Raw genomic sequence first — 71,460 nt, 5'->3', positions numbered from 1 at the left:
TCATATATTCTATTTTTAGTAGCCCTTATCATAAGAAAATCAGACCATATTCTCATTCTATCAACAATACTCTTTATGACGTCAAGTTTGAACAAATTGAATTATAGTTAAATTGTTACAACATCCAACATGTTTTTATTATTCTATTAAGGCTACCATGACTCGGCCCAATTGCCAAAGAATTTAGTTTTATGGTTCGGGTCCCATTCAAAAAATTTGTAGTCATTAAGAACTATTCAAGGGGAAGGAATTCAAGATCTTTTCAAGATAGAAGTTATATGCTCATCTAGCTGGTCCAGGTTTCACATGAATAAAATGTCTATGTGAATAATTGTGAAAAATTCGTTATACTAGTTTTATTGGATATTATCTATATGTATAATGTCTATCTGGCCAACACATGAATAAAATAGGATAACACTAAGAATTGTAACACCTGAATTATTAAAAAGCCATAAACATCAAAACTCCACCAAATCCACAAACATCTAAAGTATTCTTTTCACTACAAATGTCCATAATAAACAAACCATAAGATTTACACTAGGCAAAATTAAACATGAAAGTCAAATGAGAGGAACCACCACCAACTATAGCTGTGAGGAGGTCTAGGTAGCATCACACTGGATCAAAGTCAAATGAGGGTCTATATGCATCGCCCTCTAACTGCTTTAGCACATATCTTCTCTTGAATTATTGAGGTAGGGTAAAAAAGAAGTCAATTTTGGACTTATCTTTGCTAATGACCTCGCCAGCAATCAACATATCATCCTCACTGAAATCTTCAATCTTCATAATCTCCTCAAACAGAGCCATACGCCTCTCATCACTTTGCCCCTTTTTCTCAAAAAAGTTTGCAATTCTCTTGAAGTCTTCCCTACTCCCTTCACATGCACTGCTTATCCTTCCAATCTCAGTGACCAAGTTCTCTATGATAGTATCATTGTGCTTTCTCTTTTTACTTAGTAAGCCTCCTTTCTTCTCACTACCAGAAAACACGCGTATAGTGACGGAAATTCCCGTCACTATACCATGTTTCCGGTCACTAATACGGAATTTGTGACCAGAGCTCCCATCACTGAATTGGTTACAAAAACACGCGTCACTAAATTCTCAGTGACGGCGGCGATTCCCGTCACTAAACTTCGTGACAGAATCACCGTCACTAAACCATTACAAATCCAAAAATTAAATATTTAAGAAATTATGTATTTTCCGTCACTAACCAGTCATTGAGTTAGTGACGAAGGTAACTTGGTCATTGATTTTGTCACAGAATTTGGTCACAAATTTGGTCACTGATCTGTCACAACCTTCAGTGACAAATTTAGTCGTCACAGACATGGTCACAAATTTTGTCACTAAATTTATTATTAATTTCGTCACTGATCTAGTGACAAGGTTACCGTCACTAATTTGTCACAACTCACTGAGCAGAATCAATTTTTAGTAACCAAAATTCTGTCACTAAATTTATGGCTGCTCGTCACAATACTTGGTAAACAATTCAGTAACCAAATTTAGTCACTGATCACATTTCAATAACCTGGTACATTTGGTACATTGATTGGCTCATAATAATAATAATAATATCATTAATAGCAAAGGCATTCAACATTACGCAAAAGTTTTTTAACATGTCATTCAAAATAGGCATCAACATGTCCTAAATCCATCAAAATCAAAGTACAAAAAGTATGTCATAACAGAGATTTCATTCCTCCTAGGAATGCAAAGACCTATCATCTAAGGCAAAAGCAATTATAATGAAGCATGATCAGCAGAACCAGAATCACCATTACCCCCCCGTTCTGCATGCTATGGTCCAAAGCCAATCTCTTCTCTCATCTTTTGAAGAACCTCCTCTTGCCATTTTTTCTTTTAGTGCTCAAAAATACCTAGAAAGTCTTCACGCGAGTACAGCTCTGGAGCTTGACTTGTAGAGGTAGAAGAGGATGATGATTGCCCAATAATTCCAGTAAGATCCTCCAGGGGACTAAAGCCATAGCTGAGGCGCCGGACATAAATGGTGCCGTTCGTCAAAGGACCTGGCTCTCTTGAGGGCATCCTTGCTCAAGACAAAACCCTTGGCCAGCATGCTGCTCACCACATCCTCTACCTTTCTCACTGCAGACTCAGTTGACGAGAGCTTCCCTTCCTTCTGCAGCACCAGAAAAAAAAGAAGATGGGAAGACAAAAACAGTGAAACCTTTTGAATTAATATAAGTAGGTTGAAATTACAAAACTAGAACTGGAAAACAATTACAAGTCTGATAATCTCACTAAATGGTTCCCAATCCCTAAGACAGTAATATATAAAAGGTCGTTATCTCTGACATGTTCCTTCTTGTTGAAACATAACATGCGAGCAAGACCTATAATCCCAAAAATGAAAGATACAGGAAAAATTTTAGTCTACCAGTTCAGAACTTTTGTTTTTGAAAATTATCACCACAACCTACTGGTACAATTATAAAGTAACACTCGAACGATGAAACGCTAATGAACGTGGCCCACACGGCTTTGTTTTTTCATTCATTCTTTTTTCAAGGAGAAAACCACCACGTATACAAAATTAAAAGCAAAAAGTCACAATATGGCTTTCATGTCATGCAAAAATCTGAGAGTCAGATGATGAAGAAATCTATTAAATATTCACAATTTTCTCTTATATTTCCCTCCCACCTGAAATCTAGGCCTCATAACAAGAACAGATCTTCCATATTTGTCAAAGTAATCAGCCCGGTAAATCTTTCCAGTAGCAGCTTCATGGGCAACATCTTCCTAGTAGTCAACAAGAAATTACATCAGGAAACAGAAAGCTACAAACAAACTTGTAATCATGTAGGCTTTACCAAAATATCAAGAATGAGTGGACTCTAAAAATTCTATGCAGTTGATAAATAGCAACTTATCTGCACTTTCTTTCAAAATAAGGGCTTTGGAGATATAAAAATTTGATGCAGATTCTTCCTTCTTACAGTTGAATGATGGCACACTAATAAACTAAATGAAGGAGGTAGATCACTTAATCTTTGCGTTCTGTCAATTTTTGTTTCGCTCTTGCCAAATGTGGGCAAATGGTCATTGTGTCTTTTTGATTTAATGTTTTAATAAATCTAGCCTCTTCTTAGATTTGCGAGGAGTTAAAATTCAGAAATAATTTGATTGGTCAGTAACCAACTTGTGTTAAACTACATTTCTTCAAGAACATAAAGAACTCTACCCATACCCAGCGAATGGCTTCTGGCTTGTATTTCAATCTCCATTTCACAGTCTCTTTCAGCCTTTTACTTGCCTTTTCTGCATTCCAGTTTCTTGACCGGAGGTACCTTGATATTGAAGCATCTGAACAGAAGTCTGGCAGTGCTTCCGACCATGGACCAATCATCCTTCGAACTTCATTTATCTGCTTGGAAAAGGCATCAACATTACCTATATATGATAAGCATGATACAACAGGAACCCCTTAACAATGTTGTGAGACATAATATTCCATAAAGATCTTAACATGCTTTCTCAGAAAAAGGAAGGAGCTTAAGATGCTCTTCAAGTGAAAATAATAAGATGCTTTTCAAGGGAACACTATAAGATGCTTCAAGTGATAACCAAAATTTGGAATGAAGATGTCATGCATAAAACTTAAGAGGCATAAATAGAAGCATTTAGTTGGTTAAAATGAGTATGTTTACCTTTGCTTGCTGTTCTTCAGGAGACAAGGCTTTCTCAACAGCACTCGATCATGATTTTCTCAAAGGCATTGTTATATAATTTAGCAAACTTCTAAAAGATCTAAAAATTAAATTGATAGTACTAGTACTAGTACCAACGCCTGTAGGTTGGCAAATAGATAGTGGTGAATCTATTGTATTAGAAGAACCTCCCTCAGCATCCATATCATCTCCCAAACTCATAGTATCACCTAAGGCTTCTTATTCTTCCTCAATTTATTCACAAGCATCACCTGGATCTTCTGCACCCTCCCCATTTGCTCTATTGTTACCAAACATAATTAACAAGTCTTCATAATAAGAAAAAGGCTTGTTTCTCAGGCCAGCTGCATGGGGATGACTCTGTCAACACAAAACAAAGATTATTAAACAATTTTAGAGATACAAACAAGTGAAGAATTATATTGAAAAGGCATAAATTGAAAGCAAACTTAGAAAGTAGATATTTATACAACACCTTCACCCATAGGTCATAAACATCTTTATCTGCCACCACATATTTCTCTCTATCATTCCACCCAAATTCCGAGCAGTTTGGTCCTAACATTTATGCAACTACATTGTACTGCTTTTTTAGTAACTTCACATGATTTTCAATATGTGGAGTTCCTCTTAGTCCACAACCAGAAAGCTTTTTCTCCATCATTTTCTCCAAATGCTGGTGAACTCCTGGCCTAAATGTGCCATTATCACCCTTCCAATCACCAGCATTCACTACCTCAATAAGGCACTCAACCAGCTTTGCATCTTCAGTCTTTGTCCAAATTTTTTTTCAAAGAAGTAGTTCTGTCTGCCCTTAAGTTTGCTTTTTTATTTTCTTGAAAAAGTTATTCTTCCATCCTAAAAATTAGACAGAAACAATAATATATTGCACACATTAGACACAAGTAATTGTACATATTTAATTGAATAAAAGAAGTGACAAATAAATTATTGAATATTATATAGCAAACATAATAGATAAAACAATAGCAAAATAGATGATGACATTACAAAAATAACAGAAAAAAATTGTTCAAGTACAAATAGAAATTTTATTAAACATATTAGCCTATGCATTTCGATTATTCATCCATTGTTCGAACATATCATTCGCCAAATTCTTCCTGAAAGCAGCCCAAGCATCACTTGTCTCTACATAGGTTATTCTATCACTAACTTCTTCCTCTTGTGAGCTAGTGACATCCCCAACAACCTCGATGTCCATTGGGTCAATAAGCATTTCTTCTCTGATAAAGTTGTGAAGAAGACAACAAGCACTTATGATTCTACATTGGGTTTTTACAGAGTAAAATGACTTAGACCTTAGAATTGCCCATCTTCCTTTTAGCAACCCAAAGCATCTCTCTATAACATTCCTAGCCCGAGAGTGCTTCATATTAAAGAACTCATGAGCATTTGTGGGTTGTTGACTCTGTCTCCACTCAGTCAAATGGTATCTTTGTCCTCTATAAGGAGCCAAAAAGCCTTCAGCATTTGCGTATCCAGCATCACATAGATAATAGTAACATGTATATTGTAAAATAGGATAATTAGTTTCAAAATAAGTAATACATCACTTGGTATGAGAATTTGGCTATTCTATTTATCATTTTTTTACTTACCTTGGGGCATCTTTATGCCATTTCTTCTCGAAATGGCATCTTGAAGCACTCGAGAATCAGTAGCTGATCACTCCCACCCAGGCAATACATAAATGAATTGCATGTCTCGAGTGTAAACAGCAAGGATATTAGTAGCAATCTCACCCTTGCGGCTTCGATACCTAGGCTTGTCGACCTCCTCTACATTGACCTTTATGTATATTCCATCAAGTGCTTCGAGGCAGTTCTATATTTATAAGATAGTTTATTTAGTTTAGTAGTATAATTTAATTGGTACAACTAAAAGTAGTGGTAAAGAGTACCTTGAACCACTTCCACTTCTCATATGTACATTTCTCCGTTACAGCTTTAGGTTTCCGTAACAATATGGAGACGTAGCACAGAGTTGAGAACATCATGGAATTGTCTACTTATTGTCTCGCTAGAATGGGCGACTTGTCTCTTAACTATAGAGTTGATCTTTTGAACCCGCTTCAAGACAGGATTACTCCGAGGGTCACTTTAGTTGTAGTTTATGTCTAGATCTGGATATTATCCCATTCTTCACATCATGTGAAATTATATATAAAAATATGGCAACCATTTCCTCTACATCTATGTTTTTAGAGGATTTGAGTCTCCTTTGTGTTTTTAGTAAATGACATAATTTGTGAATGGCTCTTCTATCCATCCGTATATTTTCAACAGAGGTTAAGTCACTATCAAATATAATTTTACCCAAATTCATTGACCTTATGTACTGCCTACTAACTAAATCCATTTTCCATCTTAGTCTCAAATTAGATTGATTTCTAAGTATAAGAGTAGTAAGCAATTGTATGCTGAAGTATATGTACTCCATCATTTTCATTTGAAAAAGTAAGACATCAAGTAACTGCAAATGCCTTGACCTTAGAAATCGAGCCATTACTGCAAACAATAATGCAAACAATTTCATTTTACATTGCAAGCTTTTTTTAATCTCAAAAGAAAAGTGCAAATCTTTACTAGTTTAGTTATAAAAAGAAAAATTTCATGTTAGCCAAGAGTGGAGAAGAGAACCAAATCCAATAAAATTTTACATCAAAACCACGTTCAATTCTCCTACCAAAACTATGGTGAATTGGATGTCAAAAGCCCAATCCAACATAGATCCCCAAAACAGAATAATCCTAACCAAACCAATAAGAAAAATTCTAACCAAAGCTTGACATATCATAACCTTTTTATAATAAAGAAATCACAAAAATGACTCATCCACCATGCTATAAAAAAATAAATCATAATAATACATTTTCATAATTATAATTAAACAGTGATTTGAAAACTTTAAGATCAGTGCCAGGGTTACTTACCTCGGTTCGCTCTTGGAACTCTAATCTCAGCCAACGAATGCTCAATACCTATTAAATGATTAACAATGAATTATCCACCGTTCTTTAATTAATTCTAACTTAAAACCCTGAGTTGGGCTTGAATGAATCTCAAGTCTGATCGATTAATTTGACTAGAAACTACTAATTTTGTAGAAAGAAAAGAGGTACACCCTCAAAGTGATTTCTCTCTCTCTTAGTTATTATATTCATCTATTTTAAAATTTATTTTTATCTTAATTCTCTATCACTTATTCACTATTTATTTATGCATTTTATTCTATTTTCCCTTTTTCTTTTCTTTTCTTTTCTTTTCTTTTTCTTTTCGTCTCTTTCCTTTTCTTTTCTTTTCCTTTTATTTTTCTTCTCTGTTTCTTCCCTGTTTCTTCTTTTCTTCTTTCTCCAAAACCTTCTCTTCCTCCCTTTCCCCACTTCTCCGGTTCCTTTCTTTCCCTCTTCATCTCCTTCACTCTCTAACGCCCTCTCTCACCCTCACACATTCTCTCTCGCTCCTCAAGCCCTCTCTCACCCTCACACATTCTCTCTCACTCCCCAAGCCCTCTCTTTATTCTCCCAACTTCTTCTCCTTCTCTTTTCTTCTTTTCTCCTCTCCTTTCCTCTCTTTCCCTTAATTCTCTTCGACTTCTTCTCTTCCCTTTCTTCTTCTCAACCCTCCTCCTTCCTCTTATCTCCTCACACGAAGCCAAGAAGAAGAGGTCTTCCGCATGAGAGGGGCCGGGCCACGGCCGGCGGCACCCTCAGCCGTGCTTGCGGCCGACGCCCAAACAACTCGCCGCGAAAAAAAAAGGATTGTTTTTTTTTTTCATGGAGTCTCCTACAGCTATGAAGAATAGTTTGGTTAACATATTTTAATCTAAGATCAACGCGCTCCGATGATATTGGATACCCGTCCTCAAGGACAAGTTTCTGATCACTGGACTGAACGGTGATTTGAAAAGTAGGGATGATCCGATATCACCGTCACGTGGGATTATTAGGATGTAACCAAACACGGTAATTTTATCACCTTCATTCGGATCACCCTCGATCCTGGGGTTATCACCCTATACCAAATGCCCCCTAGAGGAAAAATACTGCTCACCCAACTAAAGGCATGTTTGGATGATTTGCCTAAAATATTATAGGATTCATAGGTTGGGGCAGCCCACTCAGCCTATAATCCTACATTTTTGCTAATTGTACTGATCTAACCTATGAATTCTACAAATTTTGAGCCCAATCATCTAAATAAATCTTAAGTGCGTCAAGAAGCCTTTGTAGAAGCTAATTACAAGTAGTTTTTTTTGCATGACTATTCTTCTAAAAATTCAAATTTGTGTGAATATTCTTTTAAAATTTATATGTATTTTTCTACCCTCATAAAATACTATTTTTGCACAAATACCCCTAATATAAAAGTTTTCTAACACCATTAATATCTACTTATTAAGAATATTTTAGTTATTTTAATTTAAAACCGATAATTTTTTAACAGCATTAGATAGTGTGGATTCATATGTAAAAATAAGGATTAAAAAAAAGAATACAATAGCAAAACAATTTTTTTACAAGAGTATACATATAAATATTAATTTTTAAAAAATATTTATGTAAAATTCGAGAGGTATTCATGAAAAAAAAACACATAAAATAACGTCCTCGATGCGCTCCCGTAACTGCGGGAGAACTCGCGCGTACATTTTAAGAAGTCGTCAGCAGCTGCCGCATTTAGGTTTCTTTTAACTCACGTGCAGAACACGTGCCCCAGGCATTTCGAAGGGAGCCATCATGCGGTTACGCCACAGGCGGTGATCGGAACCTGAAGTTCATCCATCGCGGGGCCGAGAGGTATTGACAACTCCTTTCTCTCTCTTCCTCCGATCGCTTGATCAAACGAACCATCCGATCCGAGATGTCTCCTCCTCCGTCGAAGGCGATCGCGTCGGCGGCCGGCATGCTGCGGGGCCGGATAAGAGCGGCGTTGCGCACTAGGGGCGGCGACGGCGGCGAGGGGGCGGGGCGGTGGACCAGCCCGGGGACGCAGGAGCGGCCGAACGGGTACCTCTTCAACCGGACGCCGCCGCCGCCGGGGGAGTCGCGAAAGTGGGAGGACTGGGAGCTCCCCTGCTACATCACTTCCTTCCTCACCATCGTCATCCTCGGCGTCGGCCTCAACGCCAAGCCCGACCTCACCCTTGAGACCTGGGCCCACCAGAAGGCCCTCGAGCGCCTCCAGCAGCAGCAGCAGCAGCAGGTCGCCTCCGATGAGTGATCTCCGGCTCCGATCGCCTCCCTTGCTCGGTCCCTGGTAACGGTTTCTCCTTCGGTTCGCCTCTCTATCTTTTTCTTTTGTGACGATGGGAGCAATGGGAATTCAGAATTAATAAGGTCAAGGGTTGTGTAAGATGGTGGGATTTGGATGGAACCCTAAGCTATCTCTGACAAAATTGTGCTTTTACCTTTTTTTGGCATTTTAAGATCGTTATATCTATCTCTGATTTTAGGGTTTAAAAACGGATGAATTTTATGGTTGTTTTTTGATACCTGAGATGATGCTTTATACTGCGTAAGGTTTTGGTAACAATGTTGAAACTTTATCAAATTATATGAAATGATGATTTTGGCACTAATTTTATGCTGTTCTATTTTTCTGGGTGTATTTAGGATGAGTCTTGGTGCAGTGGTAAGGTTGCTCCATTGTGATTACAGCTCACAGGTTGGAAACACAGAAACAGCCCCTCCACACATTGGGTGAGGTTGTGTACATATGACCTTTCCCGGAACCCTATAATGGCGGGAACCTTGCACCTGACAGTCTTTTTTCTCTTTGTTTGGGTGTATTGCCTTAAAATTAGATAGGATAGAAGTGTTATTTTAGAACATGCCAAATGTATTTGTTCTTGGTGTCTCTGGTTATATTGAGAGGAAATGGGAGGACCATTTCTTTTTCTCCTTTTTTTTTTTTTTGCTAAAAATGATAGTATCATACATAACGTGTACGAATACAACCAAAAAAATTAAAAAACAACACATCACGAAGTGCACTAGGCAACTCCACCTTGCCCACCCATATATAGGCTCCTAAGTGGTTAATAACAAAAGAGGCCACCCAATCCGCAGCTCCATTTGCCTCACGAAATATATGCTTTGCCTGAATAACCATCCCATCACGAACTAATGCCCGGATGTCCCTCGACAGCGGGTGGTAGTCGTCGACCCCTCCTGACACCTGCAGAAGCCACCCAATGATCGTCGCGGAGTCACCCTCCAAAAGGACCCTCGTTGCCCGCATATCACGCCTAACATAACATAATCCGAACCCGGCCGCTCTCAACTCCGCCCCTGACACCGAGGTGTCAAACAACTGGCATCCCCCAACAGCAATCACCCTTGAGTCCGGGCCTTTCACAACAAAGCCTGCACCTTCCCTCACGCCGCCCTGCAGGACGCAACTATCGAAGTTGACCTAGAGAAAACTCGGAGATGGGGGCTCCCAGGTAAAAACACCATGTGAGGCGTTCTACGAGCAAAGGTAGAGCCCCAGATATCCCGAGCTGTCAAAGGTCTATCCGAGTAGACCGCCTAAGCGACCTCCACTGCGAGCAGCCTCGCCCTCTCCACCACCATCTCCGGATGGGGTTTATCTCTCCAAAGGTCCAAGCATTCTTCGCAAGCCAGATCTGGTAGGCAGTATAGGTCACCCGCACCGCCTCAGATCTCGACTGCGAGGGCCCAGCCAATCGCCTCAATACCTGCAGGAAGAACGTCGCATGACACCAGATCTCCACGGAGAAACCTGCTCACCTCCAGACTCTCCTAGCTCGGTGGCACTGGAAAATAGCATGGTTCGGCGACTCATCTAGCTGATACTCAAGGCACTAGGGATGGATACCCATGCCCCTCTCGACCAGTAGAAGTCTCGTTGGCAACCGACCTCAAACGATCTTTCAAAGGAACAAGACCACTCTAGGGTGCAGGCCAAAATGCCAGATCCAACCCAAATGCACTGCAGGCTGCTCACCACCCTGGACGACGCAGCTGACATCGGCCACCCTGACCGTAGATCTGCAGGACATACTCCAAATCCTAACTTCAAGGCACGGGTGTACTGGAACTGGGATCGATCTAATCCGCTCTGCAAGTGGCTCACCGAAGAGCTATCTGATCTGATCTGTGTCCCAACCCTCCCGGGACGAACAAGGTCACACACTCGAAGTCCCTCGCCTGCCTCAACGCTGACTAGGCTCGGCGCGCCTCAGCGAGAGCTCATCCACCCAGGCATCCTCCTGCCCATTATAAAAAAGTGAAGCTGCCCTCCAACCCTCCAGTCTTTGCTGCACCCTGTGCACTACGTCCTGACAGTTCGCAACCCGCAACCTCCTTCCAGTGATAGGGACTCCTAGATAGCTCCATGGCGCATCCTGCTCTCTCATACCCAGTAGCCTCCTGATCTCCTGTCGCACCCGTACCTTAGTCTTCGGGCTAAAAACAATGGTCGATTTCTGAAAGTTCACCCTCTGGCCCGATGCTAAGCAGTAATCCTCCAAGACGCTTCGAAGAAGTGCGGCATCCTTGGGCCTAGCCCTAGCCAGCAAAAGACAGTCATTTGCAAAAAGGAGGTGAGAGATCGGCTGGGCGCCCGAAGCTGGAACATAGGCGTCCAACGCCTGCACCCCACAAGCATGTCGCAATGCATGGGACAAAACATCAGCACAAATAACAAATAAATATGGGGAGAGGGGACAACCCTGACGCAGCCCGACGGACGACCGGAAGAAAGGTGATGGCGTACCGTTGACCAGGATGGAAAATAACGGACTTTGCACACCCCATGATCTAGGAGATCCAGGTCTCGTGGAAGCCAAGGCTCGCCAAAGCCCTACGTAAGAAGCACCAGCGGACTCTGTCGTAGGCCCTCTCTATATCGAGCTTTATTGCCATGTAACACTTTCGCCGTGGCGCTCGTTGTAGGTCCCACATCATCTTCTGGGCTATCAGTACGTTGTTGGTAATGCTCCGACCACTGACAAAGGCCCCCTGCTCCGAACAAATGAGACGGGGAAGGAGGGGTTGCATCCTACTCACCAATATCTTCGCTACCACCTTGTAAAGGGTGGTGCAAAAACTGATGGGTCTGTAATGACTGGGCTCCGCCGCATCGCTCCGCTTCAGAATCAGGATGACAAAGGTCGACTTCCAGTCATCTGACATAATCGCTGACCTGAAGAATAGCTGGACTGCCTCCACCACAGCTCTTCCAACAATGCCCCAATATCTCCTAAAGAAAAATGGGGGAAAGCCATCCAGCCCGAGGGCTTTGTCCTCCCCCAGAGCCCAGACCGCCCCTCTGATCTCCGCCTCCGTCACCTCCTCGATCAGGGCTGCATTTTCCGACGTCCCCACCACAGTGTCTGGACGAATGAAGACCTCCCCGCCATCCGAGCCCCCCCTCCTCAGTCCATCTCGATCGAAAAAAGTCAACCAGGAGATGCCTGATCGAGCTCTCCTCCTCCACTCGTGACCTAGCCCCATCCCACAAGGATCGGATCATGCTCCTCTGCCTCCTGATGATGGTGGACTTATGGAAAAAACGGGTGTTCCTGTCCCCCACCTGTAACTACTGGAACCGGAACTTCTGCCTCCAAAACATCTCCTGCTGTCTCAATAAGGAATGATGTTCAGCCAGCCTTTGCCGTAGAAAGCACATATCATCCTAGGGTAGGTCGCTCAAATTGTCCTCCCTCCCCTGTAACTCCAAAATCGAGGCCTCTACCTCCTCCAATCTCGTAAAAATGTTCTCCACTGCCTCACGATTCCATCGTCGTGGTTTACGCCTGGTAAGCTCCAGCCTGCGGGAGACCCGCTGCATGGCGTCACCCCGCACCGGTAGTGCCCAAGTCAGCCTCACAATCTCCCAGGATCGGGGATACACCAGCCACATACACTCGAATCGGAATGGTGGGTGGTAGTGGGAGGACCATTTCTTCACAGTTCCTTTACAACTCTTTAAGGGTCATTTGCTTAAAGAAGGTTTATTCAAATGTTTTGTGTTCCTGGTTTACACATTTTCTGTCTATTTGTTTGGATTCTTGAGGCTTTTAATTGTTCCTTGCATGCTCTGAATCCTCTTGGTAGCTATCCGAACAACAATCTTTATCCTTTTTATTTTTGGATATTTGAAGTGTCCAAGATCTTATTTCTCATTTTTGGCATCCTGGTGCATTGTTTAATTTTAGAGAGATGAATATGGAGTCTGCACACCTCATTCCCTTAAAAAAACCTTGATACTCATGGGTGAGGCTATATAAATGAGGCAAATGCATTTTGTAGAGATGCCTATGCAAGATGCATGCCTTGATCTTGTTTTAAGCCGATATTCTAGGAGCATGCACATTAGCTGCGATTATATCCAATACCTATATAACAAGAGGGATGATTATGGATGTATTGTTACATGATGTTGTATGTGGATTCAAATGCCAAACTTAGGGATGATAAAGTATTTCACCCAAATGCATTAAACTTTCTTTGAACATTGTGGTAGTATTGAACTACAGTGGGTTGCCTTTGGTGATCTCTCTCTCTCTCTCTGCTCGTTTGGAGCATTCAGTTTAGATCCTTACCAATATCTTATAAGTTTTCAAGTCCGATAAAGACACATATCAATGCTTTGTTCTTGTTTTTGGTTGGGACTTGGGAGATCTCTTTTCGTCGTTTCTTTTACTTTGATATATTGTTAGAGTACTTCAGATCTTTGATTTATCATATAATTAATCCATTAATCCTTATACAAGTTGAGTTACTTGTCAAGAGGTTCAACTACCTTCCTTCCAGTACTTGGCATTTTCAATGGTCCATTGCTATTCCTACAAATTCCTAGCATCATTTGCATGTAATGTTTCATCTTTTTTCCAATATTTTAATGGTAATACAACCAGATGGTCTCAACTACTAGCCAGTTCCTTAGTTCACTTTGGTTAATTTTTCCAATTCACCTTAGCAACAGCTTGTGTGGCCAACATTGATTGACCTTAATCATATTTTTCCAATTCAGCATTTCCAGATGTTGATTCAGTCATCTATGCTGCTAGGGTTGAAAACAAGCCAAATAAAATTGGACTGCATCTATTTCCATATTTGATGTGGATCAGATTCAGATAGAAATTCTGGTATCTAATTGGATTTGGATCCGAATTTGAATATCTAGATGGATCCTGATCTGATTGGATTTTAAAGATTTTTCTGATTCGGATTCAAAGAATCGGTAAAACTGTATCACCCACGATTTCAACTAGTGACCTTTCATTTGAATGAAAAGCTCTCAACCACCAGTATACAACTTGTGTTTCTGTTTTAGTAGTTTATTCTACTTATACATATGTATTCCGGTCATTAAATAATCATTTGATATATATTGTCATATTTCATTGTGTGATTTTTTTTGGTAAAAATAAGTCCTTTTCTCTTTGATAAAAAAATAAAAAATGAATATATTTTATTTATTCTTTATGATATTTTTCAAAGCTTTACTACTAAAAATATTTAAAATATTAATAACTTCTATATATTCCTAGATTTATATATAATTTTCTTACAAGCACTCTAAGAATAGATAATTCATGACTATTTTTAGTTATGTTATAATTAAATAATAATAATGATATTTGATGGAAAAAAATATTAATATTTTATATTATATTTTTTATCTAAAATAATTTTTGGCTTTTAATATTTTAATACAAATCCATTCGGACTAGTGGCTTAGGTCCTTGGCTAGGTTGGTCTCCGTGTGGGTTTAATTGCATCCTTAGTTACCTATTTGTTGCATGTGATCTAGTGAATTCTATCCTCATTTTTTATGGTTAACTTTCTTCATTGAATTCTACTAAAAATCAATTTATATCCTGATAATATCCAACTTATATCTATATTAGGATAGAAAAATATGGATATAGCTAATATCCAATTTGCATTTATAACCATTTAGAACAAATATATATATATATATGCTTAATATCTGATTCATAACTGTTGCTGGTGGTCCAAACCGAGAACGATTGGCACAGCGGTGTGAACGGGGTTCCCTTTGAGTTGCTTTGGTTGCGCTCCGCCCTCCGCCGTGAAACCTGCAAGCAAGCCTCGCACCACCACCGGGGTAGTGGGGGCCCTCCGACGATCAAGTCAGAGGAGATCGAAGGAGAAGGAGAAGGAGAAGGTAGCAGGTGAGATGATACTCTGGAAGATATATCTTACCCTCCCCCTTCCCCCCCAGCCTCATATATATCAGGCTGGGGGGTTTTCCGGGGATTCGTCATCGTGTGGCACGATGGGGCTGCCACTGACATGGCCGTTACAGGGCGTCGTGGGGCAGCGCTGGGTACAGCCATGGCAGGGCATAGTGGAGCTCCGCTTTGTACGGCTGTTACAGGGGATCGTGGGGCAGCGCCGGATACGGCCGTTGCAGGGAGTAGTGGAGCAGGGGGCCGCGGCGTGCCTCAGAGGAACAGTCTGTTGTTGTCGAGAGATTGCCGACTCGGGGTCGGATTGCTGGATCAAGGGGCAGCCGACTCGGGGTCGGGCTGCGGAGCCGAAGATATCCGACCCGAGGTCGGATTGCTGGATCAAGGGGCAGCCGACTCGGGGTCGGGCTGCGGAGCTGAAGATATCCGACCCGAGGTCGGATTGCTGGATCAAGGGGCAGCCGACTCGGGGTCGGGCTGCGGAGCCGAAGATATCCGACCCGAGGTCGGATTGCTGGATCAAGGGGCAGCCGACTCGGGGTCGGGCTGCGGAGCTGAAGATATCCGACTCGAGGTCGGATTGCTGGATCAAGGGGCAGCCGTAGTCTTCCTGGGCGCGCGTGCCGGTCACGTGGGGCATGGTGGCTAAGTTCCCCCGTAACAGTAGCCCCCCACTTCCGAGCCTGGAACCAGGAGGGGAACGGGTGAAGGGAGTGATGCTTCGAGATTGCCGCCATTCCTCGGAAAGGCGCGCGCGCTCCGAGCTTTCCGCCTTCTTTATGGCGTATGGCAGTTGTCGCTGATCTGGCGGTCTGCGGATTTCGGCGGACATCCTTCCTTAATGGCGTCGATTCGTCTTTGGGGCGCGAACAAACTTTCGGCAGCCAGGCGTCCTCTGGCGTCACCGAGGCGTCACCCGCCTTTCTGCCTATTTAACCGGGGGCCCTCCCCCGTCCGCCTTTCTCTTCACAGGCATCTTCAAGTTTCTCCCTTGTGCCGCTGCCGTTGCCGCCGAACTGTTCGTTCGCTCCTCCTTTGACGCTCTCGGAGCCGTTCTTCCTTCCTTTCCGGTGAGTTGCCCCACTCTTCAATTTAGGGCTCTCCGTACTTTCTCCTTTCGTGTTAGTGTACTCCAGTCGTTCCGGTGCCTTCCTCCCTCTTGACCCCGTCCTGACCGTAGGTTCACTGGCCATTAGGGATGGACGAAGTAAGGGCGGACCGCATTCAGTCGGAGCTGGTCCCTGAAGACCTAGATAGGTTCGTGGCCCGGTACCACCTTCCCGAAGCCTGCAACATTACGCTCCCGGGGCCTGAGGAGAGGATGTCCCATCCTCCTCCAGGGAAGGTCGCCATCAATGAGGACATCCTTCGGGCTGGGTTCCGCTTTCCCCCCTCGGACTTAGTCGTGCAGGTGCTTCGGGATTTAAGAGTGGCGCCGACGCAACTGGTGCCGAACTCATGGCGCACCCTGACGGCCTTCCAGGTTCTCTGCCGCATGCATGAGGTTTCCGCCACCCTGAATGTCTTTTGGGAATGCTACGGCCTGAGCGGCCACCCCCGGGACAGAGGGTGGTGGTGCTTCGCGGCGCGGCGAGGGTGCGGCCTCGTCAAGGATGCTCCTTCCTCCATTCACGGCTGGAAGGAGCGTTTCTTTTTCATTGACGTAGATCCCTCTTGGGGAATCGGGATAACCTGGGAGACGCCGATGAAGTCCCCGATCGGCTTATCGAGGTTGTCGAGGGAGGAGTCCGACGGCGTTGCCGTCTTGAGGGGGCTGGTTGCCGAGGGCTGGCTTCCCCCGGTGGCCCGCCTTATTTCCGAGGATGCCTTGGTGAACGTCGGTCTGAGCTCGGTCCCCGCCGACCGTGAGCCCGCCACCACTTCTTTTTTAGCTCTTTTCTCCTCTTTCGTTTCTTCTTTCCATCAGCTTCTCAGTTTCCGACCATCTCGTCCTTTTTGCAGAAATCGACGACGTCATGCGGTCGGACAAGGCGACGGCTGTCAGTAGGGCGTCCCTACTGGAAGCGGTCCGGAGGAAGAAACGGACTCCTCCGAGCGGGGTCCCACCGGCGAAGAAGTCCCGCCAGCAGGCGACTCCGACGCCGACAGACGGGTCCGGACCCACCGGTCAGGGGGACGCCGCGGGCTTGGACCGACAGTTGACGCCGTATCAGCCCTCCGGTGATGAGACTACCGCTTTTCCGGAGGCGTCACCCGGGCGCGCCCGAGACGGCCGGGTCGGACGCGATCGGTCCCCAGCCCGGCCTTCGACTCGGTCGGCTTCGGATGATACGAGAAGGAGCGCGCCGAGGCCCCGGCCGAGCGGGACCCTGTCGATTTCTGGAGCGGCCCCCGCCCCGAGCACGGTCAGCACGACTCTCCCCCAAGCAATGGGTAAGGGTAAGGCCGCAGAACCACCGTCCGGCTCCGGGGCGAAGTCGGGGTCAGCCTTCACTTTCGCCGGCGCCCGAAACCTCATCGAGACGGTGCTGCTGGAGAGTGACCGTAGGCGGGTCCGGCAGATGGGGATCCCTGACGTCGGAGCTGCCAGCTGCGTCTGTCTCATGTCGGTGAGTGTTCTTCTGGCCGCTTTCGTCATTTATAGGCTCTATTGATCCCCGCCTGACGCCCTCATTTTTCCTATCTCTTAGCTCGCCCAGTACATGATCCGTCTGGAGGAGAGCCACGAGGAACAGGCGAGACTTCTGGCGAGGGCCGAGAGCCGACTGAAAGCTGTAGAGGAGGGAGGCCAGGCTGCGGCGGGGAGGACGACCAGGGACCTCGAGACGAGGCTCCAGGTGGCCGAAGAGCGGGTACTCGGCTTCGCCGCCCTCGAGAGGCAACTGTTGGAGACTCAGGAGCAACTCAAGGTTGCCTCGGGTCTCGAAGGCGAGATCAGGAAGGCGGAGGAGCGGGCCGAAGAGCAGTCCCGGAAGGCTGCCGACTTCCGGGAGAGGTGGGAGAAGGCCCAGCAGTCAGCCGACAACGCCCGCAACCGAGCCCGATCTCTTGAAGCCAAGCTGGCCGAATTGGAATCGGCCTTGGAGGAGTCCCGCGCGAGCAACCAGGAGCTTCATTCGCGCCTGGAGGAGGCTGAGGCTGCTCGCGTTGCTGCCGAGGCGAAGCACATGGAGGCTCGGGCCGATCTGCTGAGGGTCTCCTCCGAGGCGGATGACCGGATTGTGGCGAAGGTCATGGAGGCAAAGGCTCAGATTACGGAGCGAGCGGAGGCGGCGCTGGCCGAGAAGAGCGCGGAAATCGGGCGTCAGGCGGTACAGGCCTATCGTCAGTCCGCCGAGTTCATCCGTGACATGTCGGATGCGGGGTCCGACTCCTTTGCCTTAGGCTTCGATGAAGGCCTGGCAAGGGTGTCCACTAAATACCCCGGAATTGACCTGAGTGGGGTCTCCCTCCTCGACTCCCCTCCGATGCCATTGCCTGCCGGTTCTCCAACCGTCTCCCTACCCTTCGCGGACGTGCTCGCCGTTCCCGATCCAGGGGTTCCTCCAAGCTGACCCTCTGTACTTTTTCTTTGTTCTTTTCTTCGTATGTTGGCGTTTTGCCATGTTGTATGGGTCTCGGCCCTGATGCAACGAAAGTTAATGCAAACAAAGTGTTTCCTCATTTCACTTTCGTCCTTCCTCTTTTTAACTCTTGGTAGCGTCTCGCCGACTCCTGACTCTTGAAGTTCCTCCGGCACTAGGCCAGGCATCCGAGGGTTAGGCCTCAGGAAATCCTTCCGGCGCTAGGCCAGGCATCCGAGGGTTAGGCCTCAGGAAATTCTTCCGGCGCTAGGCCAGGCATCCGAGGGTTAGGCCTCAGAAAATTCTTCCGGCGCTAGGCCAGGCATCCGAGGGTTAGGCCTCAGGAAATTCTTCCGGCGCTAGGCCAGGCATCCGAGGGTTAGGCCTCAGGAAATTCCGCTCATTGGTCGACCAAGGCTGGCGCAAGCCGAGGCGACCGGTCGGGGCTTCAGGCTAGTCTGCTCCCGGGATGATCATCGGGTTAGCCTGGCATCCGAGGGCCGAGCCTCGGGAAATTCTGCTCGTTGGTCGGCCAAGGCTGGCGCAAGCCGAGGCGACCGGTCGGGGCTTCAGGCTAGTCTGCTCCCGGGATGATCATCGGGTTAGCCTGGCATCCGAGGGCCGAGCCTCGGGAAATTCCGCTCGTTGGTCGGCCAAGGCTGGCGCAAGCCGAGGCGACCGGTCGGGGCTTCAGGCTAGTCTGCTCCCGGGATGATCATCGGGTTAGCCTGGCATCCGAGGGCCGAGCCTCGGAAAATTCCGCTCGTTGGTCGGCCAAGGCTGGCGCAAGCCGAGGCGACCGGTCGGGGCTTCAGGCTAGTCTGCTCCCGGGATGATCATCGGGTTAGCCTGGCATCCGAGGGCCGAGCCTCGGGAAATTCCGCTCGTTGGTCGCGCGCCTGTCGCTTGCCGCTCGACGGGATTTCTCCGTGGCCAGCTACGATCGTGTTTCTCCTATTCTCTAAGCGTCGCCTGGGGAACACCAGAAGGGTATTAAATGCTAATTGAGGCGTTACCTGGGAAATCGGATCGCCAGTTGCTGCTTGCAAGGAGTGTCAGTTAAGCGGCCGCGATACGCGCGCTCTTCGAGGCGGATGCGGCCTGGGCGCGAGCGGAGATACGTGGGCCGTGGAATACACAGCGCCCGGAGTGTCCTGCATGAAGAATGCAATTAAGGAGAACGACGCTTAGGAACCCCCTTTACATCCTCATCAGAAAAGGTGATTACATTGCCGACCCTCTGCCTCTTTACGACGGCCGTCCCTGACGCTTCCGTCGAGCCCCCTGCGTTCCTCACGGGCCGAGAGCAGCCCCCAGTGATAGTGTGGATCACGCCCGCAACGGGTCGATTCTGCTCCCGAGGCTCCGGAGGAGCCGGGTCGGCCGGACGCGGGTCTGCGGGGGGACGTCGGTCGCTCACATATCGACCGAGACGCCCCCGACGGATAAGAGCCTCGATCTCGTCCCGAAGCTGGAAGCAGTCCTCTGTGTCGTGGCCGTGGTCTCGGTGGTACTCACAGTACGCCCGGGAGGGCCTCTTTCCAGGGATCCTTCGTATCTGTCTCGGGGCCGGGAGGTCCTCCCGCTCCTTGATCTCCATAAGGATCTGGGCCCGGGGAGTCAGGAGAGGGGTGTACCGGTTGAAACGTCGGGGCGGAGAACGAGGGCGTGGGGCGCCGTGGTTCTTCGCCGGCGACGGGCTTCTGCGCCGACGCTGGGGCGTCGGGCTCCTCCTCTGGCGTGCCTCTTTCCGCCTTTTCTTCCCAAGCTTTGGAGGGATCTCGGCAGCCTCCTTGCTCCGGTGGGCGGCCGCCTCCTCGGCGTCCGCATACTGGTTCGCCCGGGACAACAGCTCTGGGAAGCTCCGCGGCAGGCGTTTGTCCAGGGAGAAGGTGAGCCTGCCCTTCCGGAAGCCACGCTTCAGGGCTGAAAGAGCTACCTCCTGACTCAGGTTCCGGACCTCCAGCGTAGCCCTGTTGAAGCGGGTAAGATAATCCCGCAGGCTTTCTCCCTCGTTTTGCCGGACGTCAAAGAGGGAGTCGGAGACCAGTCGCCGCCGGCTACTGACGGCGAAATGAGTGATGAAGAGGCGAGTGAACTGGTCGAAAGACCGGATTAAGTCAGCCTCCAGCCCGGCGAACCACGCCCTCGCCGGGCCACGGAGGGTTGCCGGGAAGGCCTTGCAGAGAAGGGGATCTGATGCTCCGTGGAGGAGCATAAGGGTCCTGAAACTCTCGACGTGATCCCGCGGGTCTGCCGCCCCGTCATAGGGCTCGATCGCCGGCATTTTGAACCCCGGGGGATTCGGGGTTCGCAGGATCCTCGAGGCAAGTGCCGGCTGGGAGGAGATCTCTAAGTCGGCGAAGGGATCTTTGGAATGGCCCTTCAGGACCTGGAGTTGTCTGTGGAGATCGTCCACCCGCCGGTCCAGGGAGCGCGACCGGTGGGTGGGAGACAAGGAGCGGCGAGTGGGGGACCGACTGGAGCGCGGGTTCCTCGAGGACTGGGGGGTCTGGGAACGCGCCCGGGCCCGCCTCTCGTACCCCGCGCAACTCCGATGGGAAGGTCCCGGCAGAATAGACCGTGCTCGAGAATCCTCCTCGCGCCGGCGCTCCTCCCCATGGGAGAGGAAGGAGCGCGGGTTGAGGAGGACAGGCGAGCGCTCAGGGAGCAGTGGCTCCTGAGCCCGCTGTGGCGCCCGGGACATCGCGCCCTGCAGATTCTGCACCGCCTCCGCGAGGGTGCGAACCTGCTGGGTTAGCTGGTCGAACTGGGCGGCTTCGACCATCTGAATGGGCGGTGGGGCGGTGAGGTGTTGCTGAGAGCGTGTTGGAGATGCAGCGGCCTCCCGGCCAGTGGCGCGAGAGGCCCGCGACCGGAAGCATTGGAAGCTCCACGACCACCTCGCCGTGCCATTACGATCGCTCTGAGATCCGGCCCTTCCTCTAGCGCCAACTGTTGCTGGTGGTCCAAACCGAGAACGATTGGCACAGCGGTGTGAACGGGGTTCCCTTTGAGTTGCTTTGGTTGCGCTCCGCCCTCCGCCGTGAAACCTGCAAGCAAGCCTCGCACCACCACCGGGGTAGTGGGGGCCCTCCGACGATCAAGTCAGAGGAGATCGAAGGAGAAGGTAGCAGGTGAGATGATACTCTGGAAGATATATCTTACCCTCCCCCTTCCCCCCCAGCCTCATATATATCAGGCTGGGGGGTTTTTCCGGGGATTCGTCATCGTGTGGCACGATGGGACTGCCACTGACATGGCCGTTACAGGGCGTCGTGGGGCAGCGCTGGGTACAGCCATGGCAGGGCATAGTGGAGCTCCGCTTTGTACGGCTGTTACAGGGGATCGTGGGGCAGCGCCGGATACGGCCGTTGCAGGGAGTAGTGGAGCAGGGGGCCGCGGCGTGCCTCAGAGGAACAGTCTGTTGTTGTCGAGAGATTGCCGACTCGGGGTCGGATTGCTGGATCAAGGGGCAGCCGACTCGGGGTCGGGCTGCGGAGCCGAAGATATCCGACCCGAGGTCGGATTGCTGGATCAAGGGGCAGCCGACTCGGGGTCGGGCTGCGGAGCTGAAGATATCCGACCCGAGGTCGGATTGCTGGATCAAGGGGCAGCCGACTCGGGGTCGGGCTGCGGAGCCGAAGATATCCGACCCGAGATCGGATTGCTGGATCAAGGGGCAGCCGACTCGGGGTCGGGCTGCGGAGCTGAAGATATCCGACTCGAGGTCGGATTGCTGGATCAAGGGGCAGCCGTAGTCTTCCTGGGCGCGCGTGCCGGTCACGTGGGGCATGGTGGCTAAGTTCCCCCGTAACAATAACCATACCCATTTAGAACAAATATAGGTACTAATATGGATGTTCTTGTACCCAATCCATTTGTAGGTCTATATGCTTCTCCTTGCTGCTTTCTCCAAAGTCTGGACCCTGCTTTTTTTAATGCCTACTGAATTGCTACTGTTGGTTATCACTTCTATAGGTACCATTCATACTGTTATGGCTCCTTTTGGTATCATACTAGCTCTCCCCTAGAAATCACTAGTTGCAGATATGTAGATCATATTGATGTTGATCGATAATTGAGTTTGTTACTTGCATCTTGTGATTGATCATCTTGTACATGTTTTCATGAATAATTTCCACTTATCGTTGAGCAATTGGCTTCCTTTTGCTTAAACGTTCTTTAACTTGGTTGTTTTGCTACACGTTTTGTCTTTCTTTTTCAATATTGTCAAATCTAATGCATAGTTTACTCAATCTTTCTTGTGGCAAAGTCTAGGTTTGCATTTTGTGGGTGGGGGTAGCAGTCTATTTTGTTATATGTAGTTCTAAATACTATCTAATGCGTCATTTGTATGAATTTGAACATTTAGTCTATACTATAGAATTTGATCTTGGGCTTTTGCATGAACTTGTTATTGTGGTTTCTAACTCAAGGTGTCAGCCTTTTGCAATTATACACATGCACATATATCTCTTGTTGCAACTTATTATTGTCTTAACTTACTTATCTATTGATATGTATATATATATTATTAATGGAAATAGGAGGATACAAAGGTTATATTAGCTAGCACAGTGGGTGAAAAGGTCATTTTGGAAGATATATGCATCCCATTTATATATGTTAGGCATTTCTGCTTCAACCAATATCTTCAGGATCTAACAATCAATACGTACAAGCAGTGAAAAAAACTGTTTTTCCAACAGGATTGGATATGATTTCTCAGTGTTATTGCAATCATGATAAAAAGAAAGTTTGATTTGTTGGTTATGATGATAACATTCAATAGAGGGTTCCTGTAAAACCATGGGAGAATGTATTATATTGTGCATGTAGAAGTGCTAACCTGTAGTTGAAAATGTACTTCTAAAATCTGAACACTTTGTTGGAAAGGATTATCTGGAGTGTATTTTCTCTGTTATTTGGTCTTGAGCAACAACCGTCAGTGAGAAAGCACAAGAAAAACCCATGACGTATGGAATATCCCATCAACAGCATGATGGTTTGGCATGATGGTTTGGCAATGGAACTGAGACCATTTTGATGCATGTTATGCAATCCTCTTGCATTTGGATGGTATTTTCATGATCCTCTTGATTTTTGGAACTGGATGTACTGCAGATGAATTCTGTGCTTGAACAATTGACAGCATGCTTCATAACTTCCATGTGCTGAGGTTCTTTTATTTTCAGTACAAGGTTACTCTGGTTATCTTGCATCCTTGGACTTCCTCTTCATGATAACATCATAAGGCACAAACCCCTCAGGGATAGTTCTTGAAAATCTGCAGTAAGAAAGCATTCGTTATCTTGTTTCACACTCTGTAATTAAACATCAGAACTCTAGATATCAAAGTTCAATTATTCGAGAATTTGGTTAGAAGGAGATTCTTTAACAGTAATCAGCTGGATAAATAAGATATTATGAAATTCATGCAGTGTCTCTCGTTTTTCCGTGTGACTCGTATCTTCAGGGAGGCAATTAGCCGGCTGACAGACTTGCTGCATTGTGTTCTAATCAAAGTCCGCCGGACCGACTGTACTGTCGTACCGGTAGGCACCGGTACCAAACCGGCCAATAGAGCAAACACGCACGCGGACACGATATGCGGAAGCAAAAAAAAAAAACTATGCGCGGACGCGAAAGAAAAAACAACGCGTCCGCGCGCGTCTGCACGCGGACCCATTAAATGCCACTTTGTGGCATTAAATGGCCCACGCGGGCTGCCAGTTCGCGTGGGCGTGCTACCCCCGCGGGGAAAACCACGCAGGCGCGATTCCCTGCTGGAGAACGGACCATGGTTCCCTGCGCAGGGAATCGCACGCGGTCATGAGCTGGGCACGTGATTCCCTGCTCGCGCATCTGTGCACGGATGCGAAAAAAAACAACACTTCCGCGCGCGGACGCATTAAATGCCACACGCGAGCTGCCAACCCACGTGGGCGCTATTCCTCACGCGGGGAAGCCACGCTTGGGCCGGTGCGAACCGGTCTGGTTCGCACCGGTACACAGCGGAAAATGGTGCTGAACTATTTTTTACATCCAAACTGTATCGGTTGGGGCTGGTACCAGCACGGTACGTGCTGAACCGGCGGTTCGGGCCGGTTCTGCAAACCTTGGTTCTAATAAAGGTTTCTTCTCGCATATTGAGATTCTGCTTGACATTAGACCCCTAATTTATGTTGATATGTATGAAACTCTGTTTTTAAGAATTTAGCTTGTGGAAGTTTCCCATTCTGTTTCACTTCCCCCCCCAAAGCCGCACTTGGGCGGGTGCGAACCGGCCTGGTTCGCACCGGTACACAGCGGAAATGGTGTTGAACTATTTTTTACATCCAAACAGTATCGGTTGGGGCCGGTACCAGCACGGTACGTGCTGAACCGGCGGTTCGGGCCGGTTCTGCAAACCTTGGTTCTAATAAAAGTTTCTTCTCGCATATTGAGATTCTGCTTGACATTAGACCCCTAATTTATGTTGATATGTATGAAACTCTGTTTTTAAGAATTTAGCTTGTGGAAGTTTCCCATTCTGTTTCACTTCCCCCCCAAGCGCACCCCCCCCCCCCCCCCCCCTCCCCCCTCCCCCCCAACACCAAAACCCAAAACCCCCAAAAAAAAAAAAATCAGAACTCTAGGAAATCCAGGCTTGACGTGCATAGAAGACAAGAAGGAGGCTTCATAAAGCTGACACAATATGAGACAGTTTGCTGGTTATTGTTTTGCAAATGGCTTAAAAGCTTAAGTTCTGGAGAGGCTTTGAACTTTACGCTTGTCAGATTAATTTTCATTCAATTACCTTTGGAATGGGATTCTTGTGATGCTCCATTTGGTAGAGGAGAGGTTCGTTGGGTGATATCCTCTGAGATTTTTATTGAGGTCAAGTATATGAAAATAGGTGTTCTCAAATGACAACATGTGAGGATCAAGTTTATTCTTTCCACACATTAAGCATCATCGCTATAATAGCAATCATCAATGTTTTAGATAAAGTATCTAGTTTTATATCAAGAAATTTAAAGTTTCTGGATTTCTAAAATCTTATTACTATTTTTTCTGTTGCAATCATGCAAAAGCTAAGATAGGGTATCATTGGATTAGAGGAATTTAAGAGGGTACTCGGGGACGTAAAAATCTCTGCCTTTATAACAAGCTCTAGAGTTGGATGTGAATGCATGTAGGAGCTGGTTTGTGGTTTGGAGAGTTGTTATTATTTGTTAAGAGCCATGAAGACTTGTCTTTGAATAGGGGCAAGAGCAGTTTAAGAATAATATTGGAGTGAAACTCGGGTGATGGAGTCGCTTCCCCAGAGCCCGCAATATAAACAGAGAAGATGCATTCTGGAAACATTATAATTATAAGGAGATTTTTCCCATAGCAAAATAGGCATCTCTTATATTGTTTTGTCTGTTGTTTCGATGATTTACGGGAGGATCAATTCTGCATCTCTTCTCTGAGCACTGACTGCTGATTCTTACATGATTCAAGATTAAGGAAATTGATTCCTTTCGTGGTGGTGATGATCTCTGACATGATAGTTCCATTCTAGTGCTTGCCTCAGGTCACTCTTGAAGTGGATCTGGCATTCATCCTCTTGCTTAGGATGATGCTAGGCTGTCCAGCAACTTCCATCTGCATGATATAGAGGCTGGTTATTGGAAACCATGCTGCTGGTTTTGGACATGCCTGATTGTCCAGAATCTTGCAGCCTGATGGAAGAGTCATAAGCTGTTGTCATTAATCTTCTTCTTGTGTTGATTTGATTTACTTAAGGTGCTTTGCTGTAATAAACAGATCTAGCTAGAATAAATCTAGCTGCTGATCGGTTTCAGACTCCCTGTGAGTGGTGCTGGTCTACAAAACGAAGTCATGTTATGTTGTCGATGCACCTACCAAGTTTTGTTTTTTCCCCGGACTGGGGTGGGTTGTTGCTAAGCCCTTTGGATCTCGTGGTTCAATAACTATGGTAGACTTTTCTGACACTATTAAAACAACAGTAGAGAGGGTTTTAATGCAGAATTTATTGCAAATTAAGAGGTGTTCGGTACTTCATCTACAAACTTCTTGCTGTCTGAAATAGTCTGAAAAGTGACGGTATTCAGGTGCTGTCTGGATGCTGTAGCACCATGTCAGACTTACTAAAGTAACTTGTTTTGCGATTGGCAGGTAGTTGTCATTTTTTTCAAGTTGCAATTTCCACCTGTAACCATATCAATGGATGCAACTATTAGTTATATCAGATTATCATCGGGCTCACTTTGGAGAAGTCTATTTCCAATTTTTATGTTTTCTCGTATTATTCTCTCTTTTAAACTGGACTAGGTTGAATAGAATAATGCGAGTAGCGTTCCTCTCGAGAGAAACAATTGAAATGTCCTAACCTGTTCAGATCTATAGCCTTTCAATTTCAGTTTGATTAACTGATGGGGCTTTCCCAGTGGTCACAACCCTCTATGTAGCAATCAGGGGCTCTGGGTTCGGCTCCTAATCATCCATCCCCAGGTTTTTGAGCCTGGGTAGGTATGTGATCCTGAGTAGCAATAATTCAGGTCAGTCTCCCTCCGCTCAAAACAGATGAATGAAGAGAATGTTTTTTATTATTATTATTTTTAATTTGGAACACAATTGTATTGAATCCAAGCAAATGCCGATGATGCTCGCATGCTTTCTACCATCTGTTACTGTCTTTTGAATGCGACCAGATAGGTAGATGTCTCTTATATGCTCAAAGTTCTCTATGTTGATGATATCTGAAAACAAACCCGCTCATCTTTTGCTGGAACACTGACTGCTGATGCCCATGAGAACCATGTTTTATTGGACTTTTTCTTTTTCGTCGTAGCCCCAACAGTAATGGGTCACTCTGACGTGATGGTTCCATGGAATTGTTACATAGGCTGTTCAGTCTTAGATAGCCATCTGGTACACATTTTTCTTGCTTTGGATCAGGTTAGCTTTTCAACAACTTCATATTTCAATATGCAGTCTTTGGTTGATTCAACCCATGCTGATGGTGTGAGAGTTGCCCCACTGAATCTTGCTGTCGAAAAAGATTGTGGCTTCATGTCATGGATCATCAAATATTTGTGAGTTGTTTTGGTTTGAGCGATGGTACATTTCTTCACATTACCTCTCTCATTCTTATAGAGTGATCAACAAATCGAATCTTCGAATTTTATGCCGACCACCACTGGATGGTCAGAGAATTTCTTCACAGGATTTCTATTCTAGAGTGATGAACAGTTCTAAGCTTCAAAATTTATGCCGACCACCACTGGATGGTCAGAGAATTGCTTCACATGATTTCTTTTCTAGAGTGATGAACAGTTATAAGCTTCAAAATTTATGCAGACCACCACTGGATGGTCAGAGAATTGCTTCACATGATTTCTATTCTAGAGTGATGAACAGTTCTAAGCTTTAAAATTTATGCGGACAGCCACTGGATGCTCAGAGAGTCGAAAAGCGCAATCTGGAATTAGCAAATGACCTGCAGAGTAACCATGTTTGGGTTATCCTTTTCCTTTTTTATTTTTATTTTTCCCTAGTTGTTTCTTTTTCGTTGCGTTTCGGTTCATTTAAGCAACGTTGTTCTTCAATTTATTTTCCTCACATGTGACAAGTATTTGCAATGGGAGCGTTTCCCATGTGGTTGATGCCATCTTTTACATGTCTTTTGATCAAATTCTTCCTCCATTAGAATGGGTTCGGGTTAGAAAGATTGGGCTGAGTTATTTGTAGGTCTACTCAGCTGGGAAACTAGGTTTCCGCTGGATCTTTTTTTTAGTTAGAACTAGGATAGAAGAAGCTAAGCAAAGATTGGGATTAGAGCAGGGCACGAACTCATATATTCGGTCCAAGCCTCGACAAGATAAAAACAGAACTCGAATGCAGATCTCCGATCTAATCCTTAATAGCTTTTGTGTGGATGATTAGGCTGAAAATTCTATGAAATTTTTGGGTTGGGTCGACACAATCAGTAAAATCATTGGATTACAAGCTCGGTTTGATCTATATTCATAAATACCCAAAAGTAGCTTTGGAATGCATCGGTCTGATCTCATGGGAAGAAAAAAAAAACATCTTGTACATTTTTTTTTTTTTTTGGGTACATCGGCACCTCACATTAAACATAAATGAGTACAGACAAGAAAATCAGAAAAAAGAAACTGATCAAGCGGTTAAAAAACATCCGTCTGGTTCTTCCAGACAAAAACTCTAGCATGCCATGCCGTGTATGATGCCACTCAGTCAACAGCTGAGTTGGCTTTCCAATATACATGTATGGCTTTGAAGAATCTACAGTCTCTTGCTATCCGCCGGACATCACAAAATAGGGAGTGTCCATCCAGCTCGAAGGGTCGCCCGCTCATACACCTTCTCCTGCGCTAAATAAACTACAATAGCGGCATTATTCCCTTGAAATGGCGATGAAAGATACTGAATTGTCTGATTGTAATAAAATCCAGTACAGCGGTTACCACATCACGTGGATTGCTTGTCTCATGTTTCGTTCTCTTTCCTGTGTTCTATCTTGCCAGCTTACAGAGCAAACTGCTAGGCAGCACTGACTTCGATCAACACATGTCGTGCTCTCCAATTATATGCTGGTAAATCCTAATTGGTTGGTAAATTAGATGCGGAAATAGAAGATAAAAATTTGGTGTACCAAATAAAGAGGGGCGTTTGTTGCTAAATGTTGCAGCTATTTAGAACAAAAAGAAAAAAAAACTTGTGAAGCTTCTTTGGTACTCTCAGTAGCATCAACATCATTACTCTCCTAGGTCCGAAATGGTAGATTTTCCTTTGTCTGCTTTCAGTGATGCCCCCATCATATTTGATCCTTCTGGTGGGGCTTATCAATCGTAACTTTTCTTTTTGACAAATTGCAGCTTTCATTTAATCCTATAGCTGGGCTTAATGGATGCCTCGTCTCTCTTTTTACAGACAAGGGAAAGCACTTTATTTATCAACGGGATTTACCGCCGTCCGCCCTTATTCGTTACCCACTAGCCTTCATTATAAATGAGCCTTTTGAGCTTGATATAAAGCCGCTCCAAAGACTATTATATGGATATGACTAGCTCAACTTGACTATGGCCCATTTGAAGGAATTGTTGGCAATAAATCTTTTGAAAGTAGAACCTTTATAAAAAAACTATTTGCTATTTGGTAACTACATTTTTAAAGTGCTGTGCCACTTTAACATGTATTTGGTAAACAAACTGAGAAAGTACTTTTGGCATGACAAAATAACAATAAAGAATATTGCATAGTATTATACAACAGAGCATAATAAAATATAATATATATTAATACATAAATATATAATATAGTATAATATTATTGTAATGTAGTATAATATTATTATAATAGAGTAATATAATATTGTATACTATAGTATAATAATTTAATATAAGATTAAATTATTTAATATAACATATTAATGTATTATGATATAATGTAATATAATATTATATTTATAGTATAATACAATATAAAGATATAAAATATGCTAATTATTAGCGTAAATTAATTTTTCATAATATTACAAATTTTCTAGCTAGGTAATAAAATTGGTTAAAGAGTTATTAAAGGGACATTTTGTATAATTGTTATATTTTATCATAGGTACTGTGATAAAAAAAAATAGTTTTCTGATCGGGCTTAAAAGTACTTTTACAAAAAGCTCCAAAATGAAGCTTCTCCTAACAAGTTATTTTTAGCTTTCTGGAAAAGCTAAAACAACTTTCCAAAATTTTTACTAAACACTCCTATTTCATTTAAAAGTGCTTTTGGAGGCCAGAAAGTACAGGCCAGAAAGTACTTTTTGGCCCTCCAAATGAGGCCTAAGACTAATATTATATTACATGGGTGGTTTTTAAGCTCGGTAGAGATAGAACTCCTTGATGGCCTAACATTTTACAACACCCCAAAATAGAAATAGAAGTAATCAAACAAAATCCAAATTATGGAAAGCACCTCATAGATATCAAACTTGCAATAAAAGTACCTATAGTTATCAAGAGATAATTGAGGAGTGAATACTACATCAGATTTTTCTAAGAGCAATGCTAGTGCTAGAAAAACATGTCATTAAAAGCACACATAAGAGGAATGTTCCCTATGAAAAATTATATCCTACACCACACGTATAATGTGGCAGTGCACCATACTAATCATCTCGTCTCATTCCTGTAGGCCCAATTCATCAAGCGCTAGTATTGGATTAGCGCCCATGGGAATGAGATGAGGTAATGGGTATGGTGCATCGCCAAGTGATGCACATGGTGTAAGATATAATTCCTCGCCTCTTTGGGATTGTATGCAGAACCCTTTTTTGGTGCTAAGTGCCAAGAGCGCTGCCATCAAGTGAGCCTAAATCATATTGCCTCATGTATATAATTCTTTGTTTTTTTTTTCACCCTTTTTGGGTTGACATGTACAAGTTGCTAGATTGAAAAGTGCGAGCTTCACATCAATTATGCAACTCTCTAATGTGAGTCATTTCTCCCGGTACAATGCTTTGGTAAATCACTTGCAGGAGTATAATAATTCAACTAATGGTTTGAGAAGCAATATTTACTAGGCTTTTGTTTTTATTTTTATTTTTTTGTCGATATTAAGCAACCAAATCCACATATGAACCTGACTTATCATGTAGGTCACAAATGTGATCAGAGGGAGTATATTTTGTTGCATAGCCAGGGAGAGTGAGACATGGTTCAGATCCTCCTTGCCCTGCAGCCCTGTTCCATTCACCACACATCATCCATTCTGGTGAATCTCATCAAACAATAATAGTTTATTAGTTGGAATCCTCTCTTACACAAGGAGAGGGATGCCAGCAGCTCAGCTAATATTAGTTGGCTTGATTATTGAACAACGTAGGATATTAATCAAAGTGGATCCTGTCATTTATTTGATCAGTCTCTACTGCATTGTGAGATGCATTTGAATGGATCATCGATGGCATGAGTGAATGCATTGGTGAAGTGGACTAGAAGACCAATAGGTCAAGATCCAGGTTCATAATAGACTAAACAGATCTACAGACAGCAGCAAGTGGAAAGGGCGGATAATACTCGAAGTGTACAATTGTTTGATTTAATTGGAATCCGATAATAATAACCTCAGTCTGCTGTTTTTTTTGTTTTTTCTTTTTTTGATACAATGACGACTCATACTAGCCGAGTATGAGTGCAATCAAAAGAATTAGAAAAGAAAAAAAACAGGCTTATGACTCTTTTAGCGAATCTCTACAGAATGATGTGCAGCATAGGAGACAACCCAATCTGCCGTATTGTTCGTTTTCTGATTAACATAAATGGCCCGAAAAGAACCAAATTCTCTCGCGAGCCTCTGTATGTCCCAAAACAGCGGGTGCTGGTCATCACAGTTGTATTGGTCTCAAATCTAATTGATCATCATAACCGAATCTTCTTTCAGATAGATGTTGTTCGTACCCAAAAATAGTGTCACACCCTCCTATGACGCTCCTCGATCTGCTTTTGTGGGCTTTTACTGTGCATGAGGGACATCGGCTGCCGCCCTTCTTTGCCTAAATTATTGCTGCTGATGCTTATGGAGCTAATTTAGTTTTTTAAAAGCTTAGCTCTATCTGTTTTTATTTAAACCTCCTGTTTGCCCTTTTTAGAACAAACTCGAATCATGTACCAATAATAAATTATAACCTGGATCATGTACTAATTTAATAAATGATCAGGGCCCATCTCTCTCCCACTATAAAGTATCCAGCTCTTCCTACTGGCCTCGCTGAATGATAAGGGTCTGTCTTGAGCTACCCACTCGTAGTATTCAAGTAATTTCATGCAAAAAGCTGGGGCAAATTTGTGGATCCAAGATCCGAGGGTGTCGTCAAAAAGGGGAGGTTTTGGGGTGGTTCTATATACACCCCCCCTATTGCTAAGGACACCCCCAAAAACCAAAAAAAAAATACCCAAACTAACCTTTAGTGTAATTACCATATTGCCCTTGAAATTTTCTCAGTACACCCCCCTTCCTCCTCACTGCCGCCTCCTCCCCTCCCCCTCCTCCTCACTGCCGCCTCCTCCTCCTCCTCCTCCGCCTCCCCCATCACCCCTCCTCCTCCTCTTCCTCCCCCCCTCCCCCCTGCGCCCGCTTCCTCCTCCTCCCCATCCCCCACCTCCCCGTCCTCCTCCTCCGCCTCCCCCCTCCTACCCCTCCTGATTCCCCGCCTCCCCCATCACCCCTCCCCCTCCTCCTCCTCCTCCCCATCCCCCACCTCCCCGTCCTCCTCCTCCTCCTCCTCCGCCTCCCCCATCACCCCTCCGCCTCGTCTTCCTCCCCCCCTCCCCCCTGCGCCCGCTTCCTCCTCCTCCCCATCCCCCACCTCCCCGTCCTCCTTCCTCCTCCTCCCCATCCTCCACCTCCCCGTCCTCCCCTCCACCTCCCCGTCCTTCCCCTCCACCTCCCCGTCCTCCTCCTCCGCCACCTCCTCTCACTCCTCTTCCCCCACCTCCCCGTCCTCCTTCCTCCTCCTCCCCATCCCCCACCTCCCCCTCCGCCTCCCCCCGCCTCCCCGTCCTCCTCCTCCGCCTCCCCCCTCCTCCTCCGCCGGCGAGGTGCTTGTTGCTCGGGAGATGGCCGGGGAGGTGCTTGAGGCGAGGTTTTTTGGGCGGAAGGGAGAAGCCGGCGGGTGTTTTGGAGGGGAAGAGCGGGGTGGGGGGGGGTTTGGGGGGTGTAGAGAGCAATTTAGGTGAGGGGGTGGGAAGGGTGGGGGGTAATTTAGGAATTTTCAATTTTTTAGGGGTGTCCTTAGCAAATGGGGGGTGTAGAGAGTATTTAATTTTTTTTTAATTTTTGGGGGGTGTCCTGAGCAATAAGGGGGGGTGTATATAGAACCACCCGAGGTTTTGAGGTCGCCACCGTCGCGTAGGATGGGGACGCGAAGTCGACAGGAGTACGATTTCGCACTCGTATTAAGAGGAAATAACGTTCGAGCCCCTCCCGTTCCAAGTAACCATGGTCCACCCTCAAAAAAGGGTGGCCGTTTTTGTCGACATAGGGAAGGCTTGGGTTGCTCCACACCGACACGGCGATACCCCACGTCAGAGAAAAAGGAAAATGGTCAAAAGTAGAGGCAACCCTCTACTATTTGCAACTTGGATCACAAATGAACCGGCAAAATCTTTTCGTGAGGCCGTGTCTCGGACAGCAACCCCCTACTCACCTACTAACTTTTTGTATGGGTGCAATTTTTTCACTGCTCTAGGGTGGTTACTGGGGGATGACGGGGTTGTTCAGGCTAAATATATATTTAAAAAAATCAATAAATATTAATATTATATTATATCATATATTTATATATTAATATATATTATATTTTATTATGCTTTATTATATAATACTGATAATGTTCTTTAGGGTTATTTTGTCGCACAAAAGTACTTTCTCAATTTGTTTACCAAACATATGTTAAAGTGTCACAGCACTTTAGAAATATAATTACCAAACAGCAAACAGTTTTTTTATAAATGCTTTGCTTCAAACAGCTCTACTTCTAACAGTTCTACTTTCAAAAGCTCTACTACTAACAACCCCTCCTGTTTCAAGTAACTATGGTCCATCCTCAAAAAAGGGTGGCCGTTTTTGTCGACATAGGGAAGGCTTGGGTTGCTCCACACCGACACGGCGATACCCCACATCAAAGGAAAAGGAAAAAGGTCAAAAGTAGAGGCAACCCTCTACTATTTGCAACTTGGATAACAAATGAACTGGCAAAATCTTTTCGTGAGGCCGTGTCTCGGACAGCAACCCCCTACTCACCTACTAACTTTTTGCACTGGTGCAATTTTTTCACTCCTATGAGATGGTTAGTTGGTTACTGAGGGATGACGGGGTTGTTCATACTAAGAAGCCACTAAAATTGATGGTTACCTATGTGACCAACCAAATTCTATTGAAAATTTTGTGATACTCTATTTTTCAATTTTATTGGATGTATCCATATACGTATTATATGAATTATCCGTCTTAGCAAAACAAAAATAGTTATTGAGGATTTCTGGACATTTTTAGGACGTAGGTGTTACATAAATGTGGACAATTAAAGCATGAGATATGTAAATGTTAAAATAATCTTAAGGATCAAATAACAACCTACATCATTCATAATTTTGGGAAAAAAAATAGGAATAAAATTCATATATCATGCTCTTCGACGAAGAAAGCATAAAAAGTAATACTTTTGGAAATATTAATTTTACAAAGTTATTTTTATATTGGATGGTTTCAAATTCCGGAATAGCATTTGAATGAGTTTGGCCTTCAGTCTGAACGAAAAGACGATTGATGACTTTATTTGAAGAATAGCTCGACAACTTTCTTTTAAATAGTTCAATCTAATAAGAAAGCTCGGCAAAAATAATGACTATTTGTTCTTAACTACTAATTTTATTCTCTAACCAGACACTGGCATGCAGATTCAAGTACGAGGAGCTCGAAAAATCTCCTACTCAAAATTTATTGGTGATTACATCAGCTAAAAGCCATCCAACCGAGACTCCAAGGGACTGAACAGTTTTGTGCTAAATAAATTTTTCATTTTTTACAAATTTTTGGCGATTTAATCGGGGCAGCTTTGATTTATCTATGCTTGTATATGTGTGGTTAGTACCGGGTTTGTCATCCGAAATCAGGAGGTCAGATTAGTAGCGGCCGGAGGTCGGCAAATCTTCGATCAGTCCATCACCAGTGCCGAGATCAAGGCCGCTTGGGAGGGAATCTTCTATGCAAGGTGGGTATGGGTGCGAACCGTATTATCCTCGAGGGAAACTTCGCCATGGTGATCGAGTGGATCAAGAATTTCGGACGTACTGCTGGTGGGATGCAGTTGCTCCACAACATCTGTCGTCTTTTAGGTAAATGTGTCTTCTATCGGACTACTCATATTTACATAGTGACCAATAATATTGTGAATTGGGTGGCATCTTATATGACTCATCACTTCGAAGATTTTATCTGAAAGAACTACGTCTCTGTTTCAGTACCATTGCATCGCACTCACCAAGGTGAGCTGCAGATGTACCAAAAAAATATATTTATATATATTGTGGAATTGAAAATGGTGGCGGGGGCGGCAAATTTTTTTGAACGTCGTGGGCGTTTTGGAAGCCACTTCTCCCCCTAGCCTTGATGCCTTATGGTGTGAGCAGTGAGGGTGCATCAGCATCGAGTAGTACGACCCATGAGAAGGGTGCCTTCTAATGTCGTTGGCGCCGGAGAGGGAGCGGAGGAGGAAGTGGAGGTGGCGGAGAAGGAGAGAGCAAGAAGGAGGGGTGAGTGAGGAGGGTCTTCCCGGGAGGGAGAGCTATCTAAAGTTATGCCATCCCACACACCGTCCGGGCCGACGGAACCGCCGAACCCTACCGCCGCTTTTCTCTCGCACCACCATCACCACCACCCCATCATGGTCACCATGGTGGCTGTGGCGGCCGCGCCCACCTTCCTCGCCCATGCCATTGCTGTGCTAGTCACGTATCACCGTCTTGCCCATATCTTTATCTGATGGACGGTTAGGATCTTTTCCATCTTCTTATAAAAAAATAATAAAAAAAAGCATCACAACACAACTCATATACATGTATATATATCACTTAAATGCTCGTTCTAGAAGGAGACTCTACCATGGTAAGCGATTGGATTTGAGATGCTGAGTGATATGTTGACGGCCTTCCTCCCTTTAGCGATATACAGTGAATAGTGCGAGACTGTGATTCCTTTCAGATAGCTCATGTGTACCACAAAACGAATAGGACGGCTGATTAAGTTGCCTCCTTTACTGCCCATCATTTCGGAGAGGCCTCATGGATATGGATTGATATTGTACTCCATTTTTATGTCACGTATTGTATCTCGACTCGGTTGCACTCATATCAGATTAACATGGGCGACCAATTTACAAAAAAAAAAAAAAATAATCAACTTATATAAGTGATTCTTAAAAATCTACAATTAGACGAAGGGTCAGATTCACCGCCATGCACCCTCCTCGTATGAGCATTTCCGGCGGCAAGTGATATTTTTGATAAAATTCGAACAATGTTTGAAGTTGATTTTGACTGTACGTTACACATAATCCATTGGTCTTTATATCATTTGCCTGGCGAAGGTGTCACAGCTGTGGTGTACAGCGACCGCAAAGTGGCCTTCTCTTGTTTTTTCCAGATACGAAGGGATGAGGATTTGACCCGCTACCGGCCCCCGACGCCAACCATAGCGCGCTGTGGTATTCTTTTAAGTACGTACCCCTCTGCCCACCAATCGCTACAGTGGATCCGAAGTCGGACTCAAGCAAGTGATTTATGCACTAATAATATAACTGTGTATCACACCAATCAGACCATTGCTACAGAGACAATGATCTGATCAGTGCACGGCGATACGGTGTATGCAGGTTCCACTTAGAGATGAAGTAGATGAATTGTTCTAAAAAAGGAAGGGCAACGCTTATATTTGAGGGAGATTCATGAGGCCGGCTCAATTTTTAGGCGATTCAGCCGCTAGCCTAAAGAATTAATAAGAATTGGAAAATGGATGGCCCTCTATGTATGGAGCCCATCCATCCATAACTCACCATCATCCATCGATATCGTCTCCTTGGTTCGTACGACACGCTGTCAGATCATAAAAGCGCGCTGTTTCATCTTTTCAGAGAAATTATCGCTTTTTTTTTTTTTTTTTGCTGAAGCAAATTATCGCTTTCTGTGGCGTTTCATTCAGCGGGGACCGTTTCCACGATGCCGTGCTACCCGAGCTACGTACCATTTTGCTTTGGTTTGCGCCTGGGGTGTAGGAGGAGAAGAAGAAGAAGGTGGATGGTTTTGGTTGGGATGCTTACGATTCCGAAGGCGATTTTGAGGTCATAGTAGTAGAGTTCCAACGGGGTGAAACTACTTAATGTAATTAATTTTTTAAATTTTTTAATAAGCAATTAATGGGAAAAGTCTCAAAGAAATAAATTGATACAAAGTTGAGAGATCTATTAATGAAAAAAAGTTTAATTAGAAATTACGATCTCTATTTTTTTAGGGATAAAAACAATAGACACTTATTTATGATACATTACATGCGTAAGTTAACTAACGATGAAAAATATGATAGAGCATGGTTAGTGTATTCGAAGAATTTGGATAGCTATATTATCGATTGGAAAAAGTATTTTAATGAATCTTGAGTATACAAATTTGATTAGTAATTTTGCATTTCAAAAAGCTAGACGAATTATTTTTAAATAAATTTTTTTAAAGTATTGCACTTAATAAAAAATTTTCATTATTTTTCAAAAAAAAAGTTTCCTAGTTAGTTCGCCTCAGACTTCCAAATGCATTGAGCCGCCCCTGGAGATTCGGCGACAATTATCGACTAGATTCAACAAAGTGAGCGAGGTATAGGCGACTACCACCTACTGCTTAGAGATATCCGAGCTATAATATATGATTGGATAGTCTTTCATGTGAAGCATGTGTATCGAGAGACCAACGAGGCAGTGGATTGGATGACCTCATATGTGGCTAACCACTCTGATGACAATCTTTGGATTGGAGAGAGGGAGTTGCCCGTTGTGCTCCAGAATTTACTATTTTTTGACTTTTTTTTGTTGTATCCGTACCCGATCTGTATAATACATCCGTTTTATTTTTTAAAAAAAAGCAAAACAAAAAAGGCAACACCAACTTGCGAAATAAGTAAGACTAAAGAAGAGTTTAAACCACTCAAGTGGAAAGATTGGTGAAAGTTGAAGTTATAAATGGAGAATCTCCTGCATATATCCTTAAAAGTCAGGAGTTAACAAAATGAGTATTTTGTGGGGACAGTGCTAAAGATGCGTCTACCTGTTAATGATCGCCCTCTCTTTGATTTGCCATGATTGCAATGCATATCAACTTATGTTCATGTTGTATTCATATCCATTTTTATATCTCTACTCTTTCCTGTCGATCAGGGGCACCTTTAAGAGTAACAATGGTGGAATTTACACAAGGTTTGGTGCATTCCATGAGACTGACATACCACACTTGCATTTTGTGATCACAAAGTAGAGAAAGTGATTGGGCGGAGCACAATACTTGTTCCCCTTCAATCTATAGTATAGGATATCATTTTATTTTATCCTCAGATGGAACATTTGAGCAAGCACAGAAACCTTAAATTATAAAATTAACCTGTTGCATCAATCTTCATGCTGAAATACTTGCAGATACCTTTAACAAATTAAATTTTAGATTGCAATTAGCTTTGATGCTTCATCATGGTGTGAGAGTTTCATTGCTAAATAAAATGGCCAGTACAATAGGGTACCAAAAAGTCTCTGTACCAAAACTTTCGCATTATGGTGCTTTGCGTTTTGCTATAAAGTCAAATAGTACTGAAAGCACACAACTAAGTGTCACCACCTCAATTATCAGCATCCACTAATATTGCCTGTTCGTTAGATCGGACCTTAAATTTAATTTTCGGTTCTCTTATCCTTATATTATCGTTATATTATTATCTTTCAGTTGCTGTGATTTGGTGTTTTGGAAGGTAACACCATATGTACCAGCCAATAATCCAATTGGAGCAACCAACCCAAACAAACGCGCCATTAAAATGTTGAAAAAAGATATGGACCCTGATGCATACTCTTGAAACTGACGCATGCCCCTATTAAGTTGCAGTGTGTTGGTTGTCAATTGGCATAAATGTAGCACCAAAACATGAATGCAGGAAAACTTAGGTACTAGGGCACATTTGCTTTCTTTCTTTTCTTTTTTTTGGTAAACATGATGCATTTACTTCAGGATGATATATATAAATTATCATAGCCCAAAATCTCTTCCAAAAAAACTAATCGGAAGGTATTATTTAAATTTCTTTATCCTATATGATACTTAAGATCTACTCAGTGCATAGCTGATGTGGGACTAAACACACACCCGTACAGATTCTGATATACTCTCTCCATTTAAACCCTAGCATCCTCGCTAGACTAAAGGTTCAACTCTATTCAAATATAATTTCAAGCACCATAATTGGCCAATGGTCAGTCCTAATAAGCTTATGCTGTAATGTCTCCTAGGGCTCGTTTGATTCGTGGGAAAAGAAGGGGGGAAAGTGTGGTCAACGGAAAAGTAATGAGATGCCTCTTGTTTAGTTGGAGTTTTTAAAGGAGAGAGATGGAAAAGTTGTATTCCCATATTTCATGGAAAAATCTTTCCCATGAGAAACATAGGAAAGTTACTTTCCCATGAGGTGGAAATCACGCTATCTTTATTTTTTTCCAAAAAGACTCTTTAGCATTAAAGAGACTTTAAAAACCTAATTTTTATTAAGGGTATAATAGGAATTACACATAACTTTCCTAAGAAAGTGGATGGTCGACCAAACATAAGTATTCTAAAAATCTGTCACTTTTCCATGTTTAACCCAATATGCCAAAAGTACATTTACAGGTATTCTCTTCCTAGGAATCTTCTTTCCATGAATCATATTTTTAGGAAGAAAAATGCTTCCTGCGATCCAAACGGGCCTCTAGTGTATATAGGGCATTGGTCAAGTTCACCCTCTTACCATTTGATACAATCCAAGATCTTTTCTAAAAAAGCTAGTTAGACGGTGTTATTTGGATTTTTTTGTCTTGTACAAGTATCCAGCATCTGTCTAGTGTATAGTGGATACAAGATTAAATATACACGCACGCACGAGCAGTAATAGACTTTTGCACTAAAACAAGTACACGTCGTTAGATGGACAAATCTTGTGGGAAATACATGTGGAATTGTTGTGATAAACAAGTACAGCTGCATATCATCCATCCATTTACTTCTTTATATACTAATCTAACATGGCAATTAGGAATCGGCATTTTGACACGGTCCGCACTATGCACGATTAATCATGCCTAAGCTGTTCTCTTCCACATGATGCATGGCCTGGGGGCCAAATTTGGACCTACCACTTTGGTCCACCCACGTCACTAGACAGATTGCCACGTGGCAGCCCGACCCCTCGCCCAAAACATTCTTCCAAAATTCATTTTAAAAACGAAGATATTATAATGGAACACTGATTTAGTGTTTCACCACGTACGGACGTCTCCATCAAAAGTATCAAGTGGCCGGCACCTTTTCCCCTTCGTAGTCTAGAGGCGTTGGAAACTTCTCCACCGTACGATATGATGCCCCTCCTATCGGCCAACGGCTGGGATCGATGGATCTATATGGACCATCCAGAATAAGTTACACGTGGGCCTCGTTTTGGACCCTGGCCGTAACGACCGCAGAGCTGTCGTGGACCCATGTTCCAGCCCACGACCAGCGCGACCCCGAAAACAACGTGGCCGTGGCATTCCCGTGATTTTATCAAACATCGGAGGGAACTTTGTTGGAAGCCCATCCAGTGTTCCGAGTTACCGGCAACTACCGGTCGCTTTCCACCCACCGACATCCTGCCCGGTTACCTACAACCGGCTATCGCAACCGTTCGCTCTACTAATAGCCAGATCACCCCCGGTAAGAAACAAAACATCCTCCGATCATCCGATGATACGTGAGACTGGAACCACCATGACCGACAGCTACTTGTCTACTTCTTTGCGAACGTGATTGCTTTGCGCCAGTTGAGAGATGGATAGGTAATTCAAGAACTATTTTATAATATGCGCTCTTTATTTTTATTTTTAACCTCCTGGCTCTGAAAGGTTACCGCTGGTGTCCGGACCTGCTTCTCCCTAAAACGACTCCCGCATTCTTCCTCTCATAATGTCTGCGTGCGCAACGCTGTAAGCTTCGAAGGACGCAAAACAAGAGAGAGAGAGAGAAAGAGAGAGAGAGAGCTGGGGAGTTCGGATCTCAACCCTGCGATCGAATCTGGTATAAAGAAGTGTGAGAAGTCCGTGGGCGGTTCCCACTGCGGCATTGGGTGATTGAACTGGCGGGGGCGGAGGTTTTCGTTTGAAGCTTCGGCGGTGGAAGAAGCTAAGAAGGGGAGAAAGCGAGGAGAGGAAAGAGCTCCGTCCGGTGCGTATCTCTGCGAGGCGTATCTCTTGCTCTCTTTTCCCAAGCTTTCTGTCGTCTATCTTTTGGCTGTTACTCCTCCTTTTCTTGATTCTTGGAGAAATCCTACTTTTGTTTCTTTTTTCACCTGTTTAAGCTCTTGAAGATCGTCCTATTGGAAGATCCGGAAAGCTTGTCATGGCGCTTTCGCGGAGCATTTTTTGAATCGTTTTCATTTCGATATTCTCTTTTTTTTTTTTTTGCGGATATCAGTTGTCCTATTAAGGAGGCTTGAAAGATTTTGCGTTCGAATTGGATTTGAGCTATTTCTTGCTAGATTTTGTGAATCTTGGTTCGGTTCTTGTTTTTACTATTGGTGTTCGCGTAGATTTAGGAGGTCTGTGGACTTGCATCCGGATTCTTGGGTTGCATTTGGAAAAATCCGATAGTTTCTTGAATTCGAGGGCCTGAATTTTTGTTCGTTCATGCGGCTCCGATTCTTTAATCTTCTGGATCTCATCCCAATTTCTGTTTCTTTTGGCAGTTTGGATTTTGATTTCTTTGGTTCCAATGCAACTTGATAGAACCGATCATGACGCTTTTTTTACTCCTTTTCTTTTGTTCACCTCATAGATTTGGCTTCAGATTGGAAGCCAAAGTTCAAGGGGGGTTGGGGAGTTTCTTTTTGTTATGTATAGCAAGTCCAGAGTCATTACTGCTGGCTATTTTGAGTTACTAAAGTGGGACTCGGATAAGTAAAACTATGTTTCTTGATTTTGTTGATGCTATGAGGATGAAACAAAATATTGCATTACCTATTCGCTGAGATTACCTTTTTGGACCCACGAATTACTGACCTGTAGGAGATCTGAACTGGCTAAAAATTTAACTTTAATCGTTGCAAGTGTTCTCGAACTGCTATAGAATGCATGTTCCCTTTTAATCACCATAGTTAACTTTGGCTGCTTTTGACTTCTATTTATTGGTTAACTCAAGTTAACTAAGCCTTAATTCCAAATAGTTCTTTTCAAAATGTCTCAGTGGAGTGACTAAGTGAATGTAACTAGATACTGTTCTTTATTTCAATCTTGTTCGAACATCGGACTGGATAAAATCTTCAATCTGCATAGTTACTAAAACTCCTAAGTTCTTTGTATTTTCCCAAGGCTTCTGCCTGCTTGGATCTTTGTGGTTATAAGGTTAGATATTGCTAAAATGGGTGTTTGTGTACCTTTAAGAAATTCAGTTTTCTCTTATTTGTTGAAGGTGAATGTTGGAATCATATAGCTTATCCTATAAATGAGGATGAAATTTGTTTCCTGTTGTTGGGAAATTTATTTTGCAACCAACCAAAGGTCATTAAAATTGTTGCATAAGACTCTGTTGATACTATTTCCATCTACTTCATGGAATTTCCCTCCAAATATATGTTAGATTCTTACTCACCAAAATTCTATACATTAACAAAGTCCAGCTTATTTTCGTGATATTCCATATATTGTAGATATAAAGAAATCTTTAGATCTTGCACATTATGTCTCAGGGTTTACTCATTTCATTATTCAAGTTTTGATAACCTGATCTTATTCTTTGCTGTTTACATATTGCAAGAAGCCAGGTTAAATTTGCTACCTAGGATGATACTTCGAATACTAGCTTCAAAGAAGTGGCATGAATTAAGATGTCAATCTCATCAGGCTAGAATCTCTCGATCAACTTTTTAGTCCATAGAGTGCTACTTTGCTTAAAAAAATTCAATAAAATTAGATACAGAATTCGATAAAATTCTGACTAGTCTAGTGGGTAGCTGTGGTTTTCTCGTACATGGTTGAGAAAAGTTAAATAGGTTGACTAGAGGATTGTTTGCTCAAACCTAATATGTATCATAAAAGAGAGAGGGAACGGGGGAGCTATATGGATTCCTTCATTTGCAGTACAGATAGAAATAATTGATGTTGGTCCTAATTCTCCATAGGTTTTTTTTCCATGTCCAGTATTGAACTTGTAATAATGAGTTGAAACAATGCCCGATGCACTATCTAGTCCAGAAGTTTGTTCTAGTACAGCAGATTTGGTCTGTATATGATGTCCATATTTATCAATAAATTTAGTTCATCACTTTAAGCTTTGTTCTGAAGTTTTTCCTGATATATATAAAATGCCAAAATGGCATAATGCAGTTGCTTTAAATAAAAAGAATCATTATTTTCTGTTCTCGTTGTGTTATGTCCTCCCATTCACTAGCTTTTTGAGGAAATCGAAGAGTCGCATTTGCATTGCACTTTGTGCTCAGCTAACTATCTGAGAAATCATTTCAACTGATTTTTGCGATCAATTATTGATAACTCAATTGTTGGTTCTATTGATGATTTGACGTTGATATATATGTTATTTTTATCTCAACTGCAATTTATCCAATAATTTTAGGGGAACCAACCTGGTTGTCATTTTTAGGGTTCAGAATTAGAGTTTATGGACCATTCTGTAATTGTGAAGTGCCTTATAGTTTCACATCTGTGGGAAAGTGTTGGTGAAACATAAATTCCTGCAGTTCTTTCAAGGACGTCATCTCCGAGCATTCATTTTTGTTCATCTACTTTCCCTTATGTGTATTATATCAAATCTTATATGTTATTTCTAATCATGTTTAGTATTCCAACAAAGAACCAAATCTATTTTTGATCACAGGTCCCCCACCCCCAACCAGACAGAGAGAGAGAGAGGGAGGGAGGGAGATCTGCTTAGTTTTACATGTTTATAGGTTTTCATCTTTGGTTTTTGGGAACTCATTTTTAATTTTACATGTCACTACGAGGTATCTAAGCAGCTTGTTTATATTGCAGATTTGATGTTAATTGTACTGATTGGATAACTATAAACATTTAGGCGAGTTGAAGTTTGAAATCCTTCACATAGTTACTTAGGGATTAAAGGTTTATATTCCCTTCTTTAGATGTTGTAAACTATTATATTTTGCAAGTTCATCTTTTATGACTTTTTGGTGCTTGTATTGTTTCATTCTTTCTATTTAATGAAGCATATGATGCGATTTCATGGTTACAGATTATTAGTATTATAACAGCTTTTCCATATCATCTTTTGCTTTTGTCTCTTATTAAATTTGAATTCCATAGCTAACTGCCCTTATCTGCAGAGGTATCGTCTTGAAGGTGCACGAGAAGCAACTCATAGTACACAAGCATGAAATGCCTTTATTAGGCAACTTAATGTTCCTTTGATTTCTTGCAAGTTGGACGGTGTGAAGCTTAAGAAGTGTCCTGACACTCAGTTGATAATAAGATAACAATTTCAGGCTTTGCATTGAAAATTTATGCTCAAAGCCTTGGACACAAGTTCATATTCCAAGCACTACGGTAAGTATTTTGAATGCAGGTTCTGTATCTCTTAACTATATAAAGATATGGTTAGAGATCATGCCATTGGTGTGCACAGGTCTGAAGAGGTTCTAATTGATTCAAGATCTTCTCAAATGGGTACCAAAGAAAATGGACATGAAAGAGATGATCATTTGAGTGACATGGAAAAAGAAGTCAAACAGGACAAGGAAGGAGAACCAGATTATGATCCTGCAAGAGATTCTCTTTCATCTCAAGGGGAGGCTCAGAGTAATGAAGATAACAAAGTAAAAAGAGTTTCAAGGGTTCCCAAAAAGCTCATGAAAAAGGAATCAGCAGAAAATCGTCCCTGTACATCAAGAGGCAGTACCAATCGTCCAGAATCCAACAAACTGCAATTTAAAACATTAAATAATAATCCAAGGAAATCTCAAAAACCAAATGGAGCTGCTTCAACAACTAAAAACATCAATAATAAGAACCCAGAGATTGTGAAGGTTCCTTCGAGGCCTTCGTCAGATTTATCTGAAGAAACTGATGATAAGACCATTGAAGAGGTTAAAGAGATAGATGTCTTGGATGAGGCTCCAAATGGCGATCAGAGTGTTGGAACAGATGAAGAAACAGTTGATATGGAAGAGAATAATCTAGATGATGACAGAGCTAGTACATATCAAAAAATTGAGGAGATGGAACAGAGGATTGAGAAACTCGAGGAGGAGCTCAGAGAAGTAGCTGCTCTTGAGATTTCTCTCTATTCCATGGTACCAGAGCATGGAAGTTCAGCTCATAAGGTCCACACACCTGCCCGTCGTCTTTCAAGACTATATATTCATGCTTGCAAGCATTTGTCTCAGGACAAGAGGGCCACTGTTGCAAAAAACACAGTGTCGGGCCTTGTATTGATTGCCAAATCATGCGGTAATGATGTTCCAAGGTAAATAAGCTATTACTTTTAAATCTAAGAAGATTAATATATTTTTCGTATTCCTAGGCTAACAGTCATTTGCTTTTATTAAGGTTGACTTTCTGGCTATCAAACACAGTTGTACTGAGAGAGATAATATCTCAAACGTTTGGCATTGCGTCCTACTTAAATCCAACCATGAGGGCTTTTGACTCAAACGGTGTTGCAAAGAAAGATGAAGGGAAATCGACCCCACTAAAATGGAAGATCATTGCTGGAAACAAACAAGGAAAAAGTTTTGGCTTAATGCAGCAAATTGATGACTGGCAAGAGACTAGTACATTTACAGCTGCACTGGAAAAGATCGAATCTTGGATCTTCTCCCGAATTGTCGAATCAGTATGGTGGCAGGTAAAATTGCATATTACATCTAATTCTTTTTGTTGCACTATCATATTCCGTGGAGCATTTGTAGCATTAGCTGCCGGGTGCATGATTTGTGCACTAAGTTGCGAAATATGCTATTTGATGTTGGGTGATCTCGTAGGGTTTAACAAGTTTAGAAACTGGAAATCAAATACAGAGAAGATTATGGCCAGATGCTCTTTTTTTTATTTTACCTAATTCTAATTCCTCAGAGAGAATTCACTTTTTTATCCTGTTGATAGAGGGTTTGTGATTACAAATCATGAATAGAGGTGGGATAGAAAAAAATATTGGAGGAAAAAATAAAAAGTAATTACCTGAAATTTCTAACTCTTATTACAAGTAGGACTTACATTCAAATTATACGAGGCAAGTGGTTCTCAAACTATGTTCAATTGTACACAGAGACAAGAGAAAAAGGGGTAGTCAATTAATACCAAATGATTGGTTAGACCTCTATGAGGAAACTTTCATTGTCAAGGTCTTTGTTAGCCGGAGCAATTTTCTCATACAATTCCATCCAGAGAAAGAATCCAACAGTCTTATTTTCCATTTTGAAGGTTGAAATTACCTGTCTGCAAGTAAATAACAAAGAGATATGGTGATTACATCCTATTGTTATGAGATGTAGCAGCAGAGGAACTCATTTGCCACTCTTATTGGAAAACATATCCAACAGAATGGTTTCTCTGCCGGATGAATGGCGCTTATAAACATGTCTATGGTAAACCTTCCAAAATTGTGAAATGTGTCCTAGGTATGGCAAAGAGTAAGGGTACTGGGTTTTCATCAGGTGGAGTCTTGAGATCACTGTGGACATTACCCTTTCTAGATTTATGTATGTAGTCATGTTTTTACCTGTGACAAGTAACTAGTATCTTGGAATTTTAATAGACTCGAGCATACTTGATTTTAGGTAATGGACTGACAGCCCAGTGTTCTGATTATAAGGTGTCAGTATGGAACTTACTGCAGTTGGGTGGATTATTTATCGGGCATCAAATTTTAGGATGTTACAGATATATGGAAACTTGGATTTTGATGTAAAGTAGTTTAAACTTAATCATCAAGTGGGTTGGAACTTTAAGGCTATATGTCATAAACTGGGGTTTTAGGGGAAAAGTCTATGAGTTTTTGTTGAAAATAGACTTCTTGATGTTAGTTAATGCAATATTTTGCTTGTTTGAAGAGTAGTAGATGGAAATCATATTAAATGAATGAGGTAGGAGATATCACTAAGGTTCGAGTTCATTGAATACCATGTATGAGTAGAATATCGAGGGTGTGGAAGGATTCTTGGATGATTGAAGTGTGGTTTATGGAGGATTGTATTGGGTGTTTGTGGAGGCTATCGGGCAAGAAGATCAAACAATATAAACAATTTGCTTCAAGCAAGCCTCCTAAGTTGCTTCAACTATTGGTTGTGTTGTACTACATAATATTCAAACCAATGTCTGCCGAACTGATACTGGTAGGCGTACTGATGGTCTACCGGACCGGTTCGGTACCAATTTGGGTTGTACTGAACCGGTACTGAACCAATACCACTAGTTTGGCTACCACACGTTTTTTTGTTTTGGAAGTTCTTTCTCTTTTGAATATTTTTTCTATGAATTTGAGTTTAATTTGATGTTTTTTTGTTGTTTTCTTGATGTTTTTTCATATTTTTTGATGTTTCTATGTTTCGGGTTTAAGCTAGATGATGCATGTTATTACTCTAATTCCAAATGATACAAACTATAAACTGAACAACATAAAATATCTTCAAATCAAGATACATTCAATTACATTCTTTTAAAGGGTCGCGGCGCTGTGGCAAACTAAAGGCGTACCGGTGCGAATCGGTCCGGTTCGCACCGCTACAAGCCTGGTACCGGTGTTGTGGCAAACTGAAGGCGTACCGGTGCGAACCGGTCTTGTTCGCACCGGTACAAGGTAGTACCGGACTTGTACCGGTGCGAACCGCTCCAATTTACACTGATACGCTCTTCGTACCACTCGGTTCCGGCCTCTAGCGGTTTGCATCGGTACGCCATTCGTACCACTCGGTTCCGGCCCCATAGATGCCGAAACCATTTTCTACCATGATACTGAACCGGTTCGTTACATGCTGAACCGGCCAATACGGGCCGGTTCAGCATACCATGATTCAAACCTTCAAGTTTGTTTTGGTTGGCCTCATATGGTAGTTTATTTACCTTGATTTAACTCAAAAGAAGAAGAATCTACCTAACCAGTTATTTCCTCGTTAGGAAATGTAAGAATGATCTTCATGTCTAGTTTTCAAGCATGTAGCAAAATTTATGGAGGATATTCAACGTAATGTGGTAATGTTGGGGTCTGTTGAAGACATTCGTGGTTGCTTCTGCTTTTCACCTTGCCTTCAAAAAACTCCAGTTGCATGAGCATCTAGTCTTTGGAGAACTGGAATCCAAAGGGAAAGATCGATGCCCAGTTGTAGTACAAGATACAGAGATTGGTGGTCATCTTGCTGCTTCTTTTATTAATCAAAATTGAGCACACATCACATGCATGCTTATACATTAATGTGCTATCTCAATGTGGCTTGTGCTCTTTATTCTGTTATTTGCATGTTTTGCATTGAAGTGAAGCTTACCTAATTTTTGATGACATTGCAGTAATTTTGCAATCGTCTATTTAATTGTGTTATAAATGGACAACCTAATGTATTTATATGTTGCTCATAAGAGATTTTCTTTTTTAACATCATTTGAAATTTCCAGTCCATTTAGATCGAGGTCCGAGACTTGTTGTCAACCTTGCCTTACCAAAAATCTTTTATCATGTCTCCAGACATTGACTCCGCACATGCAATCTCCAGTTGAAGAGATGTACACAACTAAAGGATATGGAAGATTGTTGGGTCCTGCTCTGGGTGATCAACAGCAAGGCAGTTTTTCAGTTAACCTGTGGAAAAGTGCTTTTCATGATGCCTTTACCAGACTCTGCCCAGTTCGTGCTGGGGGACATGAGTGTGGCTGTTTACCCGTATTGGCGAGAATGGTAGGAATTGACCAGATGCAGGAACCTTATCCTCTTCATTTCATCAGTCATGTTTCATTTGGAAGGTTAATTGTAGCTTCTTTCATTCTGATTAGGTGATGGAACAATGTGTATCCAGATTAGATGTTGCCATGTTTAATGCCATTCTGCGTGAATCAGCCAACGAAATACCAACAGATCCTGTATCAGATCCAATTATTGATCCAAAAGTTCTCCCAATTCCAGCTGGGGATTTGAGTTTTGGATCTGGTGCACAACTCAAAAATTCTGTATGCATCTTAATCATATACCTTCTATGCATTCATGAGGAATTATTGCTCTGCTCCTTGCTTTATCAAGTAGGATCATGTTTGTTTGATGCTATTGCTTAGAAATGGAATATTAGATTTGAAGTTAAGGGGGGAAATGTTTTCATGATGCATTTTCCTTGTGCTCAGCATTGGTGAGAACTTTTTTTTTTTTTTTATCTTGATGTAAGTCAGAAGTTAATTTCACATTCTTGTAACGGGCCTTAGAGCCATGTCCCTATGAATTTGTATCCAGTGGTATTGCTAGAAATACGGCCTCAAATATATCTGTAGAAATTATGCTAAGCGAGCCAGTTGGATGAGCTGCTTGCTTTTCGGCATATATAGGGGATCCTAACCCTAATTTCCACCTAATCATCTCTAACTTGGTAAAAACAAAATCCTCGTAGGAATTAATCAGTGCATGGTAACTGCTTATTACTCTACCCAGAGTTTCTTGTGCTCTTTAACTTTTGCAATTTTCAATCATCTTTATGTGGACAATAATTTCTTATGGCCTTAACTTTGACTGGGGTGCACTTTGCTACTGCCTACAATGGTTTTCCAGTTTCTGGTTGTTCATGCACTCTTGATCCGTCTGAGTTCAATCTTCCATGATCATGAAGCAAGGTGTCCGTGTAACATATTTCATGACATTCCTTGACTCAAATAATTACCATGGCTTGATGATATTTCCTCTGAATTCTTGCATCCCAGACAAAAATAATTTTGGACCCCCTCAATTGACTAGTTTCCAAAACAAACCACTATAGCAACCATGCTTCTTTCTGTTCAGTTAGTGCTCATTTTAGTCAAAATATCTGCCAACATTATTCCCATGAAATATCATATATGGAGTCTAACCACGTTTCTTTAAACACTCCCATATTATACTTTGACATGTTTATGTTTTATTTTCCATGTTGAATCAGCTTATTTAGACACCACTTCAATTTTTTGATCCTTTTCTGAACGTCGCACATAAATTTAAGTAGGTAAACTGCAGCTTGCAGATATATGTCTACAAATGTCTTCATATGAATCTCAGGGCTCAGAGTAAATTTGATGTATATCCTTTTCCTGTTGTCATGAATGGACAGTTTAAAGATGTATGACTAGATGAAATGCTCCTCTGCAGATTGGAAATTGGTCCAGATGGTTGACAGATCTTTTTGGTATAGATGCTGATGATTCCATCAAGGATGGTCAGGTTGCAGGTGAGGATGATGACAGAAGGGAAGGGACTCCTGGATCAAAATCTTTTTGTCTACTTAATGAGTTGAGTGACCTTTTAATGCTCCCCAAGGACATGCTTCTTGAAAGGGTCGTCAGAAAAGAGGTTAGCTTTTTAATGTAAATGAATTTTGATGTTTCACCTTTCCAATAGCATTTTCTGATTTTTTTTGTTTATTAAAGGTCTGTCCTTCAATTGATCTACCCTTAATTACACGGATACTCTGCAACTTCACACCCGATGAATTCTGTCCAGATCCTGTCCCAGGTATTGTCCTGGAGGAGCTGAATTCTGAGGTATGGTTTCTGAGCACCAAATTTCCTCTTCCAGCTAATGACTTTATCTTATCAATGTGATGCGATTATGATCTGATTGATTTTACTTTCTATCTCATTACTTTACATCAATTCTACTTTTGTTTTTGTTAAGTACGCTCACTAAGAAGTGGACCACCCATGGAAATGCATATTAGAACTCAGTTCTCTCAGGAAACCTACTTGCTGAGAACAAAAAAATTGTGAATTCTCCAGTTTCTTGTCCAGTCTATATGGTTCTTATATATCTGAAACCTCGCATCGTGATAACTTCTTCTGCAATACTTGTGAAAAAAGAAAAGAAAAACCATATCAGTTGATTCCTTGAATCTGATCTTGCTATGAGTGTATATTTATCTGCATCCTTCTGAACCGTCTCATGTCATTTGCAATGACCATAGCTGTAAATATGATGAAGCATAATATATGCAGAAGCATTTGACCTATTTCATCCGCTTTCCACTGCAAATTTTTTATTCCCCATTTTGTACTGGCCATTACTTTAGTTTGCCTAAAATTACCGAGTGCTTTTGATTCTTTTTGGTGGCCATACACCATATTTGCTTGTCTGCAGACTGCTTGAAGGAATCGGAGAAATTTATCCATTCTTTGTGGGCTTGCTCAAACCACAATATGCTTGATGTGGTATTCATTCTTGCATGTCCAAATTCAACTCTTGAATCCATCGGTAACTCTTTCCAAAGTCTGTCATATGTATCTGCTCCAGGAGGTACATTTTAGTTATTAGCATGATTCAATCCCTTCTTGCTTGGTTTTAGTTACTTTATCCTACTTTCTGCCTGTGCCTTTTTAGACAAAAAACTTGCATGTGAAGAGGTGATTTCGCAGCAAAGGCGTTCATTAACAAATCCTGTCTTATCACATAGCTTCTTTATCTCCTCTAAACAAAATCTAGACAAACGGATTAATGAAAACAGCACACTCATCATTATGATGGCAACAAATTTGTCACCTTGTTGGGGCTCAGCCTTTTATATATATTCTACTCTCCATGTCATCCTCAAGGCACTGCTAAATTTTCAACCTAAGTGGAAGGAAGTCTTTAGTTTAAATGCTTCACGATCGCCATCAATGTCTCTTGCAGAACCTTCTGGAACGTCGGCTATCTGACAAGGACCTGGCCAGCAGCTTCCCATGCGCTGCTGCTCCTGTTGTCTATTCACCCCCTTCACCAGCTGATGTAGCAGAGAAGGTGGGTGATGCAAGTGGGAAAGCCGAGTTGGACCGGAAGGCATCAATGGTCCAGAGGAAGGGATACACCAGTGATGAGGAGCTATATCATTTAGATTCCCCGCTCACATCCATCATCGACAAAACTCCTCCGGTGTCCCCAATTCTCAGAGATGGAACCCAGAAAGAAAGTAAACAAGCCAATGCAAGGTACAAACTCCTCAGAGAAGTGTGGTCTGTGTGAATGTGATTGTAGGACTTTTTATGAATCTCCACTTTGCAAAAAGAGGGCGTTACCAACAACAGAGGAGAATTTATGCACAAAAGGCAACATATCAAGGGCAACACAGTATTGAGAAAGGAAGATCTTATTACCAAAAAAAAGGTCAATATTGTTCTCTCCATCTGTTCAGGTGGCAAACCAAAAGAAAGGATAATACATTGTTGATTTTTGTTCAGAAGATTGCCCCTAGCATTTACGTTGTATCACATTCCAGTTTGTTCTTTGCGACGAACATGCATACGGATGAAGTTCAGACTGATGAACATGTTTGTTATCTTTGTATAGCCCATTATACTTCGGGACTAGAAGTGCCGAAATCAAGGCAGACGAATTATTGGATGCACCGAATTCTGCAGCCTTTCATAAATAGTCTAGATGATAGATTATACTTTTTTATCTTCACAGTCTCTTCTCTTTATCCTTCTATAATTGCTAGAGGTAGTTGCTACCAATTTTCAAAGCACTGTTGCCCTCATTAGGTCTACAGCAGCTAGTATCCAAGTCCCCTCGTAGGAACGAGAGTACGATCACCTGTATCCCAGCGAAAAATCTAATTAGCAATTGGGCTAGGCTAGACCCAAAACTGGTTTCAAGCTTTCAGCAGAAAAATCCCGGCCAGCGCTAAATCATTTCAATCCTACTTGACTTCAGATGAGGGCTAGGACCCCATTTCTCTGCACGAACGCCGCACGTCGAGTCGAATCACCTCGTGTTTTCATCCCCATGCGTGAATTGACACCGGATCCCAATTATTCTCGAGTTACAATTTTCAGGTGAAAGTTGCCTGGCATACAAAGAGGCCCTAAAACAAAACTCGAAATCCTCTGAATTTTGAACACTTTCTACCAAACAAAGAATGATGAACACGGCTTTGGCCCACTTCTTAATCTTCATACGGTAAACTAACTGAAGTAATTAAAACTAAATTGTCCACATTCTGTACAGCCATGTGAAAGGCAGAAAAGTACAAACATGCAATTTTGAAGCAAACAGCTGCATAACGTAGACTGCTCAAACAAGCAATTGCCAGATGATTAGTATTAATAAGAACACGGTTCAATGAAATGTGACCAAGAAAGAAATTCTTAAATATAACTTAAATTCAGCAAAGGAAAAACTCATAGTTCAACACTCCAATTGCACCCAAAACTCCCTACAAAATCTTAAAATAATCCCCATTGCCATAATAACCTCAAAAGAGGGCATCCGACTGCCAAGAATTCAATCTGCTTCCTCAACAATCTTAGTTCCTAACCCTTTCAAACCCTCTGGAGGAACCTCAGCAACAGTAACCAACGAGTAGAGCTCTTCTTTTGCGTCCTCCTCCTCGTTCCTTTTGCGGGCAATCCTCACACGAACCCGTCTTGGCACACCTCGGATCCCCCTGCTCCAGATATGTTTGTTGAGCTTCACATCAACCCTGACATCAGTCGTGCCCATTGACTTCTGTGCGAACTTTCTGATCTCCTTAATGGCCTTGGGAGCCATCTTCTTGAAAGTGCTGCTCACAAATTACAAAACGGCAAACACATGTCCGTAATGCTTGTTGAATGATCACAAATGCAAGTGCAACAATAGACAGCTATGATGTCATGTGAAAGCATGGTCATGCTATGAAATTCAGACTAACTATTCAAATAAAGAATCAAGCTATAAGAGGATAACACAAAGCCTCAAAAGTACAAAGCATGTCCAATATTTATTGCAATAGATCCAAAAATTGGATTATCTATTCAATAAGCCTTAATTCCCTCATTTGTTGAACACCTTGAGGCAAAAGAGATGTGAAGTATCCCATGTGTACTTTAGGTTTTGTCATGCCTTAAGATGACTGATAAACTACAATGAAGCACCAAAAGGAATACTTACTTGGCTCAAAACATAATCATTTTTACACAAATCAAAGCTGTTACCAGACGAAAATGACACTGAGCAACCTTCTGAGAAAGACTTCCATGAAAATTCGAAGCAAAATGGCATTAGAGGTACACAAGGATGTAGGACATGAAGTTTTGTCCAAACCTCTAAAACTGACACTAATGTTTTCTGCTAAGAAACACTCTGAATCCAGGACCAATTTCAAAAAAGTTTCATGCAAACCTAACTTGAGTGATATTATAAGGTGTGCTGGCCCATGTACCACATGAAAGCCCAACCAAGCACAGACATTGTGCAGTGCACAGACAACCATGCGATATTAGACTTCTCCAGTTCATACCACTGGCGCGCAACTGGAGAGGATCCAAGTCAAACTTAAAATTGATTCAAGTTAACCTATGGAGTGATTGAGTATTCTCCTAATTGATTTTGATGAGCTCAAAGCACTTGAGTATGTTTTATGTTGTTCTAATGAATTCAATCTAGTGTTTTAGGTAAATCTTTATTAATTTCTGTCTAAGTACCTTGAGCTTTGGTTCAGAGTCTTTTGGTTAAGTATTGAAATATGTCTGAACTAAAGTCTGCATTACGAGTCGACTCTGGGACACTTGAAGTTTCTGGCACAAGCTCGAGTCGACTCCGGGACTCTGCGAGTCGACTCCGACTGAGAACAGACAGAAAGACAATGATGGATTTTCGACCTCATTAGCGAGTTGACTCCAAAAGGTTGCGAGTCGACTCCAAGGAGAAGCTGACAAAAAGACAGAACGTCAGTTTTTGAGACCCGTCAGCGAGCCGACTCGCGAAGACTACGAGTCGTCTCCCATATCAGCCGAGTCGACTCCCAGTTTGTTCGAGTCAACTCCCAGAGGAAAGCAGTCTGAAAGACAGAAAATCAGTTTCGAAAACCCTGTGAACGAATCGACTCCAGGTATTCCAGAGTCGTCTCCCAAGTCATCCGAGTCGACTCCTAGTTTGGCGGAGTCGACTCGTGAGAGAAATACAGAAAGTTTGATTTCTGAAACCCTGAGAACGAGTCGACTCCTAAGTGCCCGAGTCGTCTCCAGCAGCTGGCGAGTCGACTCCAGTTTGGTCCGAGTCGACTCCAGGACAAGGCATGCACTTTAATTCAAATTTGGAACAGTGGCCAAGTCGTCCCCAGTATAGCGCGAGTCGACTCCAGTAACAGTCGAGTCGACTCCAGATCGCGCGAGTCAACTCCGATCCCAACAGATACATTGTCAGACTGTGCAGACGGGTCAGACGGCTCTAATCTCCTCTCTAACGACTATTTTTCAAAGGGGATCACTTAAATAGCCAGAGTGAAAAGTAGTAGACAACAAGAGAGTCATCCCACTTGAGCATAAAAGTTTTTCAACCACCAAAAAAGCATCCATAGAGTGAATCCAAGCAAGAGAAGGAAGAAGTGCATTCAACTCAAATCAAAAGGCTTCCTTCGCATTCAAAGTTCTACCGGCTATTCCTTATCCTCCGGCTTATTCAAGAGGAGACTCAGAAATCGAAAAGCCCCACTTCAACAACTCAAATCTGTTTGAGGGCTTCCAACTCCTCTTTGTTTATATTGTCTTAAATCTGCTTTTTTAGAAGCTTTTCTGATGTAAACTTTAGACTCTCCCTTTTATACTTGATTTTAATCAGGAGATTGAATCAAGGGTTGTAAGGTTTGTTGGTGAGCCAAAGATAAAACCAACGGTGTAAGGTTGTGGTTGGTGATCCGAGAAAAAACCAACTAGGTTTGATTGCAATTCCGAAAAAACAATCGTGTGGTTCTAGTCGATGAGCCTGTCAAAACCGACCGAGTTCCTTGTAATCCTGTGAAAACAACAAGTTTGGTTGTGAGCTTGCAAAACAACCAGCTGTAATCCTAGGGATTATAGTGAACTTCCAAGTGCGACTTGGGGAGTGAATGTAGGAGCAGGTGTTGGCTTCGAACCACTATAAACCTCTCTGTGTTTGTATTGATCTTTGTTTCTTTATCTCTCTTCACTCATTGCATCTAGTGATCTAACTAATCCACTTGCAATAGATTTAGTTAATCACTCACCTAATTTTTAATTGGTCAATATTTAATCAAAAACGAATTCACCCCCCCTCTTGTGTTGTCTCCTTGGGCAACATAACCAAAACTGTCTTGCCAACAACTTGTGAAATAACAAAAACAGAAATCTTGAGTTCAGGCATATTTTTAAGAAACAAAAAATTGCCATTCCAAGACTTTTAACAAATAGCATATATCGATTTCAAAATAGCATCTATCTTTCTAGCTTGTGCTATTCTTGTAAATATATACTTTTTGTACATTTGAATTCTAGTACTTGGCTATACCTAATGCACATTTCTTGAGTACTAGTAAATCTCCTTTCTCTAGTTTGTTAACATACTCAAGAAATATAATAATGTAAGACTATGAGACGTTAGAAAGTGTTCTTCTTCATTCAATAACAAAGTACACATATGACAAAACTTAATTTAGATTACATGGCTCATTAGACGGCTCATGCATCATTCTTAATCATTAGAAGAGTCCAACAGATTGAAATTTCAAGAGTATGATAAAACATTCAACATAGCACACTTCCAAATTTTTAGCTAATGTCATGAACATGGAAATGCCAACTATTTCACACAACATTATAGAATTGGCATGAAGGTAACCAACATGTTGCTCATCTCTTGATCCACAAAATCCAGTTAACTCTTCTCACAAAATCATACATAGCATAAAATGTGACCAGCACTTCTACGTTTCCTTATGACTAAAATCAACAACAGTTTATTCTTATTTTTGTTTCATGATTTAACAACCATTGGTGGGAAATGAGAAAAAGATACTTATAACCTATATATACATACACATACACACATACATATATATACATAAAGCTATGCATTATATATATATATATATATATGTATGTATGTACACATACATATATATAGAGAGAGGTAGACTAGGATCCTGTCAAAGTGGATCTGCACTTAGATCCAGTCATCCGAGTTATTGGATGTGATCCATTACCTCTAATATGCTTATGCACCAAAAAATCATATGATTTGGAGACCCCTAGCCTATGCATCAAGTGGTCAAAAATTGGACAACTTAAATATAACAAAACAATACATATTTTTTTATCGGTTGATGTATGGAATAGGGATCTCCAAATCACACTATTTTTGGTAGGTACTTTAGAAATAGTAGATCGCATTCAACAATTCAAATCATCGATATGAATCTAAGTGGAGATTCACCCGACCAGATCCAAATTACCCTCCCTCTCTCTCTCGAGAGAGAGAAAATGATACATCATTAACACCCTTGTAGCAGCTTATAGCAGTATCGATGTTTGAATGAACCAATATACACCTCCAAGGTGAGCACATGTGCAGGTGTAAGCATTTGTGCATGGACAACCCGGCATACTGCAATGTTCGTTTTTGCCCATTTATTCAAACATGATGGTCCTAAAATTAAGATGAGGCACATTTAATTTTTTAAAAAAACTCTGTTCTTCCTCACCAAAACCTGCAATGGTCAACCATGTCTAGCGTCCAGTCATTCTCGTCTTATAGATACATCATATACTGACTTTAAGATGAAACTTAAGGAAAATCACCATTCCCTTAAAGGAAAATTTTTTTAAACGTCCTCTATCCATCTAATCTCGAGCACAACCACACCGACTCCACACACTTTTAATAACGTTCTCCCTCTCAGAAATCTAGCCAGATCTCTTTCTAAAATGACATCACAAGCGATCAAAAACAAATTCAATCCAACAAAAGACCCATAATGTATGCATAGCCAGTAGATTTAACTAAACAAAAAGATGCATTACCTACGAGAACGATCTAGTAATATCGTTGTCACCAAATGAAACAAATAGCACCATCAGGGAGTAGATCACGAATATATGATGGATGGAAATTTCAATACAGAAGGCGAATAACGATCAAAAAATCAACAGATTCATGAAAAAACAACGAAAACAGATCAGGAGCAACGTAAAGATTTCCATTTGGGATAAACAAATCCACGATTCAAATAACGAACAAATCCACTACTCAAACGCCTCCACAAATCAAGAAGGGTGAAAAAGAGGGTTGGGGAAGAAGGGGGAGAGGACAATGGAAAATACCATCCATGCAGGCGTTTGTGGAGATTGATGGTGTACTCCCTCGTGACCACTTCCTCCTTCCGCCCCTTGCTCGCCTTCTCCACCATCGTCGCCGCCCCCGCCGCCGGTCTACGCTCTCTCTCTCTCTCTCTCTCTCTCTCTCTCTCTCTCCTTCCTCTAAAACGCTAAGCTGAGAGAGATGCGGCTCAACAAAAAACCCTAGATCGCGCGGGCGAGGATGATATATTAAGTAAGGTATGTTCGCATAAATACACCCGCATTTTGAGTAAATAACGAAATCGCCCTCACGTGCCTGCCTTCCTTTCTGTCACGTATTATGCACGTGACATAGGAAGAAGGCTGAACGCGCTTGATGGTGGCGGCCTCCAACTCTCCAAGGTAATACCTATAAAACCTCCCCAGGTTCCTTAATTATATGGCTATAAAAACAAGGACATGTTGGGTTCCTTCACTAGCATTTGTTGACTACTTGTTCTGATCATCATAAGTAGCACAACTAAAGTTGCTCCAAACACGGAGTGAGGCTATAATTCATTAAAAATATTGCATATATGATTAGGTCTTTTTTTGAAACCATACAACATGTTTTAGACGTGAGAGAGTGGATTGATATGAGCAATGTAAGTGTTTTAGTTTGAACTTATAATACATAAGATTTTCTTATGTTATTAGTTCAATGTTGGGCGTCATGAGATATACCGCCAAAAAAATGGTTTGGATTTGAATGGTCAGAGTGATTATGATCGACATGCAATACTTAAAGTTTGAGAAAGATCGGATTGATCATCAAATTATGGCGATCAAGGCATCTTTGGATATAAGATGGTATTGTGCTCTTGTTCTAAAACTTGAAGGGCTAGATGATGCATGAGTGACGGTTATCTTTTTAGTTGTGTAACTTAAAATGATCATGTTATTGGAGAGCTACCCTTCAATTTTTCTTTAAGCGGTGAAAGAGTTTTATTTGAATAGGGAACTAATTTCGTTTCTAGATATAGATCAAACACTATCTGAAAAGAAGTTGGATATGATTGCCTATCTGATAATTGCTTGTACCTATGCATAACAGGAGGCCTTGAAAATATCTAAACGAGAGAGTAGTCATTATTGATTCAAAGGGACCTAAATCAGAATTTATTTTTGAATGTTTTTGAATAAATTTTGTTAGATGAAGCTTCCTTACCATCCAATAGAGAGTGAACCTTGTAAGGTTGCTCCATTATAATATCAAGTTCACAAATTCAAAACTAGAAAACAACCTTTCTATATGCAAGGGTAAGACTCTATATATGTAGCCTTTTCCAGAAACTACAATGTCATAAGCTTTGTGCACCGAGATGCCCTTTTTTTAAAGCTTCCTCGTTATGCCAATAAAGAATCTTTGTAGACTATGTCTTTTATGCATGCATGTGCGCTTGTAGGTGTGCATGCATGGATGGGGTTACAATATTTTCGATAAAAAGCATTAGAAATTTGGAAAACCATTCTTGTTTATCGTTTGTCAACCTGGAAAATGAATGGTCTGCGATTGCCAGATTGTCACCATAACTATTTGGCGCCATAGAAACCTGAATTTGCAGCATATCCCTTGATATGGGAAGTTATTTGATGCACCTAATGATTCTGAATACAATTTGGTAGTTTGTCTTTTAGGCAATAAACTCATGAACATCCATCTAGTAGATTGAATTTAAACTTCTACGCCAACTACCAACTGCACTATGGTGTTCAGTTATTTTAGGTCGAGTTGCAATTGCACTACTGAGACGAGATTGGATAGTTATGCTTATCACAAGTCCTTCTAATTAACATAGCCACTTGTACTTTTTTTCCCCAATATGAAAGGGAGCCAGGACAGAAGCACATCACATTTGGATGTCAAATTAGAAAATTCAGAAAGAGCAACAAATTAGCCCCAAAATATCATTCTAATAAAAAATGTGTAATTTCAGAGAAAACCATAACCTTCCAAACTGAGAAAGAGCTGAGCAAAAATGTGAGCAGAAAAGGTGAAGAAGAAGAGAATCATATCATTCCTCAAGTCTAACTCCTAAAAGATTTACACTCCGATATTGAAGTAGACCGAATAAGTTTCATCTCTCAAACTCATCAATGGTTGCAGCAGGAAATTTCTTTCAGTCCCCTTTGCGATGAAACTGATTGGATGATACTCAGTTAGCCCTTCCCTTGGTGTAAAACTTGCTGCTTGTTGGAATGCAGTATCACTGCTTTCGATCTTTCCTCGACAAAGAAGACGAACACATTCTCCTGCAGATTGATCTATCTTGTTATGCACAAAGCAGCCAGGTATGCTTTCTGATTCTAATGAAATAGTGCTTGAATTGCCATCAAGTCCAGCAACCACCCGAAATTTCGACATGTCACGGTTGCTAGTTACTGTTTTTGAGGTTGCAGCAACTATAAGGCCATTGTTTGGACCTTGGTGCTCTACCATTCTCCCTGGAAGATCAAATGGTTCGAGCATGATCGACTCCCCGATGAGATCCTTTCGAGATGGAAACTGGTATTTTTTGGTGTTGTTGTATCTAAGTCTAAAAGTAGCTTGGGCAGCAGCATTACTTCCAAGTTTTGGTGATTCCTCCATTGTGAGTGTGCGCTCTTGGTCTTCTCTAGAGCCATTTAAATTCGAAAGGAACATAGTCCTGCTTGCAATTTCTTGAGTAAAGGATATAAGCTGAGAATTATAAGCAGCTGGAACTGGCAATATCCAATCAGAAAGTGACTTGGCACTCCCATTCTTCAAATCCCATGCACCACAGGACAGACCAGCAAGAAGGTAATGTCCAAAGAGAATTGCTTTTGTTGATTCATACTCGGGACGATCATCTACGATGATAAAAATTGGTGTTATTTGGCAGAAGCATCAAACTTAATCTGGAGTTATATGAAAAAAAATGTTAGGGAAATATGATAGAGCATGAATGATGAAGAAAACTAGAAGCAATCTTTTGAAAAATCGAATATGAGATGCATCGAACAAAATCAACTTGAGAAATTATATAATTGACTAATTGATGTTGACAAACTTTGGGGATATAACCTTGTATAGCCTCTGTCCTTAAATCAATTGGCAATTGAAAGGTCAATCTGTCTTCATGGCTCCACTTCTTAGTGATCGACAAGACACTACCTGAGATCATTAACGAAGAATTTATAAAACCATGGTTGATCACTTTAGTAGCAATTCAACACACACTGTAATGTAGTGTCTATTATATGATTCATTTGTGCTCATTCTAGAAACTTTTTTAGCATTCAACTATTCAAAAAACTGAAACTTTGTTCTGCAATAGATGCATAACACAAATTATAAAATCAGCAAAAATCTCACCTGGAGCAGGCACCTTTAAATTTTGTCCATTTAATGTGGCCTTTGCTCCATAAGAAGATGTCCAAATTGGAATGCGAATGCCCAGAGTGAAATTTTTGGACACTGACTGAAACATAGACGTTAGAAGTTTCAAAATTATTCTTATAATTCCTTATTGGAAATCAATTAATACTGGATCATGTATGAAATACAGCTCAAAGTTTCAAAGAATTATAAAATTTGTTCTATGAGCAATTTTCAGAGATCACACATTTTAGTGAGACTGCAACTACACTATAGAATATCAATGTCTCAAATGAGCTAGATGGAAATAATAATCACCTGATTAGCAGATATTGTGTATAGCACTCGCAAGTATTGGTCCCCAGAAGCAACTTCTTCTACTCTTTGTTGCAGTTTAATTCCTCCAGACTTCCAATTAAGAGTACTAGATATGAACTGAATGACATAAAGCTTAGGGATACTGCCCTCTTCCTCAAAGTATATAGAATCACCCAACTTTGAGAATGATTCAGTAGCTGGGGAGAAAAAGCTGAATCATTGGCTGTCAAATGAAGTATCAATAGAAATATATTGCTCACGGCTAACTTATTTTTATTTATAGCACCATCACAGGATGCTCTTAGGGGGAAAAAAAGAAGGATTAGGGATCCAAGAAATGCATTTCACTTCAAATCTTGATTTCTACCTGTTAAATCATATAAATGTTTATGTGCTAATTATCCTCATTATCTTCAATCACAATCCTATGTCTGCTTATAAATACATAAAATGAATGGTTAAAGTTGATCCTCAAATTTGTGATAAATAAGTTGCTTATTAAGTTTGATTCCAAAAAGCTAACTATTGTTGCTGTATGTGAATATATGCAGTGCTTAAATTGGAGTAGAGTTGTTTATGAGATTTTTGCAGCTGCACCGAACTCTACATATGCCTTCAAATTTTATAACTTGATGTATGAAAATGCTTCGATCTGATTACCGATATTATTATGGGGAAAAAAATGGGAATAGATCAAAAGAAAAAGAACACAACCAACAAGTTGTAAATGTAGGTGACAGGCACAACCTGTCCCATAGCAACACCAAAAGCTATCAGACTTGCTCCCCCAGCCACCTTGACCACTGATTGCTTTCGAACCTCCTGGATTCAGAGGAAGAAAATAAATCATGACTCCTGGCTCTCTTCCTCTTTGAATCCCCAACACGCCATTTGTAAGTGCTCGTTCATAGTAATCTGCATATGCCATTTCCTTTGTCCATCGAAATAGATTGCGTGAAACCTGCGTTATCCCCAACATATATATATATATATATAGCTATTATAAGTCTTATTACAAGTCTTACTCCATACAATTCTCCTGAAATTAAATTCACAGCTAATCTATAAACAAGGGTAAATTAAACAAATATTGGTAATAGAAATTAGTTTAATTGCTAGAAGTCATAGTATGACATCATGTAGAGAAGTATGACAAACCTTTAACATGTTGTAGGTAGTGCAAGATTCTTCAGTGTTCATCTTTAAAGTGCCTACTAACCGTGTCGGATCGGTCCTGTATGTACAATCAAGCATCATCAAAGCACAAAGCATAATAATTCAGAATCAGGTTATTACTTTCACAAATAACATAATTAAAAGATTAAAAGTGCTTACCAGTGCTCATCATATGAAGTTCCACCTGTTGCATATAGATGTGAAGAATTGACAAAATCCATAAATACTGTCCCAATGTCCTGGCATTTGAAGGGGGGGAAAAGATAAAGAGCTTAAGATAGTAAGATAGATGATTTTAAATGATTGTAATTGGTAAAAACATATGCTTGAAAAAGATGAAACTTCCAAGTATCCATTCCCTTATCTGCTCTGGCAAATGGTGCAACCCTAACTTCATTCGGATAAACTCGCCTTAAATTCAAAATAATAAACTTTAATACCTTATGAAGAGATAGTAAGAGAAAACTTTTGGCATGCAATAGAACATACCCTGTAGAGCAAGTCTCCAGTTACTTCATAACGCGTCTGGGCTCCAATGAGGATGGGGATGTGAGTGTTGGCATGTAAACCAGAAAGACTATCAACCTGTGAGAGAAAATTGTAAAATTTTGATTCAAATTAACAATTAGAAGTATAATCAAGTTCTTATCAACTAATAAGATGATGGATTCAGAAAATAGTGTTGGATTGGGATATGAATAATATTACCTGTAATGCAAGTGGTCCAAGAAAACATGGTTTGCCAAAAAGATGGGCCAGTACCAAATGTTTCTCATCACTCTACAAGTAATTCATTAAAATCATTAGCTGAGGTGTTAAAAGTTCCGCATGTATATATTCGCATATGCTAATAAAACAATAAATTATGCATTAATAAAATCTAATGTGATATGTTGAGACCATGTAAAATAATGAAACAGACACTTTTCATCTAATCTTTTCCTTTGAAAATTTAAATAAATTGATATCCTTGCATTCATGATATATCGTTGCTACATGTGAATGTATAATTAAAGTTCGATTATTTGCTTAACTAGGCATTCATAAAAACGACTTAAAATATATGCATGTAAAAGTTGACAATTTCACCATGCGTATTTTATACGCAACAATTATTTTCGGAATTTCTATTCATAATTATCCACTTGCATATTATAATTTTGATCCTATTTATGAAAAGCATGACTAGATTTAGAAGGAAAAAAATGGATTCCCTATTTCCACATGCATTAATGTTAGCAAGTTCTCCATTTCTTTTGATAGTGAGCTCAATTTAGGAGAATAAATTATTAATTAACAAATTGGCCTGAAAAGTTTATGCACATAAAATTCTCAGATTATACATGTGGAGGGTCTACAATGATCAAAACGAGTCTAAATAATAACCAGGTTAAATTAAATAAATAAATAACATGGAGAGTATTCAAACTCACGACATTTAGCAAACCAGAGCTCTAATACCATGTTGACTAATCAATTCATCTGAAAACATAGTCTAATTAAAAATGGGTCAACAATACATATCAGGCTTAACATAAAAGACGATGCATAATTTTGCATATGAAATGACTTGAGACTGAAGCATATTTTCTTCATATTTAGCATCAGAATAATAACCATTGAACTTACTGTGATGCTATACAGTCTATAAAGAACATCATTCATGCCACCTGTTTCTTCATTCATTGCCTCCCAGTGTCTGGCAATAGTATACTTCTTAATGAAGTTTGTCACACGATTGCTGAAGTACTTGGCCATCCAAATCACCATGTTCAATGCTTTAGGGCTCGTTTGGTTCGCGGAAAGCATTTTTCTTCCTAGGAATATGATTCCCGGGAAACAAATTCCTAGGAAGAGGATGCCTAGAAAAGTACTTTTGGCATGTTTGGTTGACCATGGAAAAGTGACAAATTTCCAAGATGCTTATGTTTGGTTGGCCATCCACTTTCCTAGGAAAGTTATATATAATTCCTATTATGCCCTTAATAAAAATTAGGTTTTTAATGCCTCTTTAATGCTTCTTTAATGTTGAAGGGACTTTTTGGGAAAAAGTAAAAATGGAGCGATTCCCGCCTCATGGGAAAGTAACTTTCCCATGTTTCTCATGGGAAAGACTTTCCCATGAAATGTGGGAATCACATTCCCATGGGAATACAACTTTCCCTTCTCTCTCCTTTGAAAACTCCAACCAAACAAGAGGCATTTCATTACTTTCCCGTTGACCACACTTTCCCTCCTTCTTTTCCCGCGAAACAAACGAGCCCTAGTGTTTCCAGTAAGAGTATATTGGTCCAAAAGTCCTGTCATGATCTGTTAAAATATAGTCATTATTCAATACCTATCGGATTCTCTTCATATATACGTACAGATTTTTGAGGCTATTTTTGAAAGCTCACCTTGTGTATGGTGTAGTAGGGAGCCCATACATATACAACAGCTTCATAACGGTCGAATTCCTCGGTGGGAAAAGCTGAAAGATACCCAGTTCCTATTGCCTTTTGGCATTCATCAAGCGCATCAACCACTTTGTTCATCCTCTCACGAATGGTCTCGTTATGAGTGCTCGCCCACATCAACGCAGTAGCACTCACAAAATGCCCTGAAAATTCATCAAAATTAGTGCTAGATTGCATCAATGATATCACGACTCACACACGAATCATGAGGATTTAGATGGACGCGATTGCGCTCACCGACAAAGTGGCCGCGGAGCTCGCTCTCGGGCTTCTCCCACCCTCCGTACGGTTCACCGATGGTTTTCAGACCGGCGGTTTTCCGGAAGCTCCAGACGAGCCGGTCCGGGTCGAGGAGGAGCAGGTACTCCAGGTTGGTCTTCTGGGCTTGGCCGTGGACCGAGTCCGGGTCGATCCGGACGTCGTGGAGCGACATGTCCTTCAAGAAGCTGCCTCCTCCCTTCCAGCCGCGGGCCGGACCGGGCCGCTTCATGGACCGGTAGACCATGGCCCAGTGGAGCTGGTTCTCCGCCGGTCCAGCTCTCCGGGGGAGCAGGCCCATCCAGGCCGCGTCATCGGAGGGGGCGAGGTGGTAGCGGGAGAGGAACTCATTGCGCCACGTGTCGTTCATGCGGGCCTGGTCGTAGTGGGTCCCATCTTCCTTGTTTCTGGACCAGGACGCTCCCTTGTTGTAGATGACGTTGTTGCATTCGACGGCGGCCGCCGGAGACGAGAACGCCGCCGCCGCCGCAAGGAAGACAAGGAGGCCAAACGCCGTTAACCATCTCATCTTTTTCTTCTTCAGAGGCCAATCGCATCACTGTCGTGGTCTTTATAGTGCTAGGCGAAAGAGAGAGAATTTTAGGGAGAGAATGTCGGAAAATTAGCATAAAGAATGCAGTTCATGAGAAGATTATTGGTGCCGGGGTGCAACAGTCTCAGAGTTTTTCTCGGTAAACAACTGCCTAAGAGTTGGAACCGGTTTTTTATCGTTGGAGTCGGATTGTTTAGTGTTGGATCGTTGACATTGCCGCAAGATACAGGAGATGGAGTTGAGATATAATGCGAGCTATGATTGTTCGTTAAGATCATAGCGTACCGGATCCTCTGTCGGGAATTTTTTTTTAAAAAAAAATAAAATGTAAAGGTAAGGGAAATACAGAGCTATGCACTATAAACTCATTATAACTAGGCCACAGTTCTCTATGGTACTAAAAGAACTTGTGAGGGCCATGTATATTTAGTCTCGTATCGATTACTTGTTGGATAGATCTTGAGAACTTTATACAGGATCTGGATAGATCTTGAGAACTTTATACAGGATCAACTAGCCATTTTGGGTGAGGTCATGTGTTGTTATAAATGGTATTAGAGTGAATCTGGCCCGTAACCTATATGAATTGGGGGACACTGCCGCACGGATTTATTGGGGCTGACCACAGACCGATTGTGGTGTTTGTGATTAGATTTGAACCCTTAGCATGACGAGGACGTTAGAGCTTGAACAGGGAGAGTATGTGAGGACTTGTGCAAGCGTGTGTTTAGTCCCATATTGATTATTCGCTGGGTACATTTTGGATACTTATACAAAATCAAAAAATTCAAATAATATCTTTTGGGTAGCTATTTTGGATGAGATCGTAGGTTGTTATAGAACTACCTACACATCAGCATTGTAAGTAACGTATGCAGGCCTCTGCGTGTAAATCCAAAGCTGATATGTGTATGAAGTTGGGACCGCATCCTCAAGTGGCCCACAACAGAGACAATGTAAATCCACTCCTTACCTTGCGATACATTACCGGGTAGCCTGTGCCTCCCATTATCATGAAAGAAAAAACAAATATATGTTGATCCCAAATGCTCCATTTAATAATCGGGTGAAGTCAACATCATTTGATTTGAAATATAAGTTAATCAACTTAGAAATTAGTCCAATGTTGATAAACGATTAGTGTTAGTTAACTGGAATAATTTTAATTTTCGCAACCTACTCAACAATTGCTGAGAAAAAAGTACCGAGTAATTAAATTTGCAGCAACGCCTTTGGGAATTTATGAGTGCTAACGGCTCTTTAGAGTGAGAAACTCTGAGGAGAGAGAAAGGTTAGACGGTGGTAAACGTGCTAACGGTCTTCTTCGCCGGTGGTGCTCGGCGGCGGAAGGAGATCTCTATTGAAACCTGGTGACTGGCGAGCATCCCGTGATTCCAGGTTTGCCTAACACCTAGTGATCGTGGATTATTTCTTCCTTTCCTTGCAGGGTAACCCAGTGGAGATGGTAGGGTCGTCGGGCTCGGCCGGGAAGCAGGCATCAGGGACAACGGCGGCGGAAGCAAACAAAATGCCAGCTTCGACGAAGCAGTCTGCGGCGCCGTCGTCGAGGTCGTGGGTGGAGGTAGCAGCCCAAAACCCAGGTACGTCTAAGGGTAAGAAAGGGGACCGATCCGGTGGCCGGGGGCGACCTGGGCCATGGGTTACCCACCGGTTGACGGAGGCGGAGGTGGCTCGGCTGAGCCATCACTTCTCGGCGGTCACCGAGCTCCCGGAGGAGCCCATCGTGGCTGCTCGTCGGGAGTGGGAGGGTCTAGCACTGGTCGGTCGGAGTCTTGGCCGACGGGTGCCGGTTGAATGGGTGGCCAAGGATGTGGCCGCCCGATTGAAGGCAACAGGGGAGGTGGTGGCTGTCACCCTCGCCGAAGAGCATTTCGCGCTCCGGTTCCGGTCGCCGGAGGTCCGGGACCGAGCCCTGCTGGAGGGCCCCCGGGTGGTGGCGGGGCAGCTTTTGGCTATGGAGCCGTGGGCGCCGGACTTCCTACCCAGGGAGACTCCGGTAAAGACCGTGGTGGTCTGGCTCCGGCTACCGGGGCTCCCTCCGGAGTATTGGTCGTCCTCGACCATCTTGGATATCACAGCCAAGGCTGGGAGGCCAATGGCCGGGGACGGTGTCACAGAGGGGCGACGAGCCATGGGGTTCGCTCGGATTAAGGTGGCTATTGTGGAGTGATTAATTATAACCCTATTTGATTTTGATGAGCTCAAAGCATTTGAGTATATCTTATGTTTACTAATGAATTCAATCTAGTGTTTCAGTGATATTCTTGTAAATTTATGGTTAAGTGTCTCTAGATTTGGTTCAAGACAATTTGGATAAGTTAAGAAGTCAAGATGAACCAAAGTCTGAGACTCGAGTCGACTCCGGGATATTACGAGTCGACTCCAAGCGTATCAGAAGCACTGGCACAGGCTCGAGTCGACTCCGGAACATTACGAGTCGACTCCGACTGAGAACAGACAGACGAGCAGAAAGATACAACTCAAAACCTGTCAGCGAGTCGACTCCTGAAGAGCGCGAGTCGACTCCAATGCTAGCCGAGTCGACTCCAGAGCAGTATGAGTCGACTCCAGGGAGTTACAGACAAAAAGTCAGAGAGCAGTTTTCGGACCCTGAGAGCCGAGTCGACTCCTGAGGAACGCGAGTCGACTCCGATGGTTGGCAGGTCGACTCCAAAGAAAGCTAGAGTCGACTCTCAGTGTTATACTAGGCAAAAGTCAGAGAGCAGTTTTCGGACACTGAGATCCGAGTCGACTCCCGCAATGCCCGAGTCGACTCCGAGACAGCGCGACCCCAAAAAGACAGAAGACAGTATTGTTGTCTCTGAGACGCGAGTCGACTCCAAGACAGCTCGAGTCGACTCCAAGGCAGCGCTACTCCAAAAAGACAGAAGACTGTTTTTCGGATACTGAGAGCCGAGTCGACTCCGGTACAGTTCGAGTCGACTCCAAGACTGCACGAGCCAAAAGACAGAAGATCGGGAGTTCGGCCTCTGAGCGCCGAGTCGACTCCCAGAACTCACGAGTCGACTCGAGTGAGCCAAGTTGAAGAATACATCTATGGATTCCTTGGGATGAGCCGACTCCAAAAGTGCAAGGTCAGCTCCAGATTTTGGCGAGTTGACTCCGGGTTAAGTCGAGTCGACTCCCAGTCGAGAAGACCACTTTAATTCAAATCTGGAACAGTTGCCGAGCCGACTCCAGAAAAGCATGAGTCGACTCCTGCTACAGCCGAGTCGACTCCAGATCGCGCGAGTCGACTCCGACCCCAACGGACACATTGTCAGGATGTGCAGAATGTGCAGAACGGCTAGTAAAGTGTGTCTAACAGCTAGTTTCCGTGGGGAATGGCTTAAATAGCCACAGAGGACTGTAGCAAAGAAGAGAAGTAACATTCCACTCAAAGAAAACAAGAATCCTTCATCTGCAAACTGATTTCAACGGAAAAGAAGGAAGAGGGCCATTAACTCTAGTCAACCAACTCTTCCCAGCATTAAAGAAGTCTCCTCCCGCCTCCAAGTCATCCAGACATTCAAGAGGAGACCCAAAGTTCAAGAAGCCCTTCTCTACTTCATCTCAAACGTGTTTGAGGGCTCTTAACTTTTCTCTTATATATATCGCTGTATATCTGCTTTTTAGAAGCTCTATTTTTCTGTTTGTCTTTGTTCTTTCCATTTGGTTCTTACTTGATTCAATCAGGGGATTGAATCAAGGGTATATAGGTTTGTTGGTGAGCCTAGGTTGAAACCAACGTGTAAGGGTTCGATTGTGATCCCGGAAAAACAATCGGGGTGGTTCTAGTCGGTGAGCCTGGGAAAACCGACCGAGTTCGTTGTGACCTCGTAAAACAACAAGTTGGGTTGTGAGCTTGCAAAACAACCGGCTGTAATCCGAGGGGTTATAGTGAATTCCCAAGTGAGACTTGGGGAGTGGACGTAGGAGCAAGGGTTAGCTCCGAACCACTATAAAATCTTTGTGTTTGTGATTGTCTTGTTATTTGCACTTTCTTTTCATTCACTGCACGCAGCATCTAATTAATTAACCTGCAAAAAGAATTAATTAGTTATCCACAAACGTTTTAATTGAAAAATTAGTGTAAAACCCAATTCACCCCCCCTCTTGGGTTGTCTATCTGGGCAACAAGTGGTATCAGAGCCTGAACTCTTTTTACCCAAAGAGTAAAAGATCAAAATGACAACCCCATTTGGATCTTCCCACATTGAGGGCCAGTCTACCCAAAGACCCCCATTCTTTAATGGATCCGACTACTCATATTGGAAGGCTAGGATGAGAATATTTATCCAAGCCCAAGACTATGAGATGTGGACCATTATATTAAATGGACCATACATCCCATCCATCTATGTAGAGGGTGTCACTGTACCCAAACTTGAAAAAGATTGGGATGACAATGACTTTAGGAAGGCACAACTCAATGCCAAAGCAATGAATGTGCTTTACTGTGCATTAGATAGAAATGAATTCAATAGAGTCTCTACTTGCAATTCTGCAAAAGAGATTTGGGATAGACTTGAAGTGACCCATGAGGGCACGAATCAAGTCAAAGAATCCAAAATAAATATATTACTTCATAAGTACGAGTTATTTAAGATGGATTCTAATGAAACAATCACTTGCATGTTCACTAGGTTTACTGACATTGTCAATGGCCTAAAAAGCCTTGGCAAAAATTATACTAACAGTGAACTTGTCAGGAAGATTCTTCGCTGTCTACCAAGGTCATGGAAAGCCAAGGTGACGGCAATCCAAGAAGCTAAAGACTTGAACAAGCTTCTA

The 71,460-nt window shown here is 42.4% G+C and overlaps 4 protein-coding genes across 6 annotated transcripts; 2 read left to right on the top strand and 2 right to left on the bottom strand.

The window, feature by feature from the left end:
* The first annotated feature begins 8,599 nt into the window (after positions 1-8,599).
* LOC103708433 (uncharacterized) lies at positions 8,600-9,230 on the top strand. Its single transcript, XM_008793355.5, has one exon. It carries the CDS (start codon positions 8,600-8,602, stop codon positions 8,957-8,959), a length of 360 nt encoding a protein of 119 aa, XP_008791577.1. The 3' UTR covers positions 8,960-9,230.
* A 31,768-nt stretch (positions 9,231-40,998) lies between these two features.
* LOC103717740 (uncharacterized) lies at positions 40,999-52,890 on the top strand. Of its 3 annotated transcripts, XM_088715751.1 has the most exons (10): positions 40,999-41,111; positions 41,178-41,496; positions 44,627-44,846; positions 44,926-45,765; positions 45,849-46,146; positions 48,976-49,185; positions 49,281-49,454; positions 50,611-50,811; positions 50,889-51,002; positions 52,126-52,890. In XM_088715751.1, the coding sequence occupies exons 4-10, from the start codon at positions 44,963-44,965 to the stop codon at positions 52,453-52,455; spliced, it is 2,130 nt and encodes a 709-aa protein (XP_088571877.1). In that variant the 5' UTR covers positions 40,999-41,111; positions 41,178-41,496; positions 44,627-44,846; positions 44,926-44,962; the 3' UTR covers positions 52,456-52,890. The 3 variants fall into 3 exon arrangements, with proteins under 3 accessions (XP_088571877.1, XP_008804456.2, XP_038973301.2); XM_008806234.5 differs by lacking the exon at positions 40,999-41,111 and having other exon boundaries at positions 41,158-41,496; XM_039117373.2 differs by lacking the exons at positions 40,999-41,111; positions 49,281-49,454 and having other exon boundaries at positions 41,184-41,496.
* A 607-nt stretch (positions 52,891-53,497) lies between these two features.
* On the bottom strand, positions 53,498-58,731 carry LOC103717742 (large ribosomal subunit protein eL31-like). Its single transcript, XM_039117374.3, has 2 exons — positions 58,530-58,731; positions 53,498-53,995 (listed from the first exon to the last, which is right to left on the bottom strand). Exons 1-2 carry the CDS (start codon positions 58,613-58,615, stop codon positions 53,716-53,718), a joined length of 366 nt encoding a protein of 121 aa, XP_038973302.1. The 5' UTR covers positions 58,616-58,731; the 3' UTR covers positions 53,498-53,715.
* A 1,779-nt stretch (positions 58,732-60,510) lies between these two features.
* Positions 60,511-65,966, bottom strand: LOC103717747 (uncharacterized). Its single transcript, XM_017845337.4, has 12 exons — positions 65,775-65,966; positions 65,637-65,688; positions 65,008-65,156; positions 64,087-64,158; positions 63,868-63,963; positions 63,538-63,617; positions 63,361-63,436; positions 62,950-63,163; positions 62,203-62,399; positions 61,882-61,987; positions 61,591-61,680; positions 60,511-61,376 (listed from the first exon to the last, which is right to left on the bottom strand). Exons 1-12 carry the CDS (start codon positions 65,949-65,951, stop codon positions 60,589-60,591), a joined length of 2,097 nt encoding a protein of 698 aa, XP_017700826.4. The 5' UTR covers positions 65,952-65,966; the 3' UTR covers positions 60,511-60,588.
* Between the last annotated feature and the right edge of the window lie 5,494 nt (positions 65,967-71,460).

This window comes from Phoenix dactylifera, chromosome 2, assembly GCF_051530095.1.
Source record: "Phoenix dactylifera cultivar Ajwa chromosome 2, Ajwa_hap1_PhDact_Kaust_v1.1, whole genome shotgun sequence".
NCBI lineage: Eukaryota > Viridiplantae > Streptophyta > Magnoliopsida > Arecales > Arecaceae > Phoenix > Phoenix dactylifera.
Note: the sequence above shows the minus strand (reverse complement) of the source record. Positions and strands in the feature narration are given on the sequence as shown.

Coding starts and splice junctions, on each gene's coding strand:
- LOC103708433 (XM_008793355.5), top strand. CDS start 8,600: ATGTCTCCTCCTCCGTCGAAGGCGATCGCGTCGGCGGCCGGCATGCTG.
- LOC103717740 (XM_088715751.1), top strand. CDS start 44,963: ATGGGTACCAAAGAAAATGGACATGAAAGAGATGATCATTTGAGTGAC. Junction 49,186..49,280: donor TACCCGTATTGGCGAGAATG/GTAGGAATTGAC, acceptor CATTCTGATTAG/GTGATGGAACAATGTGTATC. Junction 51,003..52,125: donor TGGAGGAGCTGAATTCTGAG/GTATGGTTTCTG, acceptor TGTCTCTTGCAG/AACCTTCTGGAACGTCGGCT.
- LOC103717742 (XM_039117374.3), bottom strand. CDS start 58,615: ATGGTGGAGAAGGCGAGCAAGGGGCGGAAGGAGGAAGTGGTCACGAGG. Junction 53,996..58,529: donor CACAAACGCCTGCATGGATG/GTATTTTCCATT, acceptor ATTTGTGAGCAG/CACTTTCAAGAAGATGGCTC.
- LOC103717747 (XM_017845337.4), bottom strand. CDS start 65,951: ATGTGGGCGAGCACTCATAACGAGACCATTCGTGAGAGGATGAACAAA. Junction 65,689..65,774: donor CCTACTACACCATACACAAG/GTGAGCTTTCAA, acceptor ATATTTTAACAG/ATCATGACAGGACTTTTGGA. Junction 63,618..63,867: donor CTGGAGACTTGCTCTACAGG/GTATGTTCTATT, acceptor TTCAAATGCCAG/GACATTGGGACAGTATTTAT.